Source organism: Strix uralensis, chromosome 23 (genome assembly GCF_047716275.1).
Source record: "Strix uralensis isolate ZFMK-TIS-50842 chromosome 23, bStrUra1, whole genome shotgun sequence".
NCBI lineage: Eukaryota > Metazoa > Chordata > Aves > Strigiformes > Strigidae > Strix > Strix uralensis.
Genome location: NC_133994.1, coordinates 10,514,741 through 10,584,562, shown reverse-complemented (window position 1 = coordinate 10,584,562; position 69,822 = coordinate 10,514,741).

Below are 69,822 nucleotides of genomic sequence, written 5' to 3'. Positions count from 1 at the left end.
CACTTGTTCAGAACGAAAGAAAGCACAGAGCCCCAGATTTTATGTTGTCCTGGAGAGCTTGCAGAGCACTGGGGAAAGGCAGGCAGAGAATTCCCTGCTAGCACCTTCTCTGTGCCTGGGAAGCACAAGTGTTCACATTGCTTCGCAGAATCGCTTTTGTGCAGAAAACAGTAACACTTGTTCAGAACGAAAGAAAGCACAGAGCCCCAGATTTGCTGTTGTCCTGGAGAGCTTGCAGAGCACTGGGGAAAGGCAGGCAGAGAATTCCCTGCTAGCACCTTCTCTGTGCCTGGGAAGCAGAAGTGTTCACATTGCTTCGCAGAATCGCTTTTGTGCAGAAAACAGTAACACTTGTTCAGAACGAAAGAAAGCACAGAGCCCCAGATTTTATGTTGTCCTGGAGAGCTTGCAGAGCACTGGGGAAAGGCAGGCAGAGAATTCCCTGCTAGCACCTTCTCTGTGCCTGGGAAGCACAAGTGTTCATATTGCTTCGCAGAATCGCTTTTGTGCAGAAAACAGTAACACTTGTTCAGAACGAAAGAAAGCACAGAGCCCCAGATTTTATGTTGTCCTGGAGAGCTTGCAGAGCACTGGGGAGAGGCAGGCAGAGAATTACCTGCTAGCACCTTCTCTGTGCCTGGGAAGCAGAAGTGTTCACATTGCTTCGCAGAATCGCTTTTGTGCAGAAAACAGTAACACTTGTTCAGAATGAAAGAAAGCACAGAGCCCCAGATTTTATGTTGTCCTGGAGAGCTTGCAGAGCACTGAGGAAAGGCAGGCAGAGAATTCCCTGCTAGCACCTTCTCTGTGCCTGTTCACATTGCTTCGCAGAATCGCTTTTGTGCAGAAAACAGTAACACTTGTTCAGAACGAAAGAAAGCACAGAGCCCCAGATTTTATGTTGTCCTGGAGAGCTTGCAGAGCACTGGGGAAAGGCAGGCAGAGAATTCCCTGCTAGCACCTTCTCTGTGCCTGGGAAGCACAAGTGTTCACATTGCTTCGCAGAATCGCTTTTGTGCAGAAAACAGTAACACTTGTTCAGAACGAAAGAAAGCACAGAGCCCCAGATTTGCTGTTGTCCTGGAGAGCTTGCAGAGCACTGGGGAAAGGCAGGCAGAGAATTCCCTGCTAGCACCTTCTCTGTGCCTGGGAAGCACAAGTGTTCACATTGCTTTGCAGAATCGCTTTTGTGCAGAAAACAGTAACAGTTGTTCAGAACGAAAGAAAGCACAGAGCCCCAGATTTTATGTTGTCCTGGAGAGCTTGCAGAGCACTGGGGAAAGGCAGGCAGAGAATTCCCTGCTAGCACCTTCTCTGTGCCTGGGAAGCACAAGTGTTCACATTGCTTCGCAGAATCGCTTTTGTGCAGAAAACAGTAACACTTGTTCAGAACGAAAGAAAGCACAGAGCCCCAGATTTTATGTTGTCCTGGAGAGCTTGCAGAGCACTGGGGAAAGGCAGGCAGAGAATTCCCTGCTAGCACCTTCTCTGTGCCTGGGAAGCACAAGTGTTCACATTGCTTCGCAGAATCGCTTTTGTGCAGAAAACAGTAACACTTGTTCAGAACGAAAGAAAGCACAGAGCCCCAGATTTTATGTTGTCCTGGAGAGCTTGCAGAGCACTGGGGAAAGGCAGGCAGAGAATTCCCTGCTAGCACCTTCTCTGTGCCTGGGAAGCAGAAGTGTTCACATTGCTTCGCAGAATCGCTTTTGTGCAGAAAACAGTAACACTTGTTCAGAACGAAAGAAAGCACAGAGCCCCAGATTTTATGTTGTCCTGGAGAGCTTGCAGAGCACTGGGGAAAGGCAGGCAGAGAATTCCCTGCTAGCACCTTCTCTGTGCCTGGGAAGCACAAGTGTTCACATTGCTTCGCAGAATCGCTTTTGTGCAGAAAACAGTAACACTTGTTCAGAACGAAAGAAAGCACAGAGCCCCAGATTTTATGTTGTCCTGGAGAGCTTGCAGAGCACTGGGGAAAGGCAGGCAGAGAATTCCCTGCTAGCACCTTCTCTGTGCCTGGGAAGCACAAGTGTTCACATTGCTTTGCAGAATCGCTTTTGTGCAGAAAACAGTAACACTTGTTCAGAACGAAAGAAAGCACAGAGCCCCAGATTTTATGTTGTCCTGGAGAGCTTGCAGAGCACTGGGGAAAGGCAGGCAGAGAATTCCCTGCTAGCATCTTCTCTGTGCCTGGGAAGCACAAGTGTTCACATTGCTTCGCAGAATCGCTTTTGTGCAGAAAACAGTAACACTTGTTCAGAACGAAAGAAAGCACAGAGCCCCAGATTTTATGTTGTCCTGGAGAGCTTGCAGAGCACTGGGGAAAGGCAGGCAGAGAATTCCCTGCTAGCACCTTCTCTGTGCCTGGGAAGCAGAAGTGTTCACATTGCTTCGCAGAATTGCTTTTGTGCAGAAAACAGTAACACTTGTTCAGAACGAAAGAAAGCACAGAGCCCCAGATTTTATGTTGTCCTGGAGAGCTTGCAGAGCACTGGGGAAAGGCAGGCAGAGAATTCCCTGCTAGCACCTTCTCTGTGCCTGGGAAGCAGAAGTGTTCACATTGCTTTGCAGAATCGCTTTTGTGCAGAAAACAGTAACAGTTGTTCAGAACGAAAGAAAGCACAGAGCCCCAGATTTTATGTTGTCCTGGAGAGCTTGCAGAGCACTGGGGAAAGGCAGGCAGAGAATTCCCTGCTAGCACCTTCTCTGTGCCTGGGAAGCACAAGTGTTCACATTGCTTCGCAGAATCGCTTTTGTGCAGAAAACAGTAACACTTGTTCAGAACGAAAGAAAGCACAGAGCCCCAGATTTGCTGTTGTCCTGGAGAGCTTGCAGAGCACTGGGGAAAGGCAGGCAGAGAATTCCCTGCTAGCACCTTCTCTGTGCCTGTTCACATTGCTTCGCAGAATCGCTTTTGTGCAGAAAACAGTAACACTTGTTCAGAACGAAAGAAAGCACAGAGCCCCAGATTTTATGTTGTCCTGGAGAGCTTGCAGAGCACTGGGGAAAGGCAGGCAGAGAATTCCCTGCTAGCACCTTCTCTGTGCCTGGGAAGCACAAGTGTTCACATTGCTTTGCAGAATCGCTTTTGTGCAGAAAACAGTAACACTTGTTCAGAACGAAAGAAAGCACAGAGCCCCAGATTTTATGTTGTCCTGGAGAGCTTGCAGAGCACTGGGGAAAGGCAGGCAGAGAATTCCCTGCTAGCACCTTCTCTGTGCCTGGGAAGCAGAAGTGTTCACATTGCTTTGCAGAATCGCTTTTGTGCAGAAAACAGTAACACTTGTTCAGAACGAAAGAAAGCACAGAGCCCCAGATTTGCTGTTGTCCTGGAGAGCTTGCAGAGCACTGGGGAAAGGCAGGCAGAGAATTCCCTGCTAGCACCTTCTCTGTGCCTGGGAAGCACAAGTGTTCACATTGCTTTGCAGAATCGCTTTTGTGCAGAAAACAGTAACACTTGTTCAGAACGAAAGAAAGCACAGAGCCCCAGATTTTATGTTGTCCTGGAGAGCTTGCAGAGCACTGGGGAAAGGCAGGCAGAGAATTCCCTGCTAGCACCTTCTCTGTGCCTGGGAAGCACAAGTGTTCATATTGCTTCGCAGAATCGCTTTTGTGCAGAAAACAGTAACACTTGTTCAGAACGAAAGAAAGCACAGAGCCCCAGATTTTATGTTGTCCTGGAGAGCTTGCAGAGCACTGGGGAGAGGCAGGCAGAGAATTACCTGCTAGCACCTTCTCTGTGCCTGGGAAGCAGAAGTGTTCACATTGCTTCGCAGAATCGCTTTTGTGCAGAAAACAGTAACACTTGTTCAGAATGAAAGAAAGCACAGAGCCCCAGATTTTATGTTGTCCTGGAGAGCTTGCAGAGCACTGAGGAAAGGCAGGCAGAGAATTCCCTGCTAGCACCTTCTCTGTGCGTGTTCACATTGCTTCGCAGAATCGCTTTTGTGCAGAAAACAGTAACACTTGTTCAGAACGAAAGAAAGCACAGAGCCCCAGATTTTATGTTGTCCTGGAGAGCTTGCAGAGCACTGGGGAAAGGCAGGCAGAGAATTCCCTGCTAGCACCTTCTCTGTGCCTGGGAAGCAGAAGTGTTCACATTGCTTCGCAGAATCGCTTTTGTGCAGAAAACAGTAACACTTGTTCAGAACGAAAGAAAGCACAGAGCCCCAGATTTGCTGTTGTCCTGGAGAGCTTGCAGAGCACTGGGGAAAGGCAGGCAGAGAATTCCCTGCTAGCACCTTCTCTGTGCCTTGGAAGCACAAGTGTTCACATTGCTTTGCAGAATCGCTTTTGTGCAGAAAACAGTAACACTTGTTCAGAACGAAAGAAAGCACAGAGCCCCAGATTTTATGTTGTCCTGGAGAGCTTGCAGAGCACTGGGGAAAGGCAGGCAGAGAATTCCCTGCTAGCACCTTCTCTGTGCCTGGGAAGCAGAAGTGTTCACATTGCTTTGCAGAATGGCTTTTGTGCAGAAAACAGTAACACTTGTTCAGAACGAAAGAAAGCACAGAGCCCCAGATTTTATGTTGTCCTGGAGAGCTTGCAGAGCACTGGGGAAAGGCAGGCAGAGAATTCCCTGCTAGCACCTTCTCTGTGCCTGGGAAGCAGAAGTGTTCACATTGCTTCGCAGAATCGCTTTTGTGCAGAAAACAGTAACACTTGTTCAGAACGAAAGAAAGCACAGAGCCCCAGATTTTATGTTGTCCTGGAGAGCTTGCAGAGCACTGGGGAAAGGCAGGCAGAGAATTCCCTGCTAGCACCTTCTCTGTGCCTGGGAAGCACAAGTGTTCACATTGCTTCGCAGAATCGCTTTTGTGCAGAAAACAGTAACACTTGTTCAGAACGAAAGAAAGCACAGAGCCCCAGATTTGCTGTTGTCCTGGAGAGCTTGCAGAGCACTGGGGAAAGGCAGGCAGAGAATTCCCTGCTAGCACCTTCTCTGTGCCTGGGAAGCAGAAGTGTTCACATTGCTTTGCAGAATCGCTTTTGTGCAGAAAACAGTAACAGTTTTTCAGAACGAAAGAAAGCACAGAGCCCCAGATTTGCTGTTGTCCTGGAGAGCTTGCAGAGCACTGGGGAAAGGCAGGCAGAGAATTCCCTGCTAGCACCTTCTCTGTGCCTGGGAAGCAGAAGTGTTCACATTGCTTTGCAGAATCGCTTTTGTGCAGAAAACAGTAACACTTGTTCAGAACGAAAGAAAGCACAGAGCCCCAGATTTTATGTTGTCCTGGAGAGCTTGCAGAGCACTGGGGAAAGGCAGGCAGAGAATTCCCTGCTAGCACCTTCTCTGTGCCTGGGAAGCAGAAGTGTTCATATTGCTTCGCAGAATCTCTTTTGTGCAGAAAACAGTAACACTTGTTCAGAACGAAAGAAAGCACAGAGCCCCGGATTTTATGTTGTCCTGGAGAGCTTGCAGAGCACTGGGGAAAGGCAGGCAGAGAATTCCCTGCTAGCACCTTCTCTGTGCCTGGGAAGCACAAGTGTTCACATTGCTTCGCAGAATCGCTTTTGTGCAGAAAACAGTAACACTTGTTCAGAACGAAAGAAAGCACAGAGCCCCAGTTTTTATGTTGTCCTGGAGAGCTTGCAGAGCACTGGGGAAAGGCAGGCAGAGAATTCCCTGCTAGCACCTTCTCTGTGCCTGGGAAGCACAAGTGTTCACATTGCTTCGCAGAATCGCTTTTGTGCAGAAAACAGTAACACTTGTTCAGAACGAAAGAAAGCACAGAGCCCCAGATTTTATGTTGTCCTGGAGAGCTTGCAGAGCACTGGGGAAAGGCAGGCAGAGAATTCCCTGCTAGCACCTTCTCTGTGCCTGGGAAGCACAAGTGTTCACATTGCTTCGCAGAATCGCTTTTGTGCAGAAAACAGTAACACTTGTTCAGAACGAAAGAAAGCACAGAGCCCCAGATTTGCTGTTGTCCTGGAGAGCTTGCAGAGCACTGGGGAAAGGCAGGCAGAGAATTCCCTGCTAGCACCTTCTCTGTGCCTGGGAAGCACAAGTGTTCACATTGCTTTGCAGAATCGCTTTTGTGCAGAAAACAGTAACAGTTGTTCAGAACGAAAGAAAGCACAGAGCACCAGATTTTATGTTGTCCTGGAGAGCTTGCAGAGCACTGGGGAAAGGCAGGCAGAGAATTCCCTGCTAGCACCTTCTCTGTGCCTGGGAAGCAGAAGTGTTCACATTGCTTCGCAGAATCGCTTTTGTGCAGAAAACAGTAACACTTGTTCAGAACGAAAGAAAGCACAGAGCCCCAGATTTTATGTTGTCCTGGAGAGCTTGCAGAGCACTGGGGAAAGGCAGGCAGAGAATTCCCTGCTAGCACCTTCTCTGTGCCTGGGAAGCAGAAGTGTTCACATTGCTTCGCAGAATCGCTTTTGTGCAGAAAACAGTAACACTTGTTCAGAACGAAAGAAAGCACAGAGCCCCAGATTTTATGTTGTCCTGGAGAGCTTGCAGAGCACTGGGGAAAGGCAGGCAGAGAATTCCCTGCTAGCACCTTCTCTGTGCCTGGGAAGCACAAGTGTTCACATTGCTTTGCAGAATCGCTTTTGTGCAGAAAACAGTAACACTTGTTCAGAAGGAAAGAAAGCACAGAGCCCCAGATTTGCTGTTGTCCTGGAGAGCTTGCAGAGCACTGGGGAAAGGCAGGCAGAGAATTCCCTGCTAGCACCTTCTCTGTGCCTGGGAAGCAGAAGTGTTCACATTGCTTTGCAGAATCGCTTTTGTGCAGAAAACAGTAACAGTTTTTCAGAACGAAAGAAAGCACAGAGCCCCAGATTTGCTGTTGTCCTGGAGAGCTTGCAGAGCACTGGGGAAAGGCAGGCAGAGAATTCCCTGCTAGCACCTTCTCTGTGCCTGGGAAGCAGAAGTGTTCACATTGCTTTGCAGAATGGCTTTTGTGCAGAAAACAGTAACACTTGTTCAGAACGAAAGAAAGCACAGAGCCCCAGATTTTATGTTGTCCTGGAGAGCTTGCAGAGCACTGGGGAAAGGCAGGCAGAGAATTCCCTGCTAGCACCTTCTCTGTGCCTGGGAAGCACAAGTGTTCACATTGCTTCGCAGAATCGCTTTTGTGCAGAAAACAGTAACACTTGTTCAGAACGAAAGAAAGCACAGAGCCCCAGATTTTATGTTGTCCTGGAGAGCTTGCAGAGCACTGGGGAAAGGCAGGCAGAGAATTCCCTGCTAGCACCTTCTCTGTGCCTGGGAAGCACAAGTGTTCACATTGCTTCGCAGAATCGCTTTTGTGCAGAAAACAGTAACACTTGTTCAGAACGAAAGAAAGCACAGAGCCCCAGATTTGCTGTTGTCCTGGAGAGCTTGCAGAGCACTGGGGAAAGGCAGGCAGAGAATTCCCTGCTAGCACCTTCTCTGTGCCTGGGAAGCAGAAGTGTTCACATTGCTTTGCAGAATCGCTTTTGTGCAGAAAACAGTAACAGTTTTTCAGAACGAAAGAAAGCACAGAGCCCCAGATTTGCTGTTGTCCTGGAGAGCTTGCAGAGCACTGGGGAAAGGCAGGCAGAGAATTCCCTGCTAGCACCTTCTCTGTGCCTGGGAAGCAGAAGTGTTCACATTGCTTTGCAGAATCGCTTTTGTGCAGAAAACAGTAACACTTGTTCAGAACGAAAGAAAGCACAGAGCCCCAGATTTTATGTTGTCCTGGAGAGCTTGCAGAGCACTGGGGAAAGGCAGGCAGAGAATTCCCTGCTAGCACCTTCTCTGTGCCTGGGAAGCACAAGTGTTCATATTGCTTCGCAGAATCTCTTTTGTGCAGAAAACAGTAACACTTGTTCAGAACGAAAGAAAGCACAGAGCCCCGGATTTTATGTTGTCCTGGAGAGCTTGAAGAGCACTGGGGAAAGGCAGGCAGAGAATTCCCTGCTAGCACCTTCTCTGTGCCTGTTCACATTGCTTCGCAGAATCGCTTTTGTGCAGAAAACAGTAACACTTGTTCAGAACGAAAGAAAGCACAGAGCCCCAGATTTTATGTTGTCCTGGAGAGCTTGCAGAGCACTGGGGAAAGGCAGGCAGAGAATTCCCTGCTAGCACCTTCTCTGTTCCTGGGAAGCAGAAGTGTTCACATTGCTTCGCAGAATCGCTTTTGTGCAGAAAACAGTAACACTTGTTCAGAACGAAAGAAAGCACAGAGCCCCAGATTTGCTGTTGTCCTGGAGAGCTTGCAGAGCACTGGGGAAAGGCAGGCAGAGAATTCCCTGCTAGCACCTTCTCTGTGCCTGGGAAGCACAAGTGTTCACATTGCTTCGCAGAATCGCTTTTGTGCAGAAAACAGTAACACTTGTTCAGAACGAAAGAAAGCACAGAGCCCCAGTTTTTATGTTGTCCTGGAGAGCTTGCAGAGCACTGGGGAAAGGCAGGCAGAGAATTCCCTGCTAGCACCTTCTCTGTGCCTGGGAAGCACAAGTGTTCACATTGCTTCGCAGAATCGCTTTTGTGCAGAAAACAGTAACACTTGTTCAGAACGAAAGAAAGCACAGAGCCCCAGATTTTATGTTGTCCTGGAGAGCTTGCAGAGCACTGGGGAAAGGCAGGCAGAGAATTACCTGCTAGCACCTTCTCTGTGCCTGGGAAGCACAAGTGTTCACATTGCTTCGCAGAATCGCTTTTGTGCAGAAAACAGTAACACTTGTTCAGAACGAAAGAAAGCACAGAGCCCCAGATTTGCTGTTGTCCTGGAGAGCTTGCAGAGCACTGGGGAAAGGCAGGCAGAGAATTCCCTGCTAGCACCTTCTCTGTGCCTGGGAAGCACAAGTGTTCACATTGCTTTGCAGAATCGCTTTTGTGCAGAAAACAGTAACAGTTGTTCAGAACGAAAGAAAGCACAGAGCCCCAGATTTTATGTTGTCCTGGAGAGCTTGCAGAGCACTGGGGAAAGGCAGGCAGAGAATTCCCTGCTAGCACCTTCTCTGTGCCTGGGAAGCACAAGTGTTCACATTGCTTTGCAGAATCGCTTTTGTGCAGAAAACAGTAACACTTGTTCAGAACGAAAGAAAGCACAGAGCCCCAGATTTTATGTTGTCCTGGAGAGCTTGCAGAGCACTGGGGAAAGGCAGGCAGAGAATTCCCTGCTAGCACCTTCTCTGTGCCTGGGAAGCAGAAGTGTTCACATTGCTTCGCAGAATCGCTTTTGTGCAGAAAACAGTAACACTTGTTCAGAACGAAAGAAAGCACAGAGCCCCAGATTTTATGTTGTCCTGGAGAGCTTGCAGAGCACTGGGGAAAGGCAGGCAGAGAATTCCCTGCTAGCACCTTCTCTGTGCCTGGGAAGCACAAGTGTTCACATTGCTTCGCAGAATCGCTTTTGTGCAGAAAACAGTAACACTTGTTCAGAACGAAAGAAAGCACAGAGCCCCAGATTTTATGTTGTCCTGGAGAGCTTGCAGAGCACTGGGGAAAGGCAGGCAGAGAATTCCCTGCTAGCACCTTCTCTGTGCCTGGGAAGCACAAGTGTTCATATTGCTTCGCAGAATCTCTTTTGTGCAGAAAACAGTAACACTTGTTCAGAACGAAAGAAAGCACAGAGCCCCGGATTTTATGTTGTCCTGGAGAGCTTGCAGAGCACTGGGGAAAGGCAGGCAGAGAATTCCCTGCTAGCACCTTCTCTGTGCCTGTTCACATTGCTTCGCAGAATCGCTTTTGTGCAGAAAACAGTAACACTTGTTCAGAACGAAAGAAAGCACAGAGCCCCAGATTTTATGTTGTCCTGGAAGCTTGCAGAGCACTGGGGAAAGGCAGGCAGAGATATCCCTGCTAGCACCTTCTCTGTGCCTGGGAAGCACAAGTGTTCACATTGCTTCGCAGAATCGCTTTTGTGCAGAAAACAGTAACACTTGTTCAGAACGAAAGAAAGCACAGAGCCCCAGATTTTATGTTGTCCTGGAGAGCTTGCAGAGCACTGGGGAAAGGCAGGCAGAGAATTCCCTGCTAGCACCTTCTCTGTGCCTGGGAAGCACAAGTGTTCACATTGCTTCGAGGAATCGCTTTTGTGCAGAAAACAGTAACACTTGTTCAGAATGAAAGAAAGCACAGAGCCCCAGATTTTATGTTGTCCTGGAGAGCTTGCAGAGCACTGAGGAAGGCAGGCAGAGAATTCCCTGCTAGCACCTTCTCTGTGCCTGTTCACTTTTCTTCGCAGAATCGCTTTTGTGCAGAAAACAGTAACACTTGTTCAGAACGAAAGAAAGCACAGAGCCCCAGATTTTATGTTGTCCTGGAGAGCTTGCAGAGCACTGGGGAAAGGCAGGCAGAGAATTCCCTGCTAGCACCTTCTCTGTGCCTGGGAAGCAGAAGTGTTCACATTGCTTCGCAGAATCGCTTTTGTGCAGAAAACAGTAACAGTTGTTCAGAAGGAAAGAAAGCACAGAGCCCCAGATTTTATGTTGTCCTGGAGAGCTTGCAGAGCACTGGGGAAAGGCAGGCAGAGAATTCCCTGCTAGCACCTTCTCTGTGCCTGGGAAGCAGAAGTGTTCACATTGCTTTGCAGAATCGCTTTTGTGCAGAAAACAGTAACACTTGTTCAGAACGAAAGAAAGCACAGAGCACCAGATTTTATGTTGTCCTGGAGAGCTTGCAGAGCACTGGGGAAAGGCAGGCAGAGAATTCCCTGCTAGCACCTTCTCTGTGCCTGGGAAGCACAAGTGTTCACATTGCTTTGCAGAATCGCTTTTGTGCAGAAAACAGTAACACTTGTTCAGAACGAAAGAAAGCACAGAGCCCCAGATTTTATGTTGTCCTGGAGAGCTTGCAGAGCACTGGGGAAAGGCAGGCAGAGAATTCCCTGCTAGCACCTTCTCTGTGCCTGGGAAGCACAAGTGTTCACATTGCTTCGCAGAATCGCTTTTGTGCAGAAAACATTAACCGAAAGAAAGCACAGAGCCCCAGATTTTATGTTGTCCTGGAGAGCTTGCAGAGCACTGGGGAAAGGCAGGCAGAGAATTCCCTGCTAGCACCTTCTCTGTGCCTGGGAAGCACAAGTGTTCACATTGCTTTGCAGAATCGCTTTTGTGCAGAAAACAGTAACACTTGTTCAGAACGAAAGAAAGCACAGAGCCCCAGATTTTATGTTGTCCTGGAGAGCTTGCAGAGCACTGGGGAAAGGCAGGCAGAGAATTCCCTGCTAGCACCTTCTCTGTGCCTGGGAAGCAGAAGTGTTCACATTGCTTCGCAGAATCGCTTTTGTGCAGAAAACAGTAACACTTGTTCAGAACGAAAGAAAGCACAGAGCCCCAGATTTTATGTTGTCCTGGAGAGCTTGCAGAGCACTGGGGAAAGGCAGGCAGAGAATTCCCTGCTAGCACCTTCTCTGTGCCTGGGAAGCACAAGTGTTCACATTGCTTCGCAGAATCGCTTTTGTGCAGAAAACAGTAACACTTGTTCAGAACGAAAGAAAGCACAGAGCCCCAGATTTGCTGTTGTCCTGGAGAGCTTGCAGAGCACTGGGGAAAGGCAGGCAGAGAATTCCCTGCTAGCACCTTCTCTGTGCCTGGGAAGCACAAGTGTTCACATTGCTTCGCAGAATCGCTTTTGTGCAGAAAACAGTAACACTTGTTCAGAACGAAAGAAAGCACAGAGCCCCAGATTTTATGTTGTCCTGGAGAGCTTGCAGAGCACTGGGGAAAGGCAGGCAGAGAATTCCCTGCTAGCACCTTCTCTGTGCCTGGGAAGCAGAAGTGTTCACATTGCTTTGCAGAATCGCTTTTGTGCAGAAAACAGTAACACTTGTTCAGAACGAAAGAAAGCACAGAGCCCCAGATTTGCTGTTGTCCTGGAGAGCTTGCAGAGCACTGGGGAAAGGCAGGCAGAGAATTCCCTGCTAGCACCTTCTCTGTGCCTGGGAAGCAGAAGTGTTCACATTGCTTCGCAGAATCGCTTTTGTGCAGAAAACAGTAACACTTGTTCAGAACGAAAGAAAGCACAGAGCCCCAGATTTTATGTTGTCCTGGAGAGCTTGCAGAGCACTGGGGAAAGGCAGGCAGAGAATTCCCTGCTAGCACCTTCTCTGTGCCTGGGAAGCAGAAGTGTTCACATTGCTTCGCAGAATCGCTTTTGTGCAGAAAACAGTAACACTTGTTCAGAACGAAAGAAAGCACAGAGCCCCAGATTTTATGTTGTCCTGGAGAGCTTGCAGAGCACTGGGGAAAGGCAGGCAGAGAATTCCCTGCTAGCACCTTCTCTGTGCCTGTTCACATTGCTTCGCAGAATCGCTTTTGTGCAGAAAACAGTAACACTTGTTCAGAACGAAAGAAAGCACAGAGCCCCAGATTTGCTGTTGTCCTGGAGAGCTTGCAGAGCACTGGGGAAAGGCAGGCAGAGAATTCCCTGCTAGCACCTTCTCTGTGCCTGGGAAGCACAAGTGTTCACATTGCTTCGCAGAATCGCTTTTGTGCAGAAAACAGTAACACTTGTTCAGAACGAAAGAAAGCACAGAGCCCCAGATTTTATGTTGTCCTGGAGAGCTTGCAGAGCACTGGGGAAAGGCAGGCAGAGAATTCCCTGCTAGCACCTTCTCTGTGCCTGTTCACATTGCTTCGCAGAATCGCTTTTGTGCAGAAAACAGTAACACTTGTTCAGAACGAAAGAAAGCACAGAGCCCCAGATTTTATGTTGTCCTGGAGAGCTTGCAGAGCACTGGGGAAAGGCAGGCAGAGAATTCCCTGCTAGCACCTTCTCTGTGCCTGGGAAGCACAAGTGTTCACATTGCTTCGCAGAATCGCTTTTGTGCAGAAAACAGTAACACTTGTTCAGAACGAAAGAAAGCACAGAGCCCCAGATTTTATGTTGTCCTGGAGAGCTTGCAGAGCACTGGGGAAAGGCAGGCAGAGAATTCCCTGCTAGCACCTTCTCTGTGCCTGGGAAGCACAAGTGTTCATATTGCTTCGCAGAATCGCTTTTGTGCAGAAAACAGTAACACTTGTTCAGAACGAAAGAAAGCACAGAGCCCCAGATTTTATGTTGTCCTGGAGAGCTTGCAGAGCACTGGGGAAAGGCAGGCAGAGAATTCCCTGCTAGCACCTTCTCTGTGCCTGGGAAGCACAAGTGTTCACTTTGCTTCGCAGAATCGCTTTTGTGCAGAAAACAGTAACACTTGTTCAGAATGAAAGAAAGCACAGAGCCCCAGATTTTATGTTGTCCTGGAGAGCTTGCAGAGCACTGAGGAAGGCAGGCAGAGAATTCCCTGCTAGCACCTTCTCTGTGCCTGTTCACTTTTCTTCGCAGAATCGCTTTTGTGCAGAAAACAGTAACACTTGTTCAGAACGAAAGAAAGCACAGAGCCCCAGATTTTATGTTGTCCTGGAGAGCTTGCAGAGCACTGGGGAAAGGCAGGCAGAGAATTCCCTGCTAGCACCTTCTCTGTGCCTGGGAAGCAGAAGTGTTCACATTGCTTTGCAGAATCGCTTTTGTGCAGAAAACAGTAACACTTGTTCAGAACGAAAGAAAGCACAGAGCCCCAGATTTTATGTTGTCCTGGAGAGCTTGCAGAGCACTGGGGAAAGGCAGGCAGAGAATTCCCTGCTAGCACCTTCTCTGTGCCTGGGAAGCACAAGTGTTCACATTGCTTCGCAGAATCGCTTTTGTGCAGAAAACAGTAACACTTGTTCAGAACGAAAGAAAGCACAGAGCCCCAGATTTTATGTTGTCCTGGAGAGCTTGCAGAGCACTGGGGAAAGGCAGGCAGAGAATTCCCTGCTAGCACCTTCTCTGTGCCTGGGAAGCACAAGTGTTCACATTGCTTCGCAGAATCGCTTTTGTGCAGAAAACAGTAACACTTGTTCAGAAAGAAAGAAAGCACAGAGCCCCAGATTTTATGTTGTCCTGGAGAGCTTGCAGAGCACTGGGGAAAGGCAGGCAGAGAATTCCCTGCTAGCACCTTCTCTGTGCCTGGGAAGCACAAGTGTTCACATTGCTTCGCAGAATCGCTTTTGTGCAGAAAACAGTAACACTTGTTCAGAACGAAAGAAAGCACAGAGCCCCAGATTTTATGTTGTCCTGGAGAGCTTGCAGAGCACTGGGGAAAGGCAGGCAGAGAATTCCCTGCTAGCACCTTCTCTGTGCCTGTTCACATTGCTTCGCAGAATCGCTTTTGTGCAGAAAACAGTAACACTTGTTCAGAACGAAAGAAAGCACAGAGCCCCAGATTTGCTGTTGTCCTGGAGAGCTTGCAGAGCACTGGGGAAAGGCAGGCAGAGAATTCCCTGCTAGCACCTTCTCTGTGCCTGGGAAGCACAAGTGTTCACATTGCTTCGCAGAATCGCTTTTGTGCAGAAAACAGTAACACTTGTTCAGAACGAAAGAAAGCACAGAGCCCCAGATTTTATGTTGTCCTGGAGAGCTTGCAGAGCACTGGGGAAAGGCAGGCAGAGAATTCCCTGCTAGCACCTTCTCTGTGCCTGTTCACATTGCTTCGCAGAATCGCTTTTGTGCAGAAAACAGTAACACTTGTTCAGAACGAAAGAAAGCACAGAGCCCCAGATTTGCTGTTGTCCTGGAGAGCTTGCAGAGCACTGGGGAAAGGCAGGCAGAGAATTCCCTGCTAGCACCTTCTCTGTGCCTGGGAAGCACAAGTGTTCACATTGCTTCGCAGAATCGCTTTTGTGCAGAAAACAGTAACACTTGTTCAGAACGAAAGAAAGCACAGAGCCCCAGATTTTATGTTGTCCTGGAGAGCTTGCAGAGCACTGGGGAAAGGCAGGCAGAGAATTCCCTGCTAGCACCTTCTCTGTGCCTGGGAAGCACAAGTGTTCACATTGCTTCGCAGAATCGCTTTTGTGCAGAAAACAGTAACACTTGTTCAGAACGAAAGAAAGCACAGAGCCCCAGATTTTATGTTGTCCTGGAGAGCTTGCAGAGCACTGGGGAAAGGCAGGCAGAGAATTCCCTGCTAGCACCTTCTCTGTGCCTGGGAAGCAGAAGTGTTCACTTTGCTTCGCAGAATCGCTTTTGTGCAGAAAACAGTAACACTTGTTCAGAATGAAAGAAAGCACAGAGCCCCAGATTTTATGTTGTCCTGGAGAGCTTGCAGAGCACTGAGGAAGGCAGGCAGAGAATTCCCTGCTAGCACCTTCTCTGTGCCTGGGAAGCAGAAGTGTTCACATTGCTTCGCAGAATCGCTTTTGTGCAGAAAACAGTAACACTTGTTCAGAACGAAAGAAAGCACAGAGCCCCAGATTTTATGTTGTCCTGGAGAGCTTGCAGAGCACTGGGGAAAGGCAGGCAGAGAATTCCCTGCTAGCACCTTCTCTGTGCCTGGGAAGCACAAGTGTTCACATTGCTTCGCAGAATCGCTTTTGTGCAGAAAACTTTAACACTTGTTCAGAACGAAAGAAAGCACAGAGCACCAGATTTTATGTTGTCCTGGAGAGCTTGCAGAGCACTGGGGAAAGGCAGGCAGAGAATTCCCTGCTAGCACCTTCTCTGTGCCTGGGAAGCACAAGTGTTCACATTGCTTTGCAGAATCGCTTTTGTGCAGAAAACAGTAACACTTGTTCAGAACGAAAGAAAGCACAGAGCCCCAGATTTTATGTTGTCCTGGAGAGCTTGCAGAGCACTGAGGAAGGCAGGCAGAGAGTTCCCTGCTAGCATCTTCTTCTATGCTTGGGAAGCAGAAGTGTTCACATTGCTTCGCAGAATCGCTTTTGTGCAGAAAACAGTAACACTTGTTCAGAACGAAAGAAAGCACAGAGCCCCAGATTTTATGTTGTCCTGGAGAGCTTGCAGAGCACTGGGGAAAGGCAGGCAGAGAATTCCCTGCTAGCACCTTCTCTGTGCCTGGGAAGCAGAAGTGTTCACATTGCTTCGCAGAATCGCTTTTGTGCAGAAAACAGTAACACTTGTTCAGAACGAAAGAAAGCACAGAGCCCCAGATTTGCTGTTGTCCTGGAGAGCTTGCAGAGCACTGGGGAAAGGCAGGCAGAGAATTCCCTGCTAGCACCTTCTCTGTGCCTGGGAAGCACAAGTGTTCACATTGCTTCGCAGAATCGCTTTTGTGCAGAAAACAGTAACACTTGTTCAGAACGAAAGAAAGCACAGAGCCCCAGATTTGATGTTGTCCTGGAGAGCTTGCAGAGCACTGGGGAAAGGCAGGCAGAGAATTCCCTGCTAGCACCTTCTCTGTGCCTGGGAAGCACAAGTGTTCACATTGCTTCGCAGAATCGCTTTTGTGCAGAAAACAGTAACACTTGTTCAGAACGAAAGAAAGCACAGAGCCCCAGATTTTATGTTGTCCTGGAGAGCTTGCAGAGCACTGGGGAAAGGCAGGCAGAGAATTCCCTGCTAGCACCTTCTCTGTGCCTGGGAAGCACAAGTGTTCACTTTGCTTCGCAGAATCGCTTTTGTGCAGAAAACAGTAACACTTGTTCAGAATGAAAGAAAGCACAGAACCCCAGATTTTATGTTGTCCTGGAGAGCTTGCAGACCACTGAGGAAAGGCAGGCAGAGAATTCCCTGCTAGCACCTTCTCTGTGCCTGGGAAGCACAAGTGTTCACATTGCTTCGCAGAATCGCTTTTGTGCAGAAAACAGTAACACTTGTTCAGAACGAAAGAAAGCACAGAGCCCCAGATTTGCTGTTGTCCTGGAGAGCTTGCAGAGCACTGGGGAAAGGCAGGCAGAGAATTCCCTGCTAGCACCTTCTCTGTGCCTGGGAAGCACAAGTGTTCACATTGCTTCGCAGAATCGCTTTTGTGCAGAAAACAGTAACACTTGTTCAGAACGAAAGAAAGCACAGAGCCCCAGATTTGCTGTTGTCCTGGAGAGCTTGCAGAGCACTGGGGAAAGGCAGGCAGAGAATTCCCTGCTAGCACCTTCTCTGTGCCTGGGAAGCAGAAGTGTTCACATTGCTTCGCAGAATCGCTTTTGTGCAGAAAACAGTAACACTTGTTCAGAACGAAAGAAAGCACAGAGCCCCAGATTTTATGTTGTCCTGGAGAGCTTGCAGAGCACTGGGGAAAGGCAGGCAGAGAATTCCCTGCTAGCACCTTCTCTGTGCCTGGGAAGCACAAGTGTTCACATTGCTTCGCAGAATCGCTTTTGTGCAGAAAACAGTAACACTTGTTCAGAACGAAAGAAAGCACAGAGCCCCAGATTTTATGTTGTCCTGGAGAGCTTGCAGAGCACTGGGGAAAGGCAGGCAGAGAATTCCCTGCTAGCACCTTCTCTGTGCCTGGGAAGCACAAGTGTTCATATTGCTTCGCAGAATCTCTTTTGTGCAGAAAACAGTAACACTTGTTCAGAACGAAAGAAAGCACAGAGCCCCGGATTTTATGTTGTCCTGGAGAGCTTGCAGAGCACTGGGGAAAGGCAGGCAGAGAATTCCCTGCTAGCACCTTCTCTGTGCCTGTTCACATTGCTTCGCAGAATCGCTTTTGTGCAGAAAACAGTAACACTTGTTCAGAACGAAAGAAAGCACAGAGCCCCAGATTTTATGTTGTCCTGGAAGCTTGCAGAGCACAGGGGAAAGGCAGGCAGAGAATTCCCTGCTAGCACCTTCTCTGTGCCTGGGAAGCACAAGTGTTCACATTGCTTCGCAGAATCGCTTTTGTGCAGAAAACAGTAACACTTGTTCAGAACGAAAGAAAGCACAGAGCCCCAGATTTTATGTTGTCCTGGAGAGCTTGCAGAGCACTGGGGAAAGGCAGGCAGAGAATTCCCTGCTAGCACCTTCTCTGTGCCTGGGAAGCACAAGTGTTCATATTGCTTCGCAGAATCGCTTTTGTGCAGAAAACAGTAACACTTGTTCAGAACGAAAGAAAGCACAGAGCCCCAGATTTTATGTTGTCCTGGAAGCTTGCAGAGCACTGGGGAAAGGCAGGCAGAGATATCCCTGCTAGCACCTTCTCTGTGCCTGGGAAGCACAAGTGTTCACATTGCTTCGCAGAATCGCTTTTGTGCAGAAAACAGTAACACTTGTTCAGAACGAAAGAAAGCACAGAGCCCCAGATTTTATGTTGTCCTGGAGAGCTTGCAGAGCACTGGGGAAAGGCAGGCAGAGAATTCCCTGCTAGCACCTTCTCTGTGCCTGGGAAGCACAAGTGTTCATATTGCTTCGCAGAATCGCTTTTGTGCAGAAAACAGTAACACTTGTTCAGAACGAAAGAAAGCACAGAGCCCCAGATTTTATGTTGTCCTGGAGAGCTTGCAGAGCACTGAGGAAGGCAGGCAGAGAATTCCCTGCTAGCACCTTCTCTGTGCCTGTTCACTTTTCTTCGCAGAATCGCTTTTGTGCAGAAAACAGTAACACTTGTTCAGAACGAAAGAAAGCACAGAGCCCCAGATTTTATGTTGTCCTGGAGAGCTTGCAGAGCACTGGGGAAAGGCAGGCAGAGAATTCCCTGCTAGCACCTTCTCTGTGCCTGGGAAGCACAAGTGTTCACATTGCTTCGCAGAATCGCTTTTGTGCAGAAAACAGTAACACTTGTTCAGAACGAAAGAAAGCACAGAGCCCCAGATTTTATGTTGTCCTGGAGAGCTTGCAGAGCACTGGGGAAAGGCAGGCAGAGAATTCCCTGCTAGCACCTTCTCTGTGCCTGGGAAGCAGAAGTGATCACATTGCTTCGCAGAATCGCTTTTGTGCAGAAAACAGTAACACTTGTTCAGAACGAAAGAAAGCACAGAGCCCCAGATTTTATGTTGTCCTGGAGAGCTTGCAGAGCACTGGGGAAAGGCAGGCAGAGAATTCCCTGCTAGCACCTTCTCTGTGCCTGGGAAGCACAAGTGTTCACATTGCTTCGCAGAATCGCTTTTGTGCAGAAAACAGTAACACTTGTTCAGAACGAAAGAAAGCACAGAGCCCCAGATTTGATGTTGTCCTGGAGAGCTTGCAGAGCACTGGGGAAAGGCAGGCAGAGAATTCCCTGCTAGCACCTTCTCTGTGCCTGGGAAGCACAAGTGTTCACATTGCTTCGCAGAATCGCTTTTGTGCAGAAAACAGTAACACTTGTTCAGAACGAAAGAAAGCACAGAGCCCCAGATTTTATGTTGTCCTGGAGAGCTTGCAGAGCGCTGGGGAAAGGCAGGCAGAGAATTCCCTGCTAGCACCTTCTCTGTGCCTGGGAAGCACAAGTGTTCACATTGCTTTGCAGAATCGCTTTTGTGCAGAAAACAGTAACAGTTGTTCAGAACGAAAGAAAGCACAGAGCCCCAGATTTTATGTTGTCCTGGAGAGCTTGCAGAGCACTGGGGAAAGGCAGGCAGAGAATTCCCTGCTAGCACCTTCTCTGTGCCTGGGAAGCAGAAGTGTTCACATTGCTTTGCAGAATCGCTTTTGTGCAGAAAACAGTAACACTTGTTCAGAACGAAAGAAAGCACAGAGCCCCAGATTTTATGTTGTCCTGGAGAGCTTGCAGAGCACTGGGGAAAGGCAGGCAGAGAATTCCCTGCTAGCACCTTCTCTGTGCCTGGGAAGCAGAAGTGTTCACATTGCTTCGCAGAATCGCTTTTGTGCAGAAAACAGTAACACTTGTTCAGAACGAAAGAAAGCACAGAGCCCCAGATTTTATGTTGTCCTGGAGAGCTTGCAGAGCACTGGAGAAAGGCAGGCAGAGAATTCCCTGCTAGCACCTTCTCTGTGCCTGGGAAGCAGAAGTGTTCACATTGCTTCGCAGAATCGCTTTTGTGCAGAAAACAGTAACACTTGTTCAGAACGAAAGAAAGCACAGAGCCCCAGATTTGCTGTTGTCCTGGAGAGCTTGCAGAGCACTGGGGAAAGGCAGGCAGAGAATTCCCTGCTAGCACCTTCTCTGTGCCTGTTCACATTGCTTCGCAGAATCGCTTTTGTGCAGAAAACAGTAACACTTGTTCAGAACGAAAGAAAGCACAGAGCCCCAGATTTTATGTTGTCCTGGAGAGCTTGCAGAGCACTGGGGAAAGGCAGGCAGAGAATTCCCTGCTAGCACCTTCTCTGTGCCTGGGAAGCAGAAGTGTTCACATTACTTCGCAGAATCGCTTTTGTGCAGAAAACAGTAACACTTGTTCAGAACGAAAGAAAGCACAGAGCCCCAGATTTTATGTTGTCCTGGAGAGCTTGCAGAGCACTGGGGAAAGGCAGGCAGAGAATTCCCTGCTAGCACCTTCTCTGTGCCTGGGAAGCACAAGTGTTCACATTGCTTTGCAGAATCGCTTTTGTGCAGAAAACAGTAACACTTGTTCAGAACGAAAGAAAGCACAGAGCCCCAGATTTTATGTTGTCCTGGAGAGCTTGCAGAGCACTGGGGAAAGGCAGGCAGAGAATTCCCTGCTAGCACCTTCTCTGTGCCTGGGAAGCACAAGTGTTCACATTGCTTCGCAGAATCGCTTTTGTGCAGAAAACAGTAACACTTGTTCAGAACGAAAGAAAGCACAGAGCCCCAGATTTTATGTTGTCCTGGAGAGCTTGCAGAGCACTGGGGAAAGGCAGGCAGAGAATTCCCTGCTAACACCTTCTCTGTGCCTGGGAAGCCGAAGTGTTCACATTGCTTCGCAGAATCGCTTTTGTGCAGAAAACAGTAACACTTGTTCAGAACGAAAGAAAGCACAGAGCCCCAGATTTGCTGTTGTCCTGGAGAGCTTGCAGAGCACTGGGGAAAGGCAGGCAGAGAATTCCCTGCTAGCACCTTCTCTGTGCCTGGGAAGCAGAAGTGTTCACATTGCTTCGCAGAATCGCTTTTGTGCAGAAAACAGTAACACTTGTTCAGAACGAAAGAAAGCACAGAGCCCCAGATTTTATGTTGTCCTGGAGAGCTTGCAGAGCACTGGGGAAAGGCAGGCAGAGAATTCCCTGCTAGCACCTTCTCTGTGCCTGGGAAGCAGAAGTGTTCACATTGCTTCGCAGAATCGCTTTTGTGCAGAAAACAGTAACACTTGTTCAGAACGAAAGAAAGCACAGAGCCCCAGATTTGCTGTTGTCCTGGAGAGCTTGCAGAGCACTGGGGAAAGGCAGGCAGAGAATTCCCTGCTAGCACCTTCTCTGTGCCTGGGAAGCAGAAGTGTTCACATTACTTCGCAGAATCGCTTTTGTGCAGAAAACAGTAACACTTGTTCAGAACGAAAGAAAGCACAGAGCCCCAGATTTTATGTTGTCCTGGAGAGCTTGCAGAGCACTGGGGAAAGGCAGGCAGAGAATTCCCTGCTAGCACCTTCTCTGTGCCTGGGAAGCACAAGTGTTCATATTGCTTCGCAGAATCGCTTTTGTGCAGAAAACAGTAACACTTGTTCAGAACGAAAGAAAGCACAGAGCCCCAGATTTTATGTTGTCCTGGAGAGCTTGCAGAGCACTGGGGAAAGGCAGGCAGAGAATTCCCTGCTAGCACCTTCTCTGTGCCTGGGAAGCACAAGTGTTCACTTTGCTTCGCAGAATCGCTTTTGTGCAGAAAACAGTAACACTTGTTCAGAATGAAAGAAAGCACAGAACCCCAGATTTTATGTTGTCCTGGAGAGCTTGCAGACCACTGAGGAAAGGCAGGCAGAGAATTCCCTGCTAGCACCTTCTCTGTGCCTGTTCACATTGCTTCGCAGAATCGCTTTTGTGCAGAAAACAGTAACACTTGTTCAGAACGAAAGAAAGCACAGAGCCCCAGATTTTATGTTGTCCTGGAGAGCTTGCAGAGCACTGGGGAAAGGCAGGCAGAGAATTCCCTGCTAGCACCTTCTCTGTGCCTGGGAAGCACAAGTGTTCACATTGCTTCGCAGAATCGCTTTTGTGCAGAAAACAGTAACACTTGTTCAGAAAGAAAGAAAGCACAGAGCCCCAGATTTTATGTTGTCCTGGAGAGCTTGCAGAGCACTGGGGAAAGGCAGGCAGAGAATTCCCTGCTAGCACCTTCTCTGTGCCTGGGAAGCACAAGTGTTCACATTGCTTCGCAGAATCGCTTTTGTGCAGAAAACAGTAACACTTGTTCAGAACGAAAGAAAGCACAGAGCCCCAGATTTGCTGTTGTCCTGGAGAGCTTGCAGAGCACTGGGGAAAGGCAGGCAGAGAATTCCCTGCTAGCACCTTCTCTGTGCCTGGGAAGCACAAGTGTTCACATTGCTTCGCAGAATCGCTTTTGTGCAGAAAACAGTAACACTTGTTCAGAACGAAAGAAAGCACAGAGCCCCAGATTTTATGTTGTCCTGGAGAGCTTGCAGAGCACTGGGGAAAGGCAGGCAGAGAATTCCCTGCTAGCACCTTCTCTGTGCCTGTTCACATTGCTTCGCAGAATCGCTTTTGTGCAGAAAACAGTAACACTTGTTCAGAACGAAAGAAAGCACAGAGCCCCAGATTTGCTGTTGTCCTGGAGAGCTTGCAGAGCACTGGGGAAAGGCAGGCAGAGAATTCCCTGCTAGCACCTTCTCTGTGCCTGGGAAGCACAAGTGTTCACATTGCTTCGCAGAATCGCTTTTGTGCAGAAAACAGTAACACTTGTTCAGAACGAAAGAAAGCACAGAGCCCCAGATTTGATGTTGTCCTGGAGAGCTTGCAGAGCACTGGGGAAAGGCAGGCAGAGAATTCCCTGCTAGCACCTTCTCTGTGCCTGGGAAGCACAAGTGTTCACATTGCTTCGCAGAATCGCTTTTGTGCAGAAAACAGTAACACTTGTTCAGAACGAAAGAAAGCACAGAGCCCCAGATTTTATGTTGTCCTGGAGAGCTTGCAGAGCACTGGGGAAAGGCAGGCAGAGAATTCCCTGCTAGCACCTTCTCTGTGCCTGGGAAGCAGAAGTGTTCACTTTGCTTCGCAGAATCGCTTTTGTGCAGAAAACAGTAACACTTGTTCAGAATGAAAGAAAGCACAGAGCCCCAGATTTTATGTTGTCCTGGAGAGCTTGCAGAGCACTGAGGAAGGCAGGCAGAGAATTCCCTGCTAGCACCTTCTCTGTGCCTGTTCACTTTTCTTCGCAGAATCGCTTTTGTGCAGAAAACAGTAACACTTGTTCAGAACGAAAGAAAGCACAGAGCCCCAGATTTTATGTTGTCCTGGAGAGCTTGCAGAGCACTGGGGAAAGGCAGGCAGAGAATTCCCTGCTAGCACCTTCTCTGTGCCTGGGAAGCACAAGTGTTCACATTGCTTCGCAGAATCGCTTTTGTGCAGAAAACAGTAACACTTGTTCAGAACGAAAGAAAGCACAGAGCCCCAGATTTTATGTTGTCCTGGAGAGCTTGCAGAGCACTGGGGAAAGGCAGGCAGAGAATTCCCTGCTAGCACCTTCTCTGTGCCTGGGAAGCACAAGTGTTCACATTGCTTCGCAGAATCGCTTTTGTGCAGAAAACTTTAACACTTGTTCAGAACGAAAGAAAGCACAGAGCACCAGATTTTATGTTGTCCTGGAGAGCTTGCAGAGCACTGGGGAAAGGCAGGCAGAGAATTCCCTGCTAGCACCTTCTCTGTGCCTGGGAAGCACAAGTGTTCACATTGCTTTGCAGAATCGCTTTTGTGCAGAAAACAGTAACACTTGTTCAGAACGAAAGAAAGCACAGAGCCCCAGATTTTATGTTGTCCTGGAGAGCTTGCAGAGCACTGAGGAAGGCAGGCAGAGAGTTCCCTGCTAGCATCTTCTTCTGTGCTTGGGAAGCAGAAGTGTTCACATTGCTTCGCAGAATCGCTTTTGTGCAGAAAACAGTAACACTTGTTCAGAACGAAAGAAAGCACAGAGCCCCAGATTTTATGTTGTCCTGGAGAGCTTGCAGAGCACTGGGGAAAGGCAGGCAGAGAATTCCCTGCTAGAACCTTCTCTGTGCCTGGGAAGCAGAAGTGTTCACATTGCTTCGCAGAATCGCTTTTGTGCAGAAAACAGTAACACTTGTTCAGAACGAAAGAAAGCACAGAGCCCCAGATTTGCTGTTGTCCTGGAGAGCTTGCAGAGCACTGGGGAAAGGCAGGCAGAGAATTCCCTGCTAGCACCTTCTCTGTGCCTGGGAAGCAGAAGTGTTCACATTGCTTCGCAGAATCGCTTTTGTGCAGAAAACAGTAACACTTGTTCAGAACGAAAGAAAGCACAGAGCCCCAGATTTGATGTTGTCCTGGAGAGCTTGCAGAGCACTGGGGAAAGGCAGGCAGAGAATTCCCTGCTAGCACCTTCTCTGTGCCTGGGAAGCACAAGTGTTCACATTGCTTCGCAGAATCGCTTTTGTGCAGAAAACAGTAACACTTGTTCAGAACGAAAGAAAGCACAGAGCCCCAGATTTTATGTTGTCCTGGAGAGCTTGCAGAGCACTGGGGAAAGGCAGGCAGAGAATTCCCTGCTAGCACCTTCTCTGTGCCTGGGAAGCACAAGTGTTCACTTTGCTTCGCAGAATCGCTTTTGTGCAGAAAACAGTAACACTTGTTCAGAATGAAAGAAAGCACAGAACCCCAGATTTTATGTTGTCCTGGAGCGCTTGCAGACCACTGAGGAAAGGCAGGCAGAGAATTCCCTGCTAGCACCTTCTCTGTGCCTGTTCACATTGCTTCGCAGAATCGCTTTTGTGCAGAAAACAGTAACACTTGTTCAGAACGAAAGAAAGCACAGAGCCCCAGTTTTTATGTTGTCCTGGAGAGCTTGCAGAGCACTGGGGAAAGGCAGGCAGAGAATTCCCTGCTAGCACCTTCTCTGTGCCTGGGAAGCACAAGTGTTCACATTGCTTTGCAGAATCGCTTTTGTGCAGAAAACAGTAATACTTGTTCAGAACGAAAGAAAGCACAGAGCCCCAGATTTTATGTTGTCCTGGAGAGCTTGCAGAGCACTGGGGAAAGGCAGGCAGAGAATTCCCTGCTAGCACCTTCTCTGTGCCTGGGAAGCAGAAGTGTTCACATTGCTTCACAGAATCGCTTTTGTGCAGAAAACAGTAACACTTGTTCAGAACGAAAGAAAGCACAGAGCCCCAGATTTTATGTTGTCCTGGAGAGCTTGCAGAGCACTGGGGAAAGGCAGGCAGAGAATTCCCTGCTAGCACCTTCTCTGTGCCTGGGAAGCACAAGTGTTCACATTGCTTCGCAGAATCGCTTTTGTGCAGAAAACAGTAACACTTGTTCAGAACGAAAGAAAGCACAGAGCACCAGATTTTATGTTGTCCTGGAGAGCTTGCAGAGCACTGGGGAAAGGCAGGCAGAGAATTCCCTGCTAGCACCTTCTCTGTGCCTGGGAAGCACAAGTGTTCACATTGCTTTGCAGAATCGCTTTTGTGCAGAAAACAGTAACACTTGTTCAGAACGAAAGAAAGCACAGAGCCCCAGATTTTATGTTGTCCTGGAGAGCTTGCAGAGCACTGAGGAAGGCAGGCAGAGAGTTCCCTGCTAGCATCTTCTTCTGTGCTTGGGAAGCAGAAGTGTTCACATTGCTTCGCAGAATCGCTTTTGTGCAGAAAACAGTAACACTTGTTCAGAACGAAAGAAAGCACAGAGCCCCAGATTTTATGTTGTCCTGGAGAGCTTGCAGAGCACTGGGGAAAGGCAGGCAGAGAATTCCCTGCTAGAACCTTCTCTGTGCCTGGGAAGCAGAAGTGTTCACATTGCTTCGCAGAATCGCTTTTGTGCAGAAAACAGTAACACTTGTTCAGAACGAAAGAAAGCACAGAGCCCCAGATTTGCTGTTGTCCTGGAGAGCTTGCAGAGCACTGGGGAAAGGCAGGCAGAGAATTCCCTGCTAGCACCTTCTCTGTGCCTGGGAAGCAGAAGTGTTCACATTGCTTCGCAGAATCGCTTTTGTGCAGAAAACAGTAACACTTGTTCAGAACGAAAGAAAGCACAGAGCCCCAGATTTGATGTTGTCCTGGAGAGCTTGCAGAGCACTGGGGAAAGGCAGGCAGAGAATTCCCTGCTAGCACCTTCTCTGTGCCTGGGAAGCACAAGTGTTCACATTGCTTCGCAGAATCGCTTTTGTGCAGAAAACAGTAACACTTGTTCAGAACGAAAGAAAGCACAGAGCCCCAGATTTTATGTTGTCCTGGAGAGCTTGCAGAGCACTGGGGAAAGGCAGGCAGAGAATTCCCTGCTAGCACCTTCTCTGTGCCTGGGAAGCACAAGTGTTCACTTTGCTTCGCAGAATCGCTTTTGTGCAGAAAACAGTAACACTTGTTCAGAATGAAAGAAAGCACAGAACCCCAGATTTTATGTTGTCCTGGAGAGCTTGCAGACCACTGAGGAAAGGCAGGCAGAGAATTCCCTGCTAGCACCTTCTCTGTGCCTGTTCACATTGCTTCGCAGAATCGCTTTTGTGCAGAAAACAGTAACACTTGTTCAGAACGAAAGAAAGCACAGAGCCCCAGTTTTTATGTTGTCCTGGAGAGCTTGCAGAGCACTGGGGAAAGGCAGGCAGAGAATTCCCTGCTAGCACCTTCTCTGTGCCTGGGAAGCACAAGTGTTCACATTGCTTTGCAGAATCGCTTTTGTGCAGAAAACAGTAATACTTGTTCAGAACGAAAGAAAGCACAGAGCCCCAGATTTTATGTTGTCCTGGAGAGCTTGCAGAGCACTGGGGAAAGGCAGGCAGAGAATTCCCTGCTAGCACCTTCTCTGTGCCTGGGAAGCAGAAGTGTTCACATTGCTTCACAGAATCGCTTTTGTGCAGAAAACAGTAACACTTGTTCAGAACGAAAGAAAGCACAGAGCCCCAGATTTTATGTTGTCCTGGAGAGCTTGCAGAGCACTGGGGAAAGGCAGGCAGAGAATTCCCTGCTAGCACCTTCTCTGTGCCTGGGAAGCACAAGTGTTCACATTGCTTCGCAGAATCGCTTTTGTGCAGAAAACAGTAACACTTGTTCAGAACGAAAGAAAGCACAGAGCCCCAGATTTGCTGTTGTCCTGGAGAGCTTGCAGAGCACTGGGGAAAGGCAGGCAGAGAATTCCCTGCTAGCACCTTCTCTGTGCCTGGGAAGCAGAAGTGTTCACATTGCTTCGCAGAATCGCTTTTGTGCAGAAAACAGTAACACTTGTTCAGAACGAAAGAAAGCACAGAGCCCCAGATTTGCTGTTGTCCTGGAGAGCTTGCAGAGCACTGGGGAAAGGCAGGCAGAGAATTCCCTGCTAGCACCTTCTCTGTGCCTGGGAAGCAGAAGTGTTCACATTGCTTCGCAGAATCGCTTTTGTGCAGAAAACAGTAACACTTGTTCAGAACGAAAGAAAGCACAGAGCCCCAGATTTTATGTTGTCCTGGAGAGCTTGCAGAGCACTGGGGAAAGGCAGGCAGAGAATTCCCTGCTAGCACCTTCTCTGTGCCTGGGAAGCACAAGTGTTCACATTGCTTCGCAGAATCGCTTTTGTGCAGAAAACAGTAACACTTGTTCAGAACGAAAGAAAGCACAGAGCCCCAGATTTTATGTTGTCCTGGAGAGCTTGCAGAGCACTGGGGAAAGGCAGGCAGAGAATTCCCTGCTAGCACCTTCTCTGTGCCTGGGAAGCACAAGTGTTCATATTGCTTCGCAGAATCTCTTTTGTGCAGAAAACAGTAACACTTGTTCAGAACGAAAGAAAGCACAGAGCCCCGGATTTTATGTTGTCCTGGAGAGCTTGCAGAGCACTGGGGAAAGGCAGGCAGAGAATTCCCTGCTAGCACCTTCTCTGTGCCTGTTCACATTGCTTCGCAGAATCGCTTTTGTGCAGAAAACAGTAACACTTGTTCAGAAAGAAAGAAAGCACAGAGCCCCAGATTTTATGTTGTCCTGGAGAGCTTGCAGAGCACTGGGGAAAGGCAGGCAGAGAATTCCCTGCTAGCACCTTCTCTGTGCCTGGGAAGCACAAGTGTTCACATTGCTTCGCAGAATCGCTTTTGTGCAGAAAACAGTAACACTTGTTCAGAACGAAAGAAAGCACAGAGCCCCAGATTTTATGTTGTCCTGGAGAGCTTGCAGAGCACTGGGGAAAGGCAGGCAGAGAATTCCCTGCTAGCACCTTCTCTGTGCCTGGGAAGCACAAGTGTTCATATTGCTTCGCAGAATCGCTTTTGTGCAGAAAACAGTAACACTTGTTCAGAACGAAAGAAAGCACAGAGCCCCAGATTTTATGTTGTCCTGGAAGCTTGCAGAGCACTGGGGAAAGGCAGGCAGAGATATCCCTGCTAGCACCTTCTCTGTGCCTGGGAAGCAGAAGTGTTCACATTGCTTCGCAGAATCGCTTTTGTGCAGAAAACAGTAACACTTGTTCAGAACGAAAGAAAGCACAGAGCCCCAGATTTTATGTTGTCCTGGAGAGCTTGCAGAGCACTGGGGAAAGGCAGGCAGAGAATTCCCTGCTAGCACCTTCTCTGTGCCTGGGAAGCAGAAGTGTTCACATTGCTTTGCAGAATCGCTTTTGTGCAGAAAACAGTAATACTTGTTCAGAACGAAAGAAAGCACAGAGCCCCAGATTTTATGTTGTCCTGGAGAGCTTGCAGAGCACTGGGGAAAGGCAGGCAGAGAATTCCCTGCTAGCACCTTCTCTGTGCCTGGGAAGCAGAAGTGTTCACATTGCTTCACAGAATCGCTTTTGTGCAGAAAACAGTAACACTTGTTCAGAACGAAAGAAAGCACAGAGCCCCAGATTTTATGTTGTCCTGGAGAGCTTGCAGAGCACTGGGGAAAGGCAGGCAGAGAATTCCCTGCTAGCACCTTCTCTGTGCCTGGGAAGCACAAGTGTTCACATTGCTTCGCAGAATCGCTTTTGTGCAGAAAACAGTAACACTTGTTCAGAACGAAAGAAAGCACAGAGCACCAGATTTTATGTTGTCCTGGAGAGCTTGCAGAGCACTGGGGAAAGGCAGGCAGAGAATTCCCTGCTAGCACCTTCTCTGTGCCTGGGAAGCACAAGTGTTCACATTGCTTTGCAGAATCGCTTTTGTGCAGAAAACAGTAACACTTGTTCAGAACGAAAGAAAGCACAGAGCCCCAGATTTTATGTTGTCCTGGAGAGCTTGCAGAGCACTGAGGAAGGCAGGCAGAGAGTTCCCTGCTAGCATCTTCTTCTGTGCTTGCGAAGCAGAAGTGTTCACATTGCTTCGCAGAATCGCTTTTGTGCAGAAAACAGTAACACTTGTTCAGAACGAAAGAAAGCACAGAGCCCCAGATTTTATGTTGTCCTGGAGAGCTTGCAGAGCACTGGGGAAAGGCAGGCAGAGAATTCCCTGCTAGAACCTTCTCTGTGCCTGGGAAGCAGAAGTGTTCACATTGCTTCGCAGAATCGCTTTTGTGCAGAAAACAGTAACACTTGTTCAGAACGAAAGAAAGCACAGAGCCCCAGATTTGCTGTTGTCCTGGAGAGCTTGCAGAGCACTGGGGAAAGGCAGGCAGAGAATTCCCTGCTAGCACCTTCTCTGTGCCTGGGAAGCAGAAGTGTTCACATTGCTTCGCAGAATCGCTTTTGTGCAGAAAACAGTAACACTTGTTCAGAACGAAAGAAAGCACAGAGCCCCAGATTTGATGTTGTCCTGGAGAGCTTGCAGAGCACTGGGGAAAGGCAGGCAGAGAATTCCCTGCTAGCACCTTCTCTGTGCCTGGGAAGCACAAGTGTTCACATTGCTTCGCAGAATCGCTTTTGTGCAGAAAACAGTAACACTTGTTCAGAACGAAAGAAAGCACAGAGCCCCAGATTTTATGTTGTCCTGGAGAGCTTGCAGAGCACTGGGGAAAGGCAGGCAGAGAATTCCCTGCTAGCACCTTCTCTGTGCCTGGGAAGCACAAGTGTTCACTTTGCTTCGCAGAATCGCTTTTGTGCAGAAAACAGTAACACTTGTTCAGAATGAAAGAAAGCACAGAACCCCAGATTTTATGTTGTCCTGGAGAGCTTGCAGACCACTGAGGAAAGGCAGGCAGAGAATTCCCTGCTAGCACCTTCTCTGTGCCTGTTCACATTGCTTTGCAGAATCGCTTTTGTGCAGAAAACAGTAACACTTGTTCAGAACGAAAGAAAGCACAGAGCCCCAGTTTTTATGTTGTCCTGGAGAGCTTGCAGAGCACTGGGGAAAGGCAGGCAGAGAATTCCCTGCTAGCACCTTCTCTGTGCCTGGGAAGCACAAGTGTTCACATTGCTTTGCAGAATCGCTTTTGTGCAGAAAACAGTAATACTTGTTCAGAACGAAAGAAAGCACAGAGCCCCAGATTTTATGTTGTCCTGGAGAGCTTGCAGAGCACTGGGGAAAGGCAGGCAGAGAATTCCCTGCTAGCACCTTCTCTGTGCCTGGGAAGCAGAAGTGTTCACATTGCTTCACAGAATCGCTTTTGTGCAGAAAACAGTAACACTTGTTCAGAACGAAAGAAAGCACAGAGCCCCAGATTTTATGTTGTCCTGGAGAGCTTGCAGAGCACTGGGGAAAGGCAGGCAGAGAATTCCCTGCTAGCACCTTCTCTGTGCCTGGGAAGCACAAGTGTTCACATTGCTTCGCAGAATCGCTTTTGTGCAGAAAACAGTAACACTTGTTCAGAACGAAAGAAAGCACAGAGCCCCAGATTTGCTGTTGTCCTGGAGAGCTTGCAGAGCACTGGGGAAAGGCAGGCAGAGAATTCCCTGCTAGCACCTTCTCTGTGCCTGGGAAGCAGAAGTGTTCACATTGCTTCGCAGAATCGCTTTTGTGCAGAAAACAGTAACACTTGTTCAGAACGAAAGAAAGCACAGAGCCCCAGATTTGCTGTTGTCCTGGAGAGCTTGCAGAGCACTGGGGAAAGGCAGGCAGAGAATTCCCTGCTAGCACCTTCTCTGTGCCTGGGAAGCACAAGTGTTCACATTGCTTCGCAGAATCGCTTTTGTGCAGAAAACAGTAACACTTGTTCAGAACGAAAGAAAGCACAGAGCCCCAGATTTTATGTTGTCCTGGAGAGCTTGCAGAGCACTGGGGAAAGGCAGGCAGAGAATTCCCTGCTAGCACCTTCTCTGTGCCTGGGAAGCACAAGTGTTCACATTGCTTCGCAGAATCGCTTTTGTGCAGAAAACAGTAACACTTGTTCAGAACGAAAGAAAGCACAGAGCCCCAGATTTTATGTTGTCCTGGAGAGCTTGCAGAGCACTGGGGAAAGGCAGGCAGAGAATTCCCTGCTAGCACCTTCTCTGTGCCTGGGAAGCACAAGTGTTCATATTGCTTCGCAGAATCTCTTTTGTGCAGAAAACAGTAACACTTGTTCAGAACGAAAGAAAGCACAGAGCCCCGGATTTTATGTTGTCCTGGAGAGCTTGCAGAGCACTGGGGAAAGGCAGGCAGAGAATTCCCTGCTAGCACCTTCTCTGTGCCTGTTCACATTGCTTCGCAGAATCGCTTTTGTGCAGAAAACAGTAACACTTGTTCAGAAAGAAAGAAAGCACAGAGCCCCAGATTTTATGTTGTCCTGGAGAGCTTGCAGAGCACTGGGGAAAGGCAGGCAGAGAATTCCCTGCTAGCACCTTCTCTGTGCCTGGGAAGCACAAGTGTTCACATTGCTTCGCAGAATCGCTTTTGTGCAGAAAACAGTAACACTTGTTCAGAACGAAAGAAAGCACAGAGCCCCAGATTTTATGTTGTCCTGGAGAGCTTGCAGAGCACTGGGGAAAGGCAGGCAGAGAATTCCCTGCTAGCACCTTCTCTGTGCCTGGGAAGCACAAGTGTTCATATTGCTTCGCAGAATCGCTTTTGTGCAGAAAACAGTAACACTTGTTCAGAACGAAAGAAAGCACAGAGCCCCAGATTTTATGTTGTCCTGGAAGCTTGCAGAGCACTGGGGAAAGGCAGGCAGAGATATCCCTGCTAGCACCTTCTCTGTGCCTGGGAAGCAGAAGTGTTCACATTGCTTCGCAGAATCGCTTTTGTGCAGAAAACAGTAACACTTGTTCAGAACGAAAGAAAGCACAGAGCCCCAGATTTTATGTTGTCCTGGAGAGCTTGCAGAGCACTGGGGAAAGGCAGGCAGAGAATTCCCTGCTAGCACCTTCTCTGTGCCTGGGAAGCACAAGTGTTCATATTGCTTCGCAGAATCGCTTTTGTGCAGAAAACAGTAACACTTGTTCAGAACGAAAGAAAGCACAGAGCCCCAGATTTTATGTTGTCCTGGAGAGCTTGCAGAGCACTGGGGAGAGGCAGGCAGAGAATTACCTGCTAGCGCCTTCTCTGTGCCTGGGAAGCAGAAGTGTTCACATTGCTTCGCAGAATCGCTTTTGTGCAGAAAACAGTAACACTTGTTCAGAATGAAAGAAAGCACAGAGCCCCAGATTTTATGTTGTCCTGGAGAGCTTGCAGAGCACTGGGGAAAGGCAGGCAGAGAATTCCCTGCTAGCACCTTCTCTGTGCCTGTTCACATTGCTTCGCAGAATCGCTTTTGTGCAGAAAACAGTAACACTTGTTCAGAACGAAAGAAAGCACAGAGCCCCAGATTTTATGTTGTCCTGGAGAGCTTGCAGAGCACTGGGGAAAGGCAGGCAGAGAATTCCCTGCTAGCACCTTCTCTGTGCCTGGGAAGCAGAAGTGTTCACATTGCTTCGCAGAATCGCTTTTGTGCAGAAAACAGTAACACTTGTTCAGAACGAAAGAAAGCACAGAGCCCCAGATTTTATGTTGTCCTGGAGAGCTTGCAGAGCACTGGGGAAAGGCAGGCAGAGAATTCCCTGCTAGCACCTTCTCTGTGCCTGGGAAGCACAAGTGTTCACATTGCTTCGCAGAATCGCTTTTGTGCAGAAAACAGTAACACTTGTTCAGAACGAAAGAAAGCACAGAGCCCCAGATTTTATGTTGTCCTGGAGAGCTTGCAGAGCACTGGGGAAAGGCAGGCAGAGAATTCCCTGCTAGCACCTTCTCTGTGCCTGTTCACATTGCTTCGCAGAATCGCTTTTGTGCAGAAAACAGTAACACTTGTTCAGACCGAAAGAAAGCACAGAGCCCCAGATTTTATGTTGTCCTGGAGAGCTTGCAGAGCACTGGGGAAAGGCAGGCAGAGAATTCCCTGCTAGCACCTTCTCTGTGCCTGGGAAGCACAAGTGTTCACATTGCTTTGCAGAATCGCTTTTGTGCAGAAAACAGTAACACTTGTTCAGAACGAAAGAAAGCACAGAGCCCCAGATTTTATGTTGTCCTGGAGAGCTTGCAGAGCACTGGGGAAAGGCAGGCAGAGAATTCCCTGCTAGCACCTTCTCTGTGCCTGGGAAGCAGAAGTGTTCACATTGCTTCACAGAATCGCTTTTGTGCAGAAAACAGTAACACTTGTTCAGAACGAAAGAAAGCACAGAGCCCCAGATTTTATGTTGTCCTGGAGAGCTTGCAGAGCACTGGGGAAAGGCAGGCAGAGAATTCCCTGCTAGCACCTTCTCTGTGCCTGGGAAGCACAAGTGTTCACATTGCTTCGCAGAATCGCTTTTGTGCAGAAAACAGTAACACTTGTTCAGAACGAAAGAAAGCACAGAGCCCCAGATTTGCTGTTGTCCTGGAGAGCTTGCAGAGCACTGGGGAAAGGCAGGCAGAGAATTCCCTGCTAGCACCTTCTCTGTGCCTGGGAAGCAGAAGTGTTCACATTGCTTCGCAGAATCGCTTTTGTGCAGAAAACAGTAACACTTGTTCAGAACGAAAGAAAGCACAGAGCCCCAGATTTTATGTTGTCCTGGAGAGCTTGCAGAGCACTGGGGAAAGGCAGGCAGAGAATTCCCTGCTAGCACCTTCTCTGTGCCTGGGAAGCAGAAGTGTTCACATTGCTTTGCAGAATCGCTTTTGTGCAGAAAACAGTAACACTTGTTCAGAACGAAAGAAAGCACAGAGCCCCAGATTTTATGTTGTCCTGGAGAGCTTGCAGAGCACTGGGGAAAGGCAGGCAGAGAATTCCCTGCTAGCACCTTCTCTGTGCCTGGGAAGCAGAAGTGTTCACATTGCTTCGCAGAATCGCTTTTGTGCAGAAAACAGTAACACTTGTTCAGAACGAAAGAAAGCACAGAGCCCCAGATTTTATGTTGTCCTGGAGAGCTTGCAGAGCACTGGGGAAAGGCAGGCAGAGAATTCCCTGCTAGCACCTTCTCTGTGCCTGGGAAGCACAAGTGTTCACATTGCTTCGCAGAATCGCTTTTGTGCAGAAAACAGTAACACTTGTTCAGAACGAAAGAAAGCACAGAGCCCCAGATTTTATGTTGTCCTGGAGAGCTTGCAGAGCACTGGGGAAAGGCAGGCAGAGAATTCCCTGCTAGCACCTTCTCTGTGCCTGTTCACATTGCTTCGCAGAATCGCTTTTGTGCAGAAAACAGTAACACTTGTTCAGAACGAAAGAAAGCACAGAGCCCCAGATTTGCTGTTGTCCTGGAGAGCTTGCAGAGCACTGGGGAAAGGCAGGCAGAGAATTCCCTGCTAGCACCTTCTCTGTGCCTGGGAAGCACAAGTGTTCACATTGCTTCGCAGAATCGCTTTTGTGCAGAAAACAGTAACACTTGTTCAGAACGAAAGAAAGCACAGAGCCCCAGATTTTATGTTGTCCTGGAGAGCTTGCAGAGCACTGGGGAAAGGCAGGCAGAGAATTCCCTGCTAGCACCTTCTCTGTGCCTGTTCACATTGCTTCGCAGAATCGCTTTTGTGCAGAAAACAGTAACACTTGTTCAGAACGAAAGAAAGCACAGAGCCCCAGATTTGCTGTTGTCCTGGAGAGCTTGCAGAGCACTGGGGAAAGGCAGGCAGAGAATTCCCTGCTAGCACCTTCTCTGTGCCTGGGAAGCACAAGTGTTCACATTGCTTCGCAGAATCGCTTTTGTGCAGAAAACAGTAACACTTGTTCAGAACGAAAGAAAGCACAGAGCCCCAGATTTTATGTTGTCCTGGAGAGCTTGCAGAGCACTGGGGAAAGGCAGGCAGAGAATTCCCTGCTAGCACCTTCTCTGTGCCTGGGAAGCACAAGTGTTCATATTGCTTCGCAGAATCGCTTTTGTGCAGAAAACAGTAACACTTGTTCAGAACGAAAGAAAGCACAGAGCCCCAGATTTTATGTTGTCCTGGAGAGCTTGCAGAGCACTGGGGAAAGGCAGGCAGAGAATTCCCTGCTAGCACCTTCTCTGTGCCTGGGAAGCAGAAGTGTTCACTTTGCTTCGCAGAATCGCTTTTGTGCAGAAAACAGTAACACTTGTTCAGAATGAAAGAAAGCACAGAGCCCCAGATTTTATGTTGTCCTGGAGAGCTTGCAGAGCACTGAGGAAGGCAGGCAGAGAATTCCCTGCTAGCACCTTCTCTGTGCCTGTTCACTTTTCTTCGCAGAATCGCTTTTGTGCAGAAAACAGTAACACTTGTTCAGAACGAAAGAAAGCACAGAGCCCCAGATTTGCTGTTGTCCTGGAGAGCTTGCAGAGCACTGGGGAAAGGCAGGCAGAGAATTCCCTGCTAGCACCTTCTCTGTGCCTGGGAAGCACAAGTGTTCACATTGCTTCGCAGAATCGCTTTTGTGCAGAAAACAGTAACACTTGTTCAGAACGAAAGAAAGCACAGAGCCCCAGATTTGCTGTTGTCCTGGAGAGCTTGCAGAGCACTGGGGAAAGGCAGGCAGAGAATTCCCTGCTAGCACCTTCTCTGTGCCTGGGAAGCAGAAGTGTTCACATTGCTTCGCAGAATCGCTTTTGTGCAGAAAACAGTAACACTTGTTCAGAACGAAAGAAAGCACAGAGCCCCAGATTTTATGTTGTCCTGGAGAGCTTGCAGAGCACTGGGGAAAGGCAGGCAGAGAATTCCCTGCTAGCACCTTCTCTGTGCCTGGGAAGCACAAGTGTTCACATTGCTTCGCAGAATCGCTTTTGTGCAGAAAACAGTAACACTTGTTCAGAACGAAAGAAAGCACAGAGCCCCAGATTTGCTGTTGTCCTGGAGAGCTTGCAGAGCACTGGGGAAAGGCAGGCAGAGAATTCCCTGCTAGCACCTTCTCTGTGCCTGGGAAGCACAAGTGTTCACATTGCTTCGCAGAATCGCTTTTGTGCAGAAAACAGTAACACTTGTTCAGAACGAAAGAAAGCACAGAGCCCCAGATTTTATGTTGTCCTGGAGAGCTTGCAGAGCGCTGGGGAAAGGCAGGCAGAGAATTCCCTGCTAGCACCTTCTCTGTGCCTGGGAAGCACAAGTGTTCATATTGCTTCGCAGAATCGCTTTTGTGCAGAAAACAGTAACACTTGTTCAGAACGAAAGAAAGCACAGAGCCCCAGATTTTATGTTGTCCTGGAGAGCTTGCAGAGCACTGGGGAAAGGCAGGCAGAGAATTCCCTGCTAGCACCTTCTCTGTGCCTGGGAAGCAGAAGTGTTCACTTTGCTTCGCAGAATCGCTTTTGTGCAGAAAACAGTAACACTTGTTCAGAATGAAAGAAAGCACAGAGCCCCAGATTTTATGTTGTCCTGGAGAGCTTGCAGAGCACTGAGGAAGGCAGGCAGAGAATTCCCTGCTAGCACCTTCTCTGTGCCTGTTCACTTTTCTTCGCAGAATCGCTTTTGTGCAGAAAACAGTAACACTTGTTCAGAACGAAAGAAAGCACAGAGCCCCAGATTTGCTGTTGTCCTGGAGAGCTTGCAGAGCACTGGGGAAAGGCAGGCAGAGAATTCCCTGCTAGCACCTTCTCTGTGCCTGGGAAGCACAAGTGTTCACATTGCTTCGCAGAATCGCTTTTGTGCAGAAAACAGTAACACTTGTTCAGAACGAAAGAAAGCACAGAGCCCCAGATTTGCTGTTGTCCTGGAGAGCTTGCAGAGCACTGGGGAAAGGCAGGCAGAGAATTCCCTGCTAGCACCTTCTCTGTGCCTGGGAAGCAGAAGTGTTCACATTGCTTCGCAGAATCGCTTTTGTGCAGAAAACAGTAACACTTGTTCAGAACGAAAGAAAGCACAGAGCCCCAGATTTTATGTTGTCCTGGAGAGCTTGCAGAGCACTGGGGAAAGGCAGGCAGAGAATTCCCTGCTAGCACCTTCTCTGTGCCTGGGAAGCACAAGTGTTCACATTGCTTCGCAGAATCGCTTTTGTGCAGAAAACAGTAACACTTGTTCAGAACGAAAGAAAGCACAGAGCCCCAGATTTGCTGTTGTCCTGGAGAGCTTGCAGAGCACTGGGGAAAGGCAGGCAGAGAATTCCCTGCTAGCACCTTCTCTGTGCCTGGGAAGCACAAGTGTTCACATTGCTTCGCAGAATCGCTTTTGTGCAGAAAACAGTAACACTTGTTCAGAACGAAAGAAAGCACAGAGCCCCAGATTTTATGTTGTCCTGGAGAGCTTGCAGAGCGCTGGGGAAAGGCAGGCAGAGAATTCCCTGCTAGCACCTTCTCTGTGCCTGGGAAGCACAAGTGTTCACATTGCTTTGCAGAATCGCTTTTGTGCAGAAAACAGTAACAGTTGTTCAGAACGAAAGAAAGCACAGAGCCCCAGATTTTATGTTGTCCTGGAGAGCTTGCAGAGCACTGGGGAAAGGCAGGCAGAGAATTCCCTGCTAGCACCTTCTCTGTGCCTGGGAAGCAGAAGTGTTCACATTGCTTCGCAGAATCGCTTTTGTGCAGAAAACAGTAACACTTGTTCAGAACGAAAGAAAGCACAGAGCCCCAGATTTTATGTTGTCCTGGAGAGCTTGCAGAGCACTGGAGAAAGGCAGGCAGAGAATTCCCTGCTAGCACCTTCTCTGTGCCTGGGAAGCACAAGTGTTCACATTGCTTCGCAGAATCGCTTTTGTGCAGAAAACAGTAACACTTGTTCAGAACGAAAGAAAGCACAGAGCCCCAGATTTGCTGTTGTCCTGGAGAGCTTGCAGAGCACTGGGGAAAGGCAGGCAGAGAATTCCCTGCTAGCACCTTCTCTGTGCCTGTTCACATTGCTTCGCAGAATCGCTTTTGTGCAGAAAACAGTAACACTTGTTCAGAACGAAAGAAAGCACAGAGCCCCAGATTTTATGTTGTCCTGGAGAGCTTGCAGAGCACTGGGGAAAGGCAGGCAGAGAATTCCCTGCTAGCACCTTCTCTGTTCCCGGGAAGCAGAAGTGTTCACATTACTTCGCAGAATCGCTTTTGTGCAGAAAACAGTAACACTTGTTCAGAACGAAAGAAAGCACAGAGCCCCAGATTTTATGTTGTCCTGGAGAGCTTGCAGAGCACTGGGGAAAGGCAGGCAGAGAATTCCCTGCTAGCACCTTCTCTGTGCCTGGGAAGCACAAGTGTTCACATTGCTTTGCAGAATCGCTTTTGTGCAGAAAACAGTAACAGTTGTTCAGAACGAAAGAAAGCACAGAGCCCCAGATTTTATGTTGTCCTGGAGAGCTTGCAGAGCACTGGGGAAAGGCAGGCAGAGAATTCCCTGCTAGCACCTTCTCTGTGCCTGGGAAGCACAAGTGTTCACATTGCTTCGCAGAATCGCTTTTGTGCAGAAAACAGTAACACTTGTTCAGAACGAAAGAAAGCACAGAGCCCCAGATTTTATGTTGTCCTGGAGAGCTTGCAGAGCACTGGGGAAAGGCAGGCAGAGAATTCCCTGCTAACACCTTCTCTGTGCCTGGGAAGCCGAAGTGTTCACATTGCTTCGCAGAATCGCTTTTGTGCAGAAAACAGTAACACTTGTTCAGAACGAAAGAAAGCACAGAGCCCCAGATTTGCTGTTGTCCTGGAGAGCTTGCAGAGCACTGGGGAAAGGCAGGCAGAGAATTCCCTGCTAGCACCTTCTCTGTGCCTGGGAAGCAGAAGTGTTCACATTGCTTCGCAGAATCGCTTTTGTGCAGAAAACAGTAACACTTGTTCAGAACGAAAGAAAGCACAGAGCCCCAGATTTTATGTTGTCCTGGAGAGCTTGCAGAGCACTGGGGAAAGGCAGGCAGAGAATTCCCTGCTAGCACCTTCTCTGTGCCTGGGAAGCAGAAGTGTTCACATTGCTTCGCAGAATCGCTTTTGTGCAGAAAACAGTAACACTTGTTCAGAACGAAAGAAAGCACAGAGCCCCAGATTTGCTGTTGTCCTGGAGAGCTTGCAGAGCACTGGGGAAAGGCAGGCAGAGAATTCCCTGCTAGCACCTTCTCTGTGCCTGGGAAGCACAAGTGTTCACATTACTTCGCAGAATCGCTTTTGTGCAGAAAACAGTAACACTTGTTCAGAACGAAAGAAAGCACAGAGCCCCAGATTTTATGTTGTCCTGGAGAGCTTGCAGAGCACTGGGGAAAGGCAGGCAGAGAATTCCCTGCTAGCACCTTCTCTGTGCCTGGGAAGCACAAGTGTTCATATTGCTTCGCAGAATCGCTTTTGTGCAGAAAACAGTAACACTTGTTCAGAACGAAAGAAAGCACAGAGCCCCAGATTTTATGTTGTCCTGGAGAGCTTGCAGAGCACTGGGGAAAGGCAGGCAGAGAATTCCCTGCTAGCACCTTCTCTGTGCCTGGGAAGCACAAGTGTTCACTTTGCTTCGCAGAATCGCTTTTGTGCAGAAAACAGTAACACTTGTTCAGAATGAAAGAAAGCACAGAACCCCAGATTTTATGTTGTCCTGGAGAGCTTGCAGACCACTGAGGAAAGGCAGGCAGAGAATTCCCTGCTAGCACCTTCTCTGTGCCTGTTCACATTGCTTCGCAGAATCGCTTTTGTGCAGAAAACAGTAACACTTGTTCAGAACGAAAGAAAGCACAGAGCCCCAGATTTTATGTTGTCCTGGAGAGCTTGCAGAGCACTGGGGAGAGGCAGGCAGAGAATTACCTGCTAGCACCTTCTCTGTGCCTGGGAAGCAGAAGTGTTCACATTGCTTCGCAGAATCGCTTTTGTGCAGAAAACAGTAACACTTGTTCAGAATGAAAGAAAGCACAGAGCCCCAGATTTTATGTTGTCCTGGAGAGCTTGCAGAGCACTGAGGAAAGGCAGGCAGAGAATTCCCTGCTAGCACCTTCTCTGTGCCTGTTCACATTGCTTCGCAGAATCGCTTTTGTGCAGAAAACAGTAACACTTGTTCAGAACGAAAGAAAGCACAGAGCCCCAGATTTTATGTTGTCCTGGAGAGCTTGCAGAGCACTGGGGAAAGGCAGGCAGAGAATTCCCTGCTAGCACCTTCTCTGTGCCTGGGAAGCAGAAGTGTTCACATTGCTTCGCAGAATCGCTTTTGTGCAGAAAACAGTAACACTTGTTCAGAACGAAAGAAAGCACAGAGCCCCAGATTTGCTGTTGTCCTGGAGAGCTTGCAGAGCACTGGGGAAAGGCAGGCAGAGAATTCCCTGCTAGCACCTTCTCTGTGCCTGGGAAGCAGAAGTGTTCACATTACTTCGCAGAATCGCTTTTGTGCAGAAAACAGTAACACTTGTTCAGAACGAAAGAAAGCACAGAGCCCCAGATTTTATGTTGTCCTGGAGAGCTTGCAGAGCACTGGGGAAAGGCAGGCAGAGAATTCCCTGCTAGCACCTTCTCTGTGCCTGGGAAGCACAAGTGTTCACATTGCTTCGCAGAATCGCTTTTGTGCAGAAAACAGTAACACTTGTTCAGAACGAAAGAAAGCACAGAGCCCCAGATTTTATGTTGTCCTGGAGAGCTTGCAGAGCACTGGGGAAAGGCAGGCAGAGAATTCCCTGCTAGCACCTTCTCTGTGCCTGGGAAGCACAAGTGTTCATATTGCTTCGCAGAATCGCTTTTGTGCAGAAAACAGTAACACTTGTTCAGAACGAAAGAAAGCACAGAGCCCCAGATTTTATGTTGTCCTGGAGAGCTTGCAGAGCACTGGGGAAAGGCAGGCAGAGAATTCCCTGCTAGCACCTTCTCTGTGCCTGGGAAGCACAAGTGTTCACTTTGCTTCGCAGAATCGCTTTTGTGCAGAAAACAGTAACACTTGTTCAGAATGAAAGAAAGCACAGAACCCCAGATTTTATGTTGTCCTGGAGAGCTTGCAGACCACTGAGGAAAGGCAGGCAGAGAATTCCCTGCTAGCACCTTCTCTGTGCCTGTTCACATTGCTTCGCAGAATCGCTTTTGTGCAGAAAACAGTAACACTTGTTCAGAACGAAAGAAAGCACAGAGCCCCAGATTTTATGTTGTCCTGGAAGCTTGCAGAGCACTGGGGAAAGGCAGGCAGAGATATCCCTGCTAGCAGCTTCTCTGTGCCTGGGAAGCACAAGTGTTCACATTGCTTCGCAGAATCGCTTTTGTGCAGAAAACAGTAACACTTGTTCAGAACGAAAGAAAGCACAGAGCCCCAGATTTTATGTTGTCCTGGAGAGCTTGCAGAGCACTGGGGAAAGGCAGGCAGAGAATTCCCTGCTAGCACCTTCTCTGTGCCTGGGAAGCAGAAGTGTTCACATTACTTCGCAGAATCGCTTTTGTGCAGAAAACAGTAACACTTGTTCAGAACGAAAGAAAGCACAGAGCCCCAGATTTTATGTTGTCCTGGAGAGCTTGCAGAGCACTGGGGAAAGGCAGGCAGAGAATTCCCTGCTAGCACCTTCTCTGTGCCTGGGAAGCAGAAGTGTTCACATTGCTTCGCAGAATCGCTTTTGTGCAGAAAACAGTAACACTTGTTCAGAACGAAAGAAAGCACAGAGCCCCAGATTTTATGTTGTCCTGGAGAGCTTGCAGAGCACTGGGGAAAGGCAGGCAGAGAATTCCCTGCTAGCACCTTCTCTGTGCCTGGGAAGCACAAGTGTTCATATTGCTTCGCAGAATCGCTTTTGTGCAGAAAACAGTAACACTTGTTCAGAACGAAAGAAAGCACAGAGCCCCAGATTTTATGTTGTCCTGGAGAGCTTGCAGAGCACTGGGGAAAGGCAGGCAGAGAATTCCCTGCTAGCACCTTCTCTGTGCCTGGGAAGCACAAGTGTTCACTTTGCTTCGCAGAATCGCTTTTGTGCAGAAAACAGTAACACTTGTTCAGAATGAAAGAAAGCACAGAACCCCAGATTTTATGTTGTCCTGGAGAGCTTGCAGACCACTGAGGAAAGGCAGGCAGAGAATTCCCTGCTAGCACCTTCTCTGTGCCTGTTCACAATTCTTCGCAGAATCGCTTTTGTGCAGAAAACAGTAACACTTGTTCAGAACGAAAGAAAGCACAGAGCCCCAGATTTTATGTTGTCCTGGAAGCTTGCAGAGCACTGGGGAAAGGCAGGCAGAGATATCCCTGCTAGCACCTTCTCTGTGCCTGGGAAGCACAAGTGTTCACATTGCTTCGCAGAATCGCTTTTGTGCAGAAAACAGTAACACTTGTTCAGAACGAAAGAAAGCACAGAGCCCCAGATTTTATGTTGTCCTGGAGAGCTTGCAGAGCACTGGGGAAAGGCAGGCAGAGAATTCCCTGCTAGCACCTTCTCTGTGCCTGGGAAGCACAAGTGTTCATATTGCTTCGCAGAATCGCTTTTGTGCAGAAAACAGTAACACTTGTTCAGAACGAAAGAAAGCACAGAGCCCCAGATTTTATGTTGTCCTGGAGAGCTTGCAGAGCACTGGGGAAAGGCAGGCAGAGAATTCCCTGCTAGCACCTTCTCTGTGCCTGGGAAGCAGTAGTGTTCACTTTGCTTCGCAGAATCGCTTTTGTGCAGAAAACAGTAACATTTGTTCAGAATGAAAGAAAGCACAGAGCCCCAGATTTTATGTTGTCCTGGAGAGCTTGCAGAGCACTGAGGAAAGGCAGGCAGAGAATTCCCTGCTAGCACCTTCTCTGTGCCTGTTCACATTGCTTCGCAGAATCGCTTTTGTGCAGAAAACAGTAACACTTGTTCAGAACGAAAGAAAGCACAGAGCCCCAGATTTTATGTTGTCCTGGAGAGCTTGCAGAGCACTGGGGAAAGGCAGGCAGAGAATTCCCTGCTAGCACCTTCTCTGTGCCTGGGAAGCAGAAGTGTTCACATTACTTCGCAGAATCGCTTTTGTGCAGAAAACAGTAACACTTGTTCAGAACGAAAGAAAGCACAGAGCCCCAGATTTTATGTTGTCCTGGAGAGCTTGCAGAGCACTGGGGAGAGGCAGGCAGAGAATTACCTGCTAGCACCTTCTCTGTGCCTGGGAAGCAGAAGTGTTCACATTGCTTCGCAGAATCGCTTTTGTGCAGAAAACAGTAACACTTGTTCAGAATGAAAGAAAGCACAGAGCCCCAGATTTTATGTTGTCCTGGAGAGCTTGCAGAGCACTGAGGAAAGGCAGGCAGAGAATTCCCTGCTAGCACCTTCTCTGTGCCTGTTCACATTGCTTCGCAGAATCGCTTTTGTGCAGAAAACAGTAACACTTGTTCAGAACGAAAGAAAGCACAGAGCCCCAGATTTTATGTTGTCCTGGAGAGCTTGCAGAGCACTGGGGAAAGGCAGGCAGAGAATTCCCTGCTAGCACCTTCTCTGTGCCTGGGAAGCAGAAGTGTTCACATTGCTTCGCAGAATCGCTTTTGTGCAGAAAACAGTAACACTTGTTCAGAACGAAAGAAAGCACAGAGCCCCAGATTTGCTGTTGTCCTGGAGAGCTTGCAGAGCACTGGGGAAAGGCAGGCAGAGAATTCCCTGCTAGCACCTTCTCTGTGCCTGGGAAGCACAAGTGTTCACATTGCTTCGCAGAATCGCTTTTGTGCAGAAAACAGTAACACTTGTTCAGAACGAAAGAAAGCACAGAGCACCAGATTTTATGTTGTCCTGGAGAGCTTGCAGAGCACTGGGGAAAGGCAGGCAGAGAATTCCCTGCTAGCACCTTCTCTGTGCCTGGGAAGCACAAGTGTTCACATTGCTTTGCAGAATCGCTTTTGTGCAGAAAACAGTAACACTTGTTCAGAACGAAAGAAAGCACAGAGCCCCAGATTTTATGTTGTCCTGGAGAGCTTGCAGAGCACTGAGGAAGGCAGGCAGAGAGTTCCCTGCTAGCATCTTCTTCTGTGCTTGGGAAGCAGAAGTGTTCACATTGCTTCGCAGAATCGCTTTTGTGCAGAAAACAGTAACACTTGTTCAGAACGAAAGAAAGCACAGAGCCCCACATTTTATGTTGTCCTGGAGAGCTTGCAGAGCACTGGGGAAAGGCAGGCAGAGAATTCCCTGCTAGCACCTTCTCTGTGCCTGGGAAGCACAAGTGTTCACATTGCTTCGCAGAATCGCTTTTGTGCAGAAAACAGTAACACTTGTTCAGAACGAAAGAAAGCACAGAGCCCCAGATTTGCTGTTGTCCTGGAGAGCTTGCAGAGCACTGGGGAAAGGCAGGCAGAGAATTCCCTGCTAGCACCTTCTCTGTGCCTGGGAAGCAGAAGTGTTCACATTGCTTCGCAGAATCGCTTTTGTGCAGAAAACAGTAACACTTGTTCAGAACGAAAGAAAGCACAGAGCCCCAGATTTGATGTTGTCCTGGAGAGCTTGCAGAGCACTGGGGAAAGGCAGGCAGAGAATTCCCTGCTAGCACCTTCTCTGTGCCTGGGAAGCACAAGTGTTCATATTGCTTCGCAGAATCGCTTTTGTGCAGAAAACAGTAACACTTGTTCAGAACGAAAGAAAGCACAGAGCCCCAGATTTTATGTTGTCCTGGAGAGCTTGCAGAGCACTGGGGAGAGGCAGGCAGAGAATTACCTGCTAGCGCCTTCTCTGTGCCTGGGAAGCAGAAGTGTTCACATTGCTTCGCAGAATCGCTTTTGTGCAGAAAACAGTAACACTTGTTCAGAATGAAAGAAAGCACAGAGCCCCAGATTTTATGTTGTCCTGGAGAGCTTGCAGACCACTGAGGAAAGGCAGGCAGAGAATTCCCTGCTAGCACCTTCTCTGTGCCTGTTCACAATTCTTCGCAGAATCGCTTTTGTGCAGAAAACAGTAACACTTGTTCAGAACGAAAGAAAGCACAGAGCCCCAGATTTTATGTTGTCCTGGAAGCTTGCAGAGCACTGGGGAAAGGCAGGCAGAGATATCCCTGCTAGCAGCTTCTCTGTGCCTGGGAAGCACAAGTGTTCACATTGCTTCGCAGAATCGCTTTTGTGCAGAAAACAGTAACACTTGTTCAGAACGAAAGAAAGCACAGAGCCCCAGATTTTATGTTGTCCTGGAGAGCTTGCAGAGCACTGGGGAAAGGCAGGCAGAGAATTCCCTGCTAGCACCTTCTCTGTGCCTGGGAAGCACAAGTGTTCATATTGCTTCGCAGAATCGCTTTTTTGCAGAAAACAGTAACACTTGTTCAGAACGAAAGAAAGCACAGAGCCCCAGATTTTATGTTGTCCTGGAGAGCTTGCAGAGCACTGGGGAAAGGCAGGCAGAGAATTCCCTGCTAGCACCTTCTCTGTGCCTGGGAAGCAGTAGTGTTCACTTTGCTTCGCAGAATCGCTTTTGTGCAGAAAACAGTAACATTTGTTCAGAATGAAAGAAAGCACAGAGCCCCAGATTTTATGTTGTCCTGGAGAGCTTGCAGAGCACTGAGGAAAGGCAGGCAGAGAATTCCCTGCTAGCACCTTCTCTGTGCCTGTTCACATTGCTTCGCAGAATCGCTTTTGTGCAGAAAACAGTAACACTTGTTCAGAACGAAAGAAAGCACAGAGCCCCAGATTTTATGTTGTCCTGGAGAGCTTGCAGAGCACTGGGGAAAGGCAGGCAGAGAATTCCCTGCTAGCACCTTCTCTGTGCCTGGGAAGCAGAAGTGTTCACATTACTTCGCAGAATCGCTTTTGTGCAGAAAACAGTAACACTTGTTCAGAACGAAAGAAAGCACAGAGCCCCAGATTTTATGTTGTCCTGGAGAGCTTGCAGAGCACTGGGGAGAGGCAGGCAGAGAATTACCTGCTAGCACCTTCTCTGTGCCTGGGAAGCACAAGTGTTCACATTGCTTCGCAGAATCGCTTTTGTGCAGAAAACAGTAACACTTGTTCAGAATGAAAGAAAGCACAGAGCCCCAGATTTTATGTTGTCCTGGAGAGCTTGCAGAGCACTGAGGAAAGGCAGGCAGAGAATTCCCTGCTAGCACCTTCTCTGTGCCTGTTCACATTGCTTCGCAGAATCGCTTTTGTGCAGAAAACAGTAACACTTGTTCAGAACGAAAGAAAGCACAGAGCCCCAGATTTTATGTTGTCCTGGAGAGCTTGCAGAGCACTGGGGAAAGGCAGGCAGAGAATTCCCTGCTAGCACCTTCTCTGTGCCTGGGAAGCAGAAGTGTTCACATTGCTTCGCAGAATCGCTTTTGTGCAGAAAACAGTAACACTTGTTCAGAACGAAAGAAAGCACAGAGCCCCAGATTTGCTGTTGTCCTGGAGAGCTTGCAGAGCACTGGGGAAAGGCAGGCAGAGAATTCCCTGCTAGCACCTTCTCTGTGCCTGGGAAGCACAAGTGTTCACATTGCTTCGCAGAATCGCTTTTGTGCAGAAAACAGTAACACTTGTTCAGAACGAAAGAAAGCACAGAGCCCCAGATTTTATGTTGTCCTGGAGAGCTTGCAGAGCACTGGGGAAAGGCAGGCAGAGAATTCCCTGCTAGCACCTTCTCTGTGCCTGGGAAGCACAAGTGTTCATATTGCTTCGCAGAATCGCTTTTGTGCAGAAAACAGTAACACTTGTTCAGAACGAAAGAAAGCACAGAGCCCCAGATTTTATGTTGTCCTGGAGAGCTTGCAGAGCACTGGGGAAAGGCAGGCAGAGAATTCCCTGCTAGCACCTTCTCTGTGCCTGGGAAGCACAAGTGTTCACTTTGCTTCGCAGAATCGCTTTTGTGCAGAAAACAGTAACACTTGTTCAGAATGAAAGAAAGCACAGAACCCCAGATTTTATGTTGTCCTGGAGAGCTTGCAGACCACTGAGGAAAGGCAGGCAGAGAATTCCCTGCTAGCACCTTCTCTGTGCCTGTTCACATTGCTTCGCAGAATCGCTTTTGTGCAGAAAACAGTAACACTTGTTCAGAACGAAAGAAAGCACAGAGCCCCAGATTTTATGTTGTCCTGGAAGCTTGCAGAGCACTGGGGAAAGGCAGGCAGAGATATCCCTGCTAGCACCTTCTCTGTGCCTGGGAAGCCGAAGTGTTCACATTGCTTCGCAGAATCGCTTTTGTGCAGAAAACAGTAACACTTGTTCAGAACGAAAGAAAGCACAGAGCCCCAGATTTTATGTTGTCCTGGAGAGCTTGCAGAGCACTGGGGAAAGGCAGGCAGAGAATTCCCTGCTAGCACCTTCTCTGTGCCTGTTCACATTGCTTCGCAGAATCGCTTTTGTGCAGAAAACAGTAACACTTGTTCAGAACGAAAGAAAGCACAGAGCCCCAGATTTTATGTTGTCCTGGAGAGCTTGCAGAGCACTGGGGAAAGGCAGGCAGAGAATTCCCTGCTAGCACCTTCTCTGTGCCTGGGAAGCACAAGTGTTCACATTGCTTCGCAGAATCGCTTTTGTGCAGAAAACAGTAACACTTGTTCAGAACGAAAGAAAGCACAGAGCCCCAGATTTTATGTTGTCCTGGAGAGCTTGCAGAGCACTGGGGAGAGGCAGGCAGAGAATTCCCTGCTAGCACCTTCTCTGTGCCTGGGAAGCAGAAGTGTTCACATTGCTTCGCAGAATCGCTTTTGTGCAGAAAACAGTAACACTTGTTCAGAATGAAAGAAAGCACAGAGCCCCAGATTTTATGTTGTCCTGGAGAGCTTGCAGAGCACTGAGGAAAGGCAGGCAGAGAATTCCCTGCTAGCACCTTCTCTGTGCCTGTTCACATTGCTTCGCAGAATCGCTTTTGTGCAGAAAACAGTAACACTTGTTCAGAACGAAAGAAAGCACAGAGCCCCAGATTTTATGTTGTCCTGGAGAGCTTGCAGAGCACTGGGGAAAGGCAGGCAGAGAATTCCCTGCTAGCACCTTCTCTGTGCCTGGGAAGCAGAAGTGTTCACATTACTTCGCAGAATCGCTTTTGTGCAGAAAACAGTAACACTTGTTCAGAACGAAAGAAAGCACAGAGCCCCAGATTTGCTGTTGTCCTGGAGAGCTTGCAGAGCACTGAGGAAAGGCAGGCAGAGAATTCCCTGCTAGCACCTTCTCTGTGCCTGGGAAGCAGAAGTGTTCACATTACTTCGCAGAATCGCTTTTGTGCAGAAAACAGTAACACTTGTTCAGAACGAAAGAAAGCACAGAGCCCCAGATTTTATGTTGTCCTGGAGAGCTTGCAGAGCACTGGGGAAAGGCAGGCAGAGAATTCCCTGCTAGCACCTTCTCTGTGCCTGGGAAGCACAAGTGTTCACATTGCTTCGCAGAATCGCTTTTGTGCAGAAAACAGTAACACTTGTTCAGAACGAAAGAAAGCACAGAGCCCCAGATTTTATGTTGTCCTGGAGAGCTTGCAGAGCACTGGGGAAAGGCAGGCAGAGAATTCCCTGCTAGCACCTTCTCTGTGCCTGGGAAGCACAAGTGTTCATATTGCTTCGCAGAATCGCTTTTGTGCAGAAAACAGTAACACTTGTTCAGAACGAAAGAAAGCACAGAGCCCCAGATTTTATGTTGTCCTGGAGAGCTTGCAGAGCACTGGGGAAAGGCAGGCAGAGAATTCCCTGCTAGCACCTTCTCTGTGCCTGGGAAGCACAAGTGTTCACATTGCTTCGCAGAATCGCTTTTGTGCAGAAAACAGTAACACTTGTTCAGAACGAAAGAAAGCACAGAGCCCCAGATTTTATGTTGTCCTGGAGAGCTTGCAGAGCACTGAGGAAGGCAGGCAGAGAATTCCCTGCTAGCACCTTCTCTGTGCCTGTTCACTTTTCTTCGCAGAATCGCTTTTGTGCAGAAAACAGTAACACTTGTTCAGAACGAAAGAAAGCACAGAGCCCCAGATTTTATGTTGTCCTGGAGAGCTTGCAGAGCACTGGGGAAAGGCAGGCAGAGAATTCCCTGCTAGCACCTTCTCTGTGCCTGGGAAGCAGAAGTGTTCACATTGCTTCGCAGAATCGCTTTTGTGCAGAAAACAGTAACACTTGTTCAGAACGAAAGAAAGCACAGAGCCCCAGATTTTATGTTGTCCTGGAAGCTTGCAGAGCACTGGGGAAAGGCAGGCAGAGATATCCCTGCTAGCAGCTTCTCTGTGCCTGGGAAGCACAAGTGTTCACATTGCTTCGCAGAATCGCTTTTGTGCAGAAAACAGTAACACTTGTTCAGAACGAAAGAAAGCACAGAGCCCCAGATTTTATGTTGTCCTGGAGAGCTTGCAGAGCACTGGGGAAAGGCAGGCAGAGAATTCCCTGCTAGCACCTTCTCTGTGCCTGTTCACATTGCTTCGCAGAATCGCTTTTGTGCAGAAAACAGTAACACTTGTTCAGAACGAAAGAAAGCACAGAGCCCCAGATTTTATGTTGTCCTGGAGAGCTTGCAGAGCACTGGGGAAAGGCAGGCAGAGAATTCCCTGCTAGCACCTTCTCTGTGCCTGGGAAGCACAAGTGTTCACATTGCTTTGCAGAATCGCTTTTGTGCAGAAAACAGTAACACTTGTTCAGAACGAAAGAAAGCACAGAGCCCCAGATTTTATGTTGTCCTGGAGAGCTTGCAGAGCACTGGGGAGAGGCAGGCAGAGAATTACCTGCTAGCACCTTCTCTGTGCCTGGGAAGCAGAAGTGTTCACTTTGCTTCGCAGAATCGCTTTTGTGCAGAAAACAGTAACACTTGTTCAGAATGAAAGAAAGCACAGAGCCCCAGATTTTATGTTGTCCTGGAGAGCTTGCAGAGCACTGGGGAAAGGCAGGCAGAGAATTCCCTGCTAGCACCTTCTCTGTGCCTGTTCACATTGCTTCGCAGAATCGCTTTTGTGCAGAAAACAGTAACACTTGTTCAGAACGAAAGAAAGCACAGAGCCCCAGATTTTATGTTGTCCTGGAGAGCTTGCAGAGCACTGGGGAAAGGCAGGCAGAGAATTCCCTGCTAGCACCTTCTCTGTGCCTGGGAAGCAGAAGTGTTCACATTGCTTCGCAGAATCGCTTTTGTGCAGAAAACAGTAACACTTGTTCAGAACGAAAGAAAGCACAGAGCCCCAGATTTTATGTTGTCCTGGAGAGCTTGCAGAGCACTGGGGAAAGGCAGGCAGAGAATTCCCTGCTAGCACCTTCTCTGTGCCTGGGAAGCAGAAGTGTTCACATTACTTCGCAGAATCGCTTTTGTGCAGAAAACAGTAACACTTGTTCAGAACGAAAGAAAGCACAGAGCCCCAGATTTTATGTTGTCCTGGAGAGCTTGCAGAGCACTGGGGAAAGGCAGGCAGAGAATTCCCTGCTAGCACCTTCTCTGTGCCTGGGAAGCACAAGTGTTCACATTGCTTCGCAGAATCGCTTTTGTGCAGAAAACAGTAACACTTGTTCAGAACGAAAGAAAGCACAGAGCCCCAGATTTTATGTTGTCCTGGAGAGCTTGCAGAGCACTGGGGAAAGGCAGGCAGAGAATTCCCTGCTAGCACCTTCTCTGTGCCTGGGAAGCACAAGTGTTCACTTTGCTTCGCAGAATCGCTTTTGTGCAGAAAACAGTAACACTTGTTCAGAATGAAAGAAAGCACAGAACCCCAGATTTTATGTTGTCCTGGAGAGCTTGCAGAGCACTGAGGAAAGGCAGGCAGAGAATTCCCTGCTAGCACCTTCTCTGTGCCTGTTCACATTGCTTCGCAGAATCGCTTTTGTGCAGAAAACAGTAACACTTGTTCAGAACGAAAGAAAGCACAGAGCCCCAGATTTTATGTTGTCCTGGAAGCTTGCAGAGCACTGGGGAAGGCAGGCAGAGAATTCCCTGCTAGCACCTTCTCTGTGCCTGGGAAGCACAAGTGTTCACATTGCTTCGCAGAATCGCTTTTGTGCAGAAAACAGTAACACTTGTTCAGAACGAAAGAAAGCACAGAGCCCCAGATTTTATGTTGTCCTGGAGAGCTTGCAGAGCACTGGGGAAAGGCAGGCAGAGAATTCCCTGCTAGCACCTTCTCTGTGCCTGTTCACATTGCTTCGCAGAATCGCTTTTGTGCAGAAAACAGTAACACTTGTTCAGAACGAAAGAAAGCACAGAGCCCCAGATTTTATGTTGTCCTGGAGAGCTTGCAGAGCACTGGGGAAAGGCAGGCAGAGAATTCCCTGCTAGCACCTTCTCTGTGCCTGGGAAGCACAAGTGTTCACATTGCTTTGCAGAATCGCTTTTGTGCAGAAAACAGTAACACTTGTTCAGAACGAAAGAAAGCACAGAGCCCCAGATTTTATGTTGTCCTGGAGAGCTTGCAGAGCACTGGGGAAAGGCAGGCAGAGAATTCCCTGCTAGCACCTTCTCTGTGCCTGGGAAGCACAAGTGTTCATATTGCTTCGCAGAATCGCTTTTGTGCAGAAAACAGTAACACTTGTTCAGAACGAAAGAAAGCACAGAGCCCCAGATTTTATGTTGTCCTGGAGAGCTTGCAGAGCACTGGGGAAAGGCAGGCAGAGAATTCCCTGCTAGCACCTTCTCTGTGCCTGGGAAGCAGTAGTGTTCACTTTGCTTCGCAGAATCGCTTTTGTGCAGAAAACAGTAACACTTGTTCAGAATGAAAGAAAGCACAGAGCCCCAGATTTTATGTTGTCCTGGAGAGCTTGCAGAGCACTGAGGAAAGGCAGGCAGAGAATTCCCTGCTAGCACCTTCTCTGTGCCTGTTCACATTGCTTCGCAGAATCGCTTTTGTGCAGAAAACAGTAACACTTGTTCAGAACGAAAGAAAGCACAGAGCCCCAGATTTTATGTTGTCCTGGAGAGCTTGCAGAGCACTGGGGAAAGGCAGGCAGAGAATTCCCTGCTAGCACCTTCTCTGTGCCTGGGAAGCACAAGTGTTCACATTGCTTCGCAGAATCGCTTTTGTGCAGAAAACAGTAACACTTGTTCAGAACGAAAGAAAGCACAGAGCCCCAGATTTTATGTTGTCCTGGAGAGCTTGCAGAGCACTGGGGAAAGGCAGGCAGAGAATTCCCTGCTAGCACCTTCTCTGTGCCTGGGAAGCACAAGTGTTCACATTGCTTCGCAGAATCGCTTTTGTGCAGAAAACAGTAACACTTGTTCAGAACGAAAGAAAGCACAGAGCCCCAGATTTTATGTTGTCCTGGAGAGCTTGCAGAGCACTGGGGAAAGGCAGGCAGAGAATTCCCTGCTAGCACCTTCTCTGTGCCTGGGAAGCAGAAGTGTTCACATTGCTTCGCAGAATCGCTTTTGTGCAGAAAACAGTAACACTTGTTCAGAACGAAAGAAAGCACAGAGCCCCAGATTTGCTGTTGTCCTGGAGAGCTTGCAGAGCACTGGGGAAAGGCAGGCAGAGAATTCCCTGCTAGCACCTTCTCTGTGCCTGGGAAGCACAAGTGTTCACTTTGCTTCGCAGAATCGCTTTTGTGCAGAAAACAGTAACACTTGTTCAGAATGAAAGAAAGCACAGAACCCCAGATTTTATGTTGTCCTGGAGAGCTTGCAGACCACTGAGGAAAGGCAGGCAGAGAATTCCCTGCTAGCACCTTCTCTGTGCCTGGGAAGCCGAAGTGTTCACATTGCTTCGCAGAATCGCTTTTGTGCAGAAAACAGTAACACTTGTTCAGAACGAAAGAAAGCACAGAGCCCCAGATTTTATGTTGTCCTGGAGAGCTTGCAGAGCACTGGGGAAAGGCAGGCAGAGAATTCCCTGCTAGCACCTTCTCTGTGCCTGGGAAGCAGAAGTGTTCACATTGCTTCGCAGAATCGCTTTTGTGCAGAAAACAGTAACACTTGTTCAGAACGAAAGAAAGCACAGAGCCCCAGATTTGCTGTTGTCCTGGAGAGCTTGCAGAGCACTGGGGAAAGGCAGGCAGAGAATTCCCTGCTAGCACCTTCTCTGTGCCTGGGAAGCAGAAGTGTTCACATTGCTTCGCAGAATCGCTTTTGTGCAGAAAACAGTAACACTTGTTCAGAACGAAAGAAAGCACAGAGCCCCAGATTTTATGTTGTCCTGGAGAGCTTGCAGAGCACTGGGGAAAGGCAGGCAGAGAATTCCCTGCTAGCACCTTCTCTGTGCCTGGGAAGCAGAAGTGTTCACATTGCTTCGCAGAATCGCTTTTGTGCAGAAAACAGTAACACTTGTTCAGAACGAAAGAAAGCACAGAGCCCCAGATTTGCTGTTGTCCTGGAGAGCTTGCAGAGCACTGGGGAAAGGCAGGCAGAGAATTCCCTGCTAGCACCTTCTCTGTGCCTGGGAAGCAGAAGTGTTCACATTGCTTCGCAGAATCGCTTTTGTGCAGAAAACAGTAACACTTGTTCAGAACGAAAGAAAGCACAGAGCCCCAGATTTTATGTTGTCCTGGAGAGCTTGCAGAGCACTGGGGAGAGGCAGGCAGAGAATTACCTGCTAGCGCCTTCTCTGTGCCTGGGAAGCAGAAGTGTTCACATTGCTTCGCAGAATCGCTTTTGTGCAGAAAACAGTAACACTTGTTCAGAATGAAAGAAAGCACAGAGCCCCAGATTTTATGTTGTCCTGGAGAGCTTGCAGACCACTGAGGAAAGGCAGGCAGAGAATTCCCTGCTAGCACCTTCTCTGTTCCTGTTCACAATTCTTCTCAGAATCGCTTTTGTGCAGAAAACAGTAACACTTGTTCAGAACGAAAGAAAGCACAGAGCCCCAGATTTTATGTTGTCCTGGAAGCTTGCAGAGCACTGGGGAAAGGCAGGCAGAGATATCCCTGCTAGCACCTTCTCTGTGCCTGGGAAGCAGAAGTGTTCACATTGCTTCGCAGAATCGCTTTTGTGCAGAAAACAGTAACACTTGTTCAGAACGAAAGAAAGCACAGAGCCCCAGATTTGCTGTTGTCCTGGAGAGCTTGCAGAGCACTGGGGAAAGGCAGGCAGAGAATTCCCTGCTAGCACCTTCTCTGTGCCTGGGAAGCACAAGTGTTCACTTTGCTTCGCAGAATCGCTTTTGTGCAGAAAACAGTAACACTTGTTCAGAATGAAAGAAAGCACAGAACCCCAGATTTTATGTTGTCCTGGAGAGCTTGCAGACCACTGAGGAAAGGCAGGCAGAGAATTCCCTGCTAGCACCTTCTCTGTGCCTGGGAAGCCGAAGTGTTCACATTGCTTCGCAGAATCGCTTTTGTGCAGAAAACAGTAACACTTGTTCAGAACGAAAGAAAGCACAGAGCCCCAGATTTGCTGTTGTCCTGGAGAGCTTGCAGAGCACTGGGGAAAGGCAGGCAGAGAATTCCCTGCTAGCACCTTCTCTGTGCCTGGGAAGCAGAAGTGTTCACATTGCTTCGCAGAATCGCTTTTGTGCAGAAAACAGTAACACTTGTTCAGAACGAAAGAAAGCACAGAGCCCCAGATTTGCTGTTGTCCTGGAGAGCTTGCAGAGCACTGGGGAAAGGCAGGCAGAGAATTCCCTGCTAGCACCTTCTCTGTGCCTGGGAAGCACAAGTGTTCATATTGCTTCGCAGAATCGCTTTTGTGCAGAAAACAGTAACACTTGTTCAGAACGAAAGAAAGCACAGAGCCCCAGATTTTATGTTGTCCTGGAGAGCTTGCAGAGCACTGGGGAAAGGCAGGCAGAGAATTCCCTGCTAGCACCTTCTCTGTGCCTGGGAAGCAGAAGTGTTCACATTGCTTCGCAGAATCGCTTTTGTGCAGAAAACAGTAACACTTGTTCAGAACGAAAGAAAGCACAGAGCCCCAGATTTGCTGTTGTCCTGGAGAGCTTGCAGAGCACTGGGGAAAGGCAGGCAGAGAATTCCCTGCTAGCACCTTCTCTGTGCCTGGGAAGCAGAAGTGTTCACATTGCTTCGCAGAATCGCTTTTGTGCAGAAAACAGTAACACTTGTTCAGAACGAAAGAAAGCACAGAGCACCAGATTTTATGTTGTCCTGGAGAGCTTGCAGAGCACTGGGGAAAGGCAGGCAGAGAATTCCCTGCTAGCACCTTCTCTGTGCCTGGGAAGCACAAGTGTTCACATTGCTTTGCAGAATCGCTTTTGTGCAGAAAACAGTAACACTTGTTCAGAACGAAAGAAAGCACAGAGCCCCAGATTTTATGTTGTCCTGGAGAGCTTGCAGAGCACTGAGGAAGGCAGGCAGAGAGTTCCCTGCTAGCATCTTCTTCTGTGCTTGGGAAGCAGAAGTGTTCACATTGCTTCGCAGAATCGCTTTTGTGCAGAAAACAGTAACACTTGTTCAGAACGAAAGAAAGCACAGAGCCCCAGATTTTATGTTGTCCTGGAGAGCTTGCAGAGCACTGGGGAAAGGCAGGCAGAGAATTCCCTGCTAGCACCTTCTCTGTGCCTGGGAAGCAGAAGTGTTCACATTGCTTCGCAGAATCGCTTTTGTGCAGAAAACAGTAACACTTGTTCAGAACGAAAGAAAGCACAGAGCCCCAGATTTTATGTTGTCCTGGAGAGCTTGCAGAGCACTGGGGAAAGGCAGGCAGAGAATTCCCTGCTAGCACCTTCTCTGTGCCTGGGAAGCAGAAGTGTTCACATTGCTTCGCAGAATCGCTTTTGTGCAGAAAACAGTAACACTTGTTCAGAATGAAAGAAAGCACAGAGCCCCAGATTTTATGTTGTCCTGGAGAGCTTGCAGACCACTGAGGAAAGGCAGGCAGAGAATTCCCTGCTAGCACCTTCTCTGTTCCTGTTCACAATTCTTCTCAGAATCGCTTTTGTGCAGAAAACAGTAACACTTGTTCAGAACGAAAGAAAGCACAGAGCCCCAGATTTTATGTTGTCCTGGAAGCTTGCAGAGCACTGGGGAAAGGCAGGCAGAGATATCCCTGCTAGCACCTTCTCTGTGCCTGGGAAGCAGAAGTGTTCACATTGCTTCGCAGAATCGCTTTTGTGCAGAAAACAGTAACACTTGTTCAGAACGAAAGAAAGCACAGAGCCCCAGATTTGCTGTTGTCCTGGAGAGCTTGCAGAGCACTGGGGAAAGGCAGGCAGAGAATTCCCTGCTAGCACCTTCTCTGTGCCTGGGAAGCAGAAGTGTTCACATTGCTTCGCAGAATCGCTTTTGTGCAGAAAACAGTAACACTTGTTCAGAACGAAAGAAAGCACAGAGCACCAGATTTTATGTTGTCCTGGAGAGCTTGCAGAGCACTGGGGAAAGGCAGGCAGAGAATTCCCTGCTAGCACCTTCTCTGTGCCTGGGAAGCACAAGTGTTCACATTGCTTTGCAGAATCGCTTTTGTGCAGAAAACAGTAACACTTGTTCAGAACGAAAGAAAGCACAGAGCCCCAGATTTTATGTTGTCCTGGAGAGCTTGCAGAGCACTGAGGAAGGCAGGCAGAGAGTTCCCTGCTAGCATCTTCTTCTGTGCTTGGGAAGCAGAAGTGTTCACATTGCTTCGCAGAATCGCTTTTGTGCAGAAAACAGTAACACTTGTTCAGAACGAAAGAAAGCACAGAGCCCCAGATTTTATGTTGTCCTGGAGAGCTTGCAGAGCACTGGGGAAAGGCAGGCAGAGAATTCCCTGCTAGCACCTTCTCTGTGCCTGGGAAGCAGAAGTGTTCACATTGCTTCGCAGAATCGCTTTTGTGCAGAAAACAGTAACACTTGTTCAGAACGAAAGAAAGCACAGAGCCCCAGATTTGCTGTTGTCCTGGAGAGCTTGCAGAGCACTGGGGAAAGGCAGGCAGAGAATTCCCTGCTAGCACCTTCTCTGTGCCTGGGAAGCAGAAGTGTTCACATTGCTTCGCAGAATCGCTTTTGTGCAGAAAACAGTAACACTTGTTCAGAACGAAAGAAAGCACAGAGCCCCAGATTTTATGTTGTCCTGGAGAGCTTGCAGAGCACTGGGGAGAGGCAGGCAGAGAACTACCTGCTAGCGCCTTCTCTGTGCCTGGGAAGCAGAAGTGTTCACATTGCTTCGCAGAATCGCTTTTGTGCAGAAAACAGTAACACTTGTTCAGAATGAAAGAAAGCACAGAGCCCCAGATTTTATGTTGTCCTGGAGAGCTTGCAGACCACTGAGGAAAGGCAGGCAGAGAATTCCCTGCTAGCACCTTCTCTGTTCCTGTTCACAATTCTTCGCAGAATCGCTTTTGTGCAGAAAACAGTAACACTTGTTCAGAACGAAAGAAAGCACAGAGCCCCAGATTTTATGTTGTCCTGGAAGCTTGCAGAGCACTGGGGAAAGGCAGGCAGAGATATCCCTGCTAGCACCTTCTCTGTGCCTGGGAAGCACAAGTGTTCACATTGCTTCGCAGAATCGCTTTTGTGCAGAAAACAGTAACACTTGTTCAGAACGAAAGAAAGCACAGAGCCCCAGATTTGCTGTTGTCCTGGAGAGCTTGCAGAGCACTGGGGAAAGGCAGGCAGAGAATTCCCTGCTAGCACCTTCTCTGTGCCTGGGAAGCACAAGTGTTCATATTGCTTCGCAGAATCGCTTTTTTGCAGAAAACAGTAACACTTGTTCAGAACGAAAGAAAGCACAGAGCCCCAGATTTTATGTTGTCCTGGAGAGCTTGCAGAGCACTGGGGAAAGGCAGGCAGAGAATTCCCTGCTAGCACCTTCTCTGTGCCTGGGAAGCAGAAGTGTTCACTTTGCTTCGCAGAATCGCTTTTGTGCAGAAAACAGTAACATTTGTTCAGAATGAAAGAAAGCACAGAGCCCCAGATTTTATGTTGTCCTGGAGAGCTTGCAGAGCACTGAGGAAAGGCAGGCAGAGAATTCCCTGCTAGCACCTTCTCTGTGCCTGTTCACATTGCTTCGCAGAATCGCTTTTGTGCAGAAAACAGTAACACTTGTTCAGAACGAAAGAAAGCACAGAGCACCAGATTTTATGTTGTCCTGGAGAGCTTGCAGAGCACTGGGGAAAGGCAGGCAGAGAATTCCCTGCTAGCACCTTCTCTGTGCCTGGGAAGCAGAAGTGTTCACTTTGCTTCGCAGAATCGCTTTTGTGCAGAAAACAGTAACATTTGTTCAGAATGAAAGAAAGCACAGAGCCCCAGATTTTATGTTGTCCTGGAGAGCTTGCAGAGCACTGAGGAAAGGCAGGCAGAGAATTCCCTGCTAGCACCTTCTCTGTGCCTGTTCACATTGCTTCGCAGAATCGCTTTTGTGCAGAAAACAGTAACACTTGTTCAGAACGAAAGAAAGCACAGAGCACCAGATTTTATGTTGTCCTGGAGAGCTTGCAGAGCACTGGGGAAAGGCAGGCAGAGAATTCCCTGCTAGCACCTTCTCTGTGCCTGGGAAGCACAAGTGTTCACATTGCTTTGCAGAATCGCTTTTGTGCAGAAAACAGTAACACTTGTTCAGAACGAAAGAAAGCACAGAGCCCCAGATTTTATGTTGTCCTGGAGAGCTTGCAGAGCACTGAGGAAGGCAGGCAGAGAGTTCCCTGCTAGCATCTTCTTCTGTGCTTGGGAAGCAGAAGTGTTCACATTGCTTCGCAGAATCGCTTTTGTGCAGAAAACAGTAACACTTGTTCAGAACGAAAGAAAGCACAGAGCCCCAGATTTTATGTTGTCCTGGAGAGCTTGCAGAGCACTGGGGAAAGGCAGGCAGAGAATTCCCTGCTAGCACCTTCTCTGTGCCTGGGAAGCAGAAGTGTTCACATTGCTTCGCAGAATCGCTTTTGTGCAGAAAACAGTAACACTTGTTCAGAACGAAAGAAAGCACAGAGCCCCAGATTTGCTGTTGTCCTGGAGAGCTTGCAGAGCACTGGGGAAAGGCAGGCAGAGAATTCCCTGCTAGCACCTTCTCTGTGCCTGGGAAGCAGAAGTGTTCACATTGCTTCGCAGAATCGCTTTTGTGCAGAAAACAGTAACACTTGTTCAGAACGAAAGAAAGCACAGAGCCCCAGATTTTATGTTGTCCTGGAGAGCTTGCAGAGCACTGGGGAGAGGCAGGCAGAGAATTACCTGCTAGCGCCTTCTCTGTGCCTGGGAAGCAGAAGTGTTCACATTGCTTCGCAGAATCGCTTTTGTGCAGAAAACAGTAACACTTGTTCAGAATGAAAGAAAGCACAGAGCCCCAGATTTTATGTTGTCCTGGAGAGCTTGCAGACCACTGAGGAAAGGCAGGCAGAGAATTCCCTGCTAGCACCTTCTCTGTTCCTGTTCACAATTCTTCTCAGAATCGCTTTTGTGCAGAAAACAGTAACACTTGTTCAGAACGAAAGAAAGCACAGAGCCCCAGATTTTATGTTGTCCTGGAAGCTTGCAGAGCACTGGGGAAAGGCAGGCAGAGATATCCCTGCTAGCACCTTCTCTGTGCCTGGGAAGCAGAAGTGTTCACATTGCTTCGCAGAATCGCTTTTGTGCAGAAAACAGTAACACTTGTTCAGAACGAAAGAAAGCACAGAGCCCCAGATTTGCTGTTGTCCTGGAGAGCTTGCAGAGCACTGGGGAAAGGCAGGCAGAGAATTCCCTGCTAGCACCTTCTCTGTGCCTGGGAAGCACAAGTGTTCACTTTGCTTCGCAGAATCGCTTTTGTGCAGAAAACAGTAACACTTGTTCAGAATGAAAGAAAGCACAGAACCCCAGATTTTATGTTGTCCTGGAGAGCTTGCAGACCACTGAGGAAAGGCAGGCAGAGAATTCCCTGCTAGCACCTTCTCTGTGCCTGGGAAGCCGAAGTGTTCACATTGCTTCGCAGAATCGCTTTTGTGCAGAAAACAGTAACACTTGTTCAGAACGAAAGAAAGCACAGAGCCCCAGATTTGCTGTTGTCCTGGAGAGCGTGCAGAGCACTGGGGAAAGGCAGGCAGAGAATTCCCTGCTAGCACCTTCTCTGTGCCTGGGAAGCAGAAGTGTTCACATTGCTTCGCAGAATCGCTTTTGTGCAGAAAACAGTAACACTTGTTCAGAACGAAAGAAAGCACAGAGCCCCAGATTTGCTGTTGTCCTGGAGAGCTTGCAGAGCACTGGGGAAAGGCAGGCAGAGAATTCCCTGCTAGCACCTTCTCTGTGCCTGGGAAGCACAAGTGTTCATATTGCTTCGCAGAATCGCTTTTGTGCAGAAAACAGTAACACTTGTTCAGAACGAAAGAAAGCACAGAGCCCCAGATTTTATGTTGTCCTGGAGAGCTTGCAGAGCACTGGGGAAAGGCAGGCAGAGAATTCCCTGCTAGCACCTTCTCTGTGCCTGGGAAGCAGAAGTGTTCACATTGCTTCGCAGAATCGCTTTTGTGCAGAAAACAGTAACACTTGTTCAGAACGAAAGAAAGGACAGAGCCCCAGATTTGCTGTTGTCCTGGAGAGCTTGCAGAGCACTGGGGAAAGGCAGGCAGAGAATTCCCTGCTAGCACCTTCTCTGTGCCTGGGAAGCAGAAGTGTTCACATTGCTTCGCAGAATCGCTTTTGTGCAGAAAACAGTAACACTTGTTCAGAACGAAAGAAAGCACAGAGCACCAGATTTTATGTTGTCCTGGAGAGCTTGCAGAGCACTGGGGAAAGGCAGGCAGAGAATTCCCTGCTAGCACCTTCTCTGTGCCTGGGAAGCACAAGTGTTCACATTGCTTTGCAGAATCGCTTTTGTGCAGAAAACAGTAACACTTGTTCAGAACGAAAGAAAGCACAGAGCCCCAGATTTTATGTTGTCCTGGAGAGCTTGCAGAGCACTGAGGAAGGCAGGCAGAGAGTTCCCTGCTAGCATCTTCTTCTGTGCTTGGGAAGCAGAAGTGTTCACATTGCTTCGCAGAATCGCTTTTGTGCAGAAAACAGTAACACTTGTTCAGAACGAAAGAAAGCACAGAGCCCCAGATTTTATGTTGTCCTGGAGAGCTTGCAGAGCACTGGGGAAAGGCAGGCAGAGAATTCCCTGCTAGCACCTTCTCTGTGCCTGGGAAGCAGAAGTGTTCACATTGCTTCGCAGAATCGCTTTTGTGCAGAAAACAGTAACACTTGTTCAGAACGAAAGAAAGCACAGAGCCCCAGATTTGCTGTTGTCCTGGAGAGCTTGCAGAGCACTGGGGAAAGGCAGGCAGAGAATTCCCTGCTAGCACCTTCTCTGTGCCTGGGAAGCAGAAGTGTTCACTTTGCTTCGCAGAATCGCTTTTGTGCAGAAAACAGTAACATTTGTTCAGAATGAAAGAAAGCACAGAGCCCCAGATTTTATGTTGTCCTGGAGAGCTTGCAGAGCACTGAGGAAAGGCAGGCAGAGAATTCCCTGCTAGCACCTTCTCTGTGCCTGTTCACATTGCTTCGCAGAATCGCTTTTGTGCAGAAAACAGTAACACTTGTTCAGAACGAAAGAAAGCACAGAGCACCAGATTTTATGTTGTCCTGGAGAGCTTGCAGAGCACTGGGGAAAGGCAGGCAGAGAATTCCCTGCTAGCACCTTCTCTGTGCCTGGGAAGCACAAGTGTTCACATTGCTTCGCAGAATCGCTTTTGTGCAGAAAACAGTAACACTTGTTCAGAACGAAAGAAAGCACAGAGCCCCAGATTTTATGTTGTCCTGGAGAGCTTGCAGAGCACTGAGGAAGGCAGGCAGAGAGTTCCCTGCTAGCATCTTCTTCTGTGCTTGGGAAGCAGAAGTGTTCACATTGCTTCGCAGAATCGCTTTTGTGCAGAAAAGAGTAACACTTGTTCAGAATGAAAGAAAGCACAGAGCCCCAGATTTTATGTTGTCCTGGAGAGCTTGCAGAGCACTGAGGAAAGGCAGGCAGAGAATTCCCTGCTAGCACCTTCTCTGTGCCTGTTCACATTGCTTCGCAGAATCGCTTTTGTGCAGAAAACAGTAACACTTGTTCAGAACGAAAGAAAGCACAGAGCCCCAGATTTTATGTTGTCCTGGAGAGCTTGCAGAGCACTGGGGAAAGGCAGGCAGAGAATTCCCTGCTAGCACCTTCTCTGTGCCTGGGAAGCAGAAGTGTTCACATTGCTTCGCAGAATCGCTTTTGTGCAGAAAACAGTAACACTTGTTCAGAACGAAAGAAAGCACAGAGCCCCAGATTTGCTGTTGTCCTGGAGAGCTTGCAGAGCACTGGGGAAAGGCAGGCAGAGAATTCCCTGCTAGCACCTTCTCTGTGCCTGGGAAGCAGAAGTGTTCACATTGCTTCGCAGAATCGCTTTTGTGCAGAAAACAGTAACACTTGTTCAGAACGAAAGAAAGCACAGAGCCCCAGATTTTATGTCGTCCTGGAGAGCTTGCAGAGCACTGGGGAGAGGCAGGCAGAGAATTACCTGCTAGCGCCTTCTCTGTGCCTGGGAAGCAGAAGTGTTCACATTGCTTCGCAGAATCGCTTTTGTGCAGAAAACAGTAACACTTGTTCAGAATGAAAGAAAGCACAGAGCCCCAGATTTTATGTTGTCCTGGAGAGCTTGCAGACCACTGAGGAAAGGCAGGCAGAGAATTCCCTGCTAGCACCTTCTCTGTTCCTGTTCACAATTCTTCGCAGAATCGCTTTTGTGCAGAAAACAGTAACACTTGTTCAGAACGAAAGAAAGCACAGAGCCCCAGATTTTATGTTGTCCTGGAAGCTTGCAGAGCACTGGGGAAAGGCAGGCAGAGATATCCCTGCTAGCACCTTCTCTGTGCCTGGGAAGCACAAGTGTTCACATTGCTTCGCAGAATCGCTTTTGTGCAGAAAACAGTAACACTTGTTCAGAACGAAAGAAAGCACAGAGCCCCAGATTTTATGTTGTCCTGGAGAGCTTGCAGAGCACTGGGGAAAGGCAGGCAGAGAATTCCCTGCTAGCACCTTCTCTGTGCCTGGGAAGCACAAGTGTTCATATTGCTTCGCAGAATCGCTTTTTTGCAGAAAACAGTAACACTTGTTCAGAACGAAAGAAAGCACAGAGCCCCAGATTTTATGTTGTCCTGGAGAGCTTGCAGAGCACTGGGGAAAGGCAGGCAGAGAATTCCCTGCTAGCACCTTCTCTGTGCCTGGGAAGCAGAAGTGTTCACTTTGCTTCGCAGAATCGCTTTTGTGCAGAAAACAGTAACATTTGTTCAGAATGAAAGAAAGCACAGAGCCCCAGATTTTATGTTGTCCTGGAGAGCTTGCAGAGCACTGAGGAAAGGCAGGCAGAGAATTCCCTGCTAGCACCTTCTCTGTGCCTGTTCACATTGCTTCGCAGAATCGCTTTTGTGCAGAAAACAGTAACACTTGTTCAGAACGAAAGAAAGCACAGAGCCCCAGATTTTATGTTGTCCTGGAGAGCTTGCAGAGCACTGGGGAAAGGCAGGCAGAGAATTCCCTGCTAGCACCTTCTCTGTGCCTGGGAAGCAGAAGTGTTCACATTACTTCGCAGAATCGCTTTTGTGCAGAAAACAGTAACACTTGTTCAGAACGAAAGAAAGCACAGAGCCCCAGATTTTATGTTGTCCTGGAGAGCTTGCAGAGCACTGGGGAGAGGCAGGCAGAGAATTCCCTGCTAGCACCTTCTCTGTGCCTGGGAAGCAGAAGTGTTCACATTGCTTCGCAGAATCGCTTTTGTGCAGAAAACAGTAACACTTGTTCAGAACGAAAGAAAGCACAGAGCCCCAGATTTGCTGTTGTCCTGGAGAGCTTGCAGAGCACTGGGGAAAGGCAGGCAGAGAATTCCCTGCTAGCACCTTCTCTGTGCCTGGGAAGCACAAGTGTTCACATTGCTTCGCAGAATCGCTTTTGTGCAGAAAACAGTAACACTTGTTCAGAACGAAAGAAAGCACAGAGCCCCAGATTTTATGTTGTCCTGGAGAGCTTGCAGAGCACTGGGGAAAGGCAGGCAGAGAATTCCCTGCTAGCACCTTCTCTGTGCCTGGGAAGCACAAGTGTTCATATTGCTTCGCAGAATCGCTTTTGTGCAGAAAACAGTAACACTTGTTCAGAACGAAAGAAAGCACAGAGCCCCAGATTTTATGTTGTCCTGGAGAGCTTGCAGAGCACTGGGGAAAGGCAGGCAGAGAATTCCCTGCTAGCACCTTCTCTGTGCCTGGGAAGCACAAGTGTTCACTTTGCTTCGCAGAATCGCTTTTGTGCAGAAAACAGTAACACTTGTTCAGAATGAAAGAAAGCACAGAACCCCAGATTTTATGTTGTCCTGGAGAGCTTGCAGACCACTGAGGAAAGGCAGGCAGAGAATTCCCTGCTAGCACCTTCTCTGTGCCTGTTCACATTGCTTCGCAGAATCGCTTTTGTGCAGAAAACAGTAACACTTGTTCAGAACGAAAGAAAGCACAGAGCCCCAGATTTTATGTTGTCCTGGAAGCTTGCAGAGCACTGGGGAAAGGCAGGCAGAGATATCCCTGCTAGCACCTTCTCTGTGCCTGGGAAGCACAAGTGTTCACATTGCTTCGCAGAATCGCTTTTGTGCAGAAAACAGTAACACTTGTTCAGAACGAAAGAAAGCACAGAGCCCCAGATTTGCTGTTGTCCTGGAGAGCTTGCAGAGCACTGGGGAAAGGCAGGCAGAGAATTCCCTGCTAGCACCTTCTCTGTGCCTGTTCACATTGCTTCGCAGAATCGCTTTTGTGCAGAAAACAGTAACACTTGTTCAGAACGAAAGAAAGCACAGAGCCCCAGATTTTATGTTGTCCTGGAGAGCTTGCAGAGCACTGGGGAAAGGCAGGCAGAGAATTCCCTGCTAGCACCTTCTCTGTGCCTGGGAAGCACAAGTGTTCACATTGCTTCGCAGAATCGCTTTTGTGCAGAAAACAGTAACACTTGTTCAGAACGAAAGAAAGCACAGAGCCCCAGATTTTATGTTGTCCTGGAGAGCTTGCAGAGCACTGGGGAGAGGCAGGCAGAGAATTACCTGCTAGCACCTTCTCTGTGCCTGGGAAGCAGAAGTGTTCACATTGCTTCGCAGAATCGCTTTTGTGCAGAAAACAGTAACACTTGTTCAGAATGAAAGAAAGCACAGAGCCCCAGATTTTATGTTGTCCTGGAGAGCTTGCAGAGCACTGAGGAAAGGCAGGCAGAGAATTCCCTGCTAGCACCTTCTCTGTGCCTGTTCACATTGCTTCGCAGAATCGCTTTTGTGCAGAAAACAGTAACACTTGTTCAGAACGAAAGAAAGCACAGAGCCCCAGATTTTATGTTGTCCTGGAGAGCTTGCAGAGCACTGGGGAAAGGCAGGCAGAGAATTCCCTGCTAGCACCTTCTCTGTGCCTGGGAAGCAGAAGTGTTCACATTGCTTCGCAGAATCGCTTTTGTGCAGAAAACAGTAACACTTGTTCAGAACGAAAGAAAGCACAGAGCCCCAGATTTGCTGTTGTCCTGGAGAGCTTGCAGAGCACTGGGGAAAGGCAGGCAGAGAATTCCCTGCTAGCACCTTCTCTGTGCCTGGGAAGCAGAAGTGTTCACATTACTTCGCAGAATCGCTTTTGTGCAGAAAACAGTAACACTTGTTCAGAACGAAAGAAAGCACAGAGCCCCAGATTTTATGTTGTCCTGGAGAGCTTGCAGAGCACTGGGGAAAGGCAGGCAGAGAATTCCCTGCTAGCACCTTCTCTGTGCCTGGGAAGCACAAGTGTTCATATTGCTTCGCAGAATCGCTTTTGTGCAGAAAACAGTAACACTTGTTCAGAACGAAAGAAAGCACAGAGCCCCAGATTTTATGTTGTCCTGGAGAGCTTGCAGAGCACTGGGGAAAGGCAGGCAGAGAATTCCCTGCTAGCACCTTCTCTGTGCCTGGGAAGCACAAGTGTTCACTTTGCTTCGCAGAATCGCTTTTGTGCAGAAAACAGTAACACTTGTTCAGAATGAAAGAAAGCACAGAACCCCAGATTTTATGTTGTCCTGGAGAGCTTGCAGACCACTGAGGAAAGGCAGGCAGAGAATTCCCTGCTAGCACCTTCTCTGTGCCTGTTCACATTGCTTCGCAGAATCGCTTTTGTGCAGAAAACAGTAACACTTGTTCAGAACGAAAGAAAGCACAGAGCCCCAGATTTTATGTTGTCCTGGAAGCTTGCAGAGCACTGGGGAAAGGCAGGCAGAGATATCCCTGCTAGCAGCTTCTCTGTGCCTGGGAAGCACAAGTGTTCACATTGCTTCGCAGAATCGCTTTTGTGCAGAAAACAGTAACACTTGTTCAGAACGAAAGAAAGCACAGAGCCCCAGATTTTATGTTGTCCTGGAGAGCTTGCAGAGCACTGGGGAAAGGCAGGCAGAGAATTCCCTGCTAGCACCTTCTCTGTGCCTGTTCACATTGCTTCGCAGAATCGCTTTTGTGCAGAAAACAGTAACACTTGTTCAGAACGAAAGAAAGCACAGAGCCCCAGATTTTATGTTGTCCTGGAGAGCTTGCAGAGCACTGGGGAAAGGCAGGCAGAGAATTCCCTGCTAGCACCTTCTCTGTGCCTGGGAAGCAGAAGTGTTCACATTGCTTCGCAGAATCGCTTTTGTGCAGAAAACAGTAACACTTGTTCAGAACGAAAGAAAGCACAGAGCCCCAGATTTGCTGTTGTCCTGGAGAGCTTGCAGAGCACTGGGGAAAGGCAGGCAGAGAATTCCCTGCTAGCACCTTCTCTGTGCCTGGGAAGCACAAGTGTTCACATTGCTTCGCAGAATCGCTTTTGTGCAGAAAACAGTAACACTTGTTCAGAACGAAAGAAAGCACAGAGCCCCAGATTTTATGTTGTCCTGGAGAGCTTGCAGAGCACTGGGGAAAGGCAGGCAGAGAATTCCCTGCTAGCACCTTCTCTGTGCCTGGGAAGCACAAGTGTTCATATTGCTTCGCAGAATCGCTTTTGTGCAGAAAACAGTAACACTTGTTCAGAACGAAAGAAAGCACAGAGCCCCAGATTTTATGTTGTCCTGGAGAGCTTGCAGAGCACTGGGGAAAGGCAGGCAGAGAATTCCCTGCTAGCACCTTCTCTGTGCCTGGGAAGCACAAGTGTTCACTTTGCTTCGCAGAATCGCTTTTGTGCAGAAAACAGTAACACTTGTTCAGAATGAAAGAAAGCACAGAACCCCAGATTTTATGTTGTCCTGGAGAGCTTGCAGACCACTGAGGAAAGGCAGGCAGAGAATTCCCTGCTAGCACCTTCTCTGTGCCTGTTCACATTGCTTCGCAGAATCGCTTTTGTGCAGAAAACAGTAACACTTGTTCAGAACGAAAGAAAGCACAGAGCCCCAGATTTTATGTTGTCCTGGAAGCTTGCAGAGCACTGGGGAAAGGCAGGCAGAGATATCCCTGCTAGCACCTTCTCTGTGCCTGGGAAGCACAAGTGTTCACATTGCTTCGCAGAATCGCTTTTGTGCAGAAAACAGTAACACTTGTTCAGAACGAAAGAAAGCACAGAGCCCCAGATTTGCTGTTGTCCTGGAGAGCTTGCAGAGCACTGGGGAAAGGCAGGCAGAGAATTCCCTGCTAGCACCTTCTCTGTGCCTGTTCACATTGCTTCGCAGAATCGCTTTTGTGCAGAAAACAGTAACACTTGTTCAGAACGAAAGAAAGCACAGAGCCCCAGATTTTATGTTGTCCTGGAGAGCTTGCAGAGCACTGGGGAAAGGCAGGCAGAGAATTCCCTGCTAGCACCTTCTCTGTGCCTGGGAAGCACAAGTGTTCACATTGCTTCGCAGAATCGCTTTTGTGCAGAAAACAGTAACACTTGTTCAGAACGAAAGAAAGCACAGAGCCCCAGATTTTATGTTGTCCTGGAGAGCTTGCAGAGCACTGGGGAGAGGCAGGCAGAGAATTACCTGCTAGCACCTTCTCTGTGCCTGGGAAGCAGAAGTGTTCACATTGCTTCGCAGAATCGCTTTTGTGCAGAAAACAGTAACACTTGTTCAGAATGAAAGAAAGCACAGAGCCCCAGATTTTATGTTGTCCTGGAGAGCTTGCAGAGCACTGAGGAAAGGCAGGCAGAGAATTCCCTGCTAGCACCTTCTCTGTGCCTGTTCACATTGCTTCGCAGAATCGCTTTTGTGCAGAAAACAGTAACACTTGTTCAGAACGAAAGAAAGCACAGAGCCCCAGATTTTATGTTGTCCTGGAGAGCTTGCAGAGCACTGGGGAAAGGCAGGCAGAGAATTCCCTGCTAGCACCTTCTCTGTGCCTGGGAAGCAGAAGTGTTCACATTGCTTCGCAGAATCGCTTTTGTGCAGAAAACAGTAACACTTGTTCAGAACGAAAGAAAGCACAGAGCCCCAGATTTGCTGTTGTCCTGGAGAGCTTGCAGAGCACTGGGGAAAGGCAGGCAGAGAATTCCCTGCTAGCACCTTCTCTGTGCCTGGGAAGCAGAAGTGTTCACATTACTTCGCAGAATCGCTTTTGTGCAGAAAACAGTAACACTTGTTCAGAACGAAAGAAAGCACAGAGCCCCAGATTTTATGTTGTCCTGGAGAGCTTGCAGAGCACTGGGGAAAGGCAGGCAGAGAATTCCCTGCTAGCACCTTCTCTGTGCCTGGGAAGCACAAGTGTTCATATTGCTTCGCAGAATCGCTTTTGTGCAGAAAACAGTAACACTTGTTCAGAACGAAAGAAAGCACAGAGCCCCAGATTTTATGTTGTCCTGGAGAGCTTGCAGAGCACTGGGGAAAGGCAGGCAGAGAATTCCCTGCTAGCACCTTCTCTGTGCCTGGGAAGCACAAGTGTTCACTTTGCTTCGCAGAATCGCTTTTGTGCAGAAAACAGTAACACTTGTTCAGAATGAAAGAAAGCACAGAACCCCAGATTTTATGTTGTCCTGGAGAGCTTGCAGACCACTGAGGAAAGGCAGGCAGAGAATTCCCTGCTAGCACCTTCTCTGTGCCTGTTCACATTGCTTCGCAGAATCGCTTTTGTGCAGAAAACAGTAACACTTGTTCAGAACGAAAGAAAGCACAGAGCCCCAGATTTTATGTTGTCCTGGAAGCTTGCAGAGCACTGGGGAAAGGCAGGCAGAGATATCCCTGCTAGCAGCTTCTCTGTGCCTGGGAAGCACAAGTGTTCACATTGCTTCGCAGAATCGCTTTTGTGCAGAAAACAGTAACACTTGTTCAGAACGAAAGAAAGCACAGAGCCCCAGATTTTATGTTGTCCTGGAGAGCTTGCAGAGCACTGGGGAAAGGCAGGCAGAGAATTCCCTGCTAGCACCTTCTCTGTGCCTGTTCACATTGCTTCGCAGAATCGCTTTTGTGCAGAAAACAGTAACACTTGTTCAGAACGAAAGAAAGCACAGAGCCCCAGATTTTATGTTGTCCTGGAGAGCTTGCAGAGCACTGGGGAAAGGCAGGCAGAGAATTCCCTGCTAGCACCTTCTCTGTGCCTGGGAAGCACAAGTGTTCACATTGCTTTGCAGAATCGCTTTTGTGCAGAAAACAGTAACACTTGTTCAGAACGAAAGAAAGCACAGAGCCCCAGATTTTATGTTGTCCTGGAGAGCTTGCAGAGCACTGGGGAGAGGCAGGCAGAGAATTACCTGCTAGCACCTTCTCTGTGCCTGGGAAGCAGAAGTGTTCACATTGCTTCGCAGAATCGCTTTTGTGCAGAAAACAGTAACACTTGTTCAGAATGAAAGAAAGCACAGAGCCCCAGATTTTATGTTGTCCTGGAGAGCTTGCAGAGCACTGGGGAAAGGCAGGCAGAGAATTCCCTGCTAGCACCTTCTCTGTGCCTGTTCACATTGCTTCGCAGAATCGCTTTTGTGCAGAAAACAGTAACACTTGTTCAGAACGAAAGAAAGCACAGAGCCCCAGATTTTATGTTGTCCTGGAGAGCTTGCAGAGCACTGGGGAAAGGCAGGCAGAGAATTCCCTGCTAGCACCTTCTCTGTGCCTGGGAAGCAGAAGTGTTCACATTGCTTCGCAGAATCGCTTTTGTGCAGAAAACAGTAACACTTGTTCAGAACGAAAGAAAGCACAGAGCCCCAGATTTGCTGTTGTCCTGGAGAGCTTGCAGAGCACTGGGGAAAGGCAGGCAGAGAATTCCCTGCTAGCACCTTCTCTGTGCCTGGGAAGCAGAAGTGTTCACATTACTTCGCAGAATCGCTTTTGTGCAGAAAACAGTAACACTTGTTCAGAACGAAAGAAAGCACAGAGCCCCAGATTTTATGTTGTCCTGGAGAGCTTGCAGAGCACTGGGGAAAGGCAGGCAGAGAATTCCCTGCTAGCACCTTCTCTGTGCCTGGGAAGCACAAGTGTTCACATTGCTTCGCAGAATCGCTTTTGTGCAGAAAACAGTAACACTTGTTCAGAACGAAAGAAAGCACAGAGCCCCAGATTTTATGTTGTCCTGGAGAGCTTGCAGAGCACTGGGGAAAGGCAGGCAGAGAATTCCCTGCTAGCA